This window comes from Petromyzon marinus, unplaced genomic scaffold, assembly GCF_048934315.1.
Source record: "Petromyzon marinus isolate PM22_M1 ecotype Great Lakes invasive population unplaced genomic scaffold, UKy_Petmar_22M1.pri1.0 PM_Scaffold_19, whole genome shotgun sequence".
In the NCBI taxonomy this organism is placed as follows: domain Eukaryota; kingdom Metazoa; phylum Chordata; class Hyperoartia; order Petromyzontiformes; family Petromyzontidae; genus Petromyzon; species Petromyzon marinus.
Window position 1 is genome coordinate 344583 of NW_027423157.1, and position 72089 is coordinate 416671.

Genomic DNA, 72089 nt, shown 5'->3' on the forward strand with positions numbered 1-72089 from the left:
GGCTGCATGCGCGTGGTGCTGGCCACCCACCTCCTCGTGGGCCATGCCGCCTAACAGCAGCACAGTCTGTTAAGGCTTATTTGGGTGATCTTCATCTTTGTTGTACGCTTGTGCCATCTTGTGTGTCCGCTGTCACAGATTCCAGGCTACAACCCTCCGGAGTCCACCCCATGGGGCTCCCCTTCTCCCCGGCCTAAAAAACCCAGACAGTACTCGTGCATCATGCATGCGGTGTCAACAAGAGGTAAGAGGTGCATGAGTGGGCACACACTCTGGGTTTCACATCTGCAGAGTTAGTTAAGTGTACAATGTGCTCGCAAGCAGAGGTGAACAATAAAAAATCAGTGGCGGTTATGAGAAACGCTACCCTGAAGTAACGGGCGGTTTGCACTCTGAACTTGCAATCCAGAAGTTACTGGTTCGTTTTTCCATCGCAGCGTTTGAAACAGTGGCGCAATTTTCTTACATTTACAATTTTTTCCTTGCCAACCAGTACAAACAGCCAGGTGAGGTGTATAAGCGTCACTATGTATGAATAGTTTAGGACATCTTATGCTCACAAACTCACCCGTTCACGCACTCAACCACCAACTCAATCTCACTCAAACCACCAACTCACTCTCACTCAAACCACCATCTCACTCAAACCACCAACTCACTCAAACCACCAACTCACTCAAACCACCATCTCACTCAAACCACCAACTCACTCAAACCACCAACTCACTCAAACCACCATCTCACTCAAACCACAAACTCACTTAAACCACCAACTCACTCAAACCACCAACTCACTCAAACCACCACCATCTCACTCAAACCACCATCTCACTCAAACCACCAACTCACTCAAACCACCAAACTCACTCAAACCACCATCTCACTCAAACCACCATCTCACTCAAACCACCATCTCACTCTAAAAGGTTGAAGGTTAAGGTGCAGGCAGCCCTGAAAATATATTGGCTCGCACCACTGTAAGCTCCCTTCTGGAGGATATGTTGTTGAGCCAGACGTTTGGAAGAGGTGGGAGTAACCCACATGTTACCCACACACGAACTGCCGATGGACTACCCATTGACAGTGCTGAGTGGACAACGGCAGGGCCAGTGAGGGGGGATTTAAGAAACGGTTCAATCACCTGCCGCGCTTGGAGGACGAACCGGCGGCATTTGGGTCGCCAAGCCCAGTGTGATAACCGTCACATTATGGCAGCATCATAATCTGAATATTTTTCCTGGATCAATCCGATGAGCTATAAAGCTCTTTTTCACAGGTGTCCAGCACCACTTCATCATTTGGATGAGGGGTTCCTGAATCAGGTGAGAGACAGATTTGTCCTCCTCTACCAGGTGAGGTCGGGCAATTTTACTTCTCACTTCACCTTCCTCACCTCAACTGGTAAGGTAGGAAAATCATTGCTCCTGAACTAGGTGAGAGCCCAATCAGGTGTGACCTGTGGTGCATAAGGGGACCACACCAATGATAAAAAAATACTAAACTCTTTTTTATTTTCTTGGTTCTTTCGGTAAAGTCTCGTAGAAGGAAAATAATAAAAATATAAAACAATACAATTCTCGTGACGTTTCGACTGCAACACAAGCAATCATCATCGCTTCTACGTGACTTTAACGAAAGAACCAAGAATATGAATCCCTGCAGTCACGAAAGCTTTAAATCAAAATGTATTTTTTTATTTATTTACCAAGGTCACATCTATAACAGCAGCCACTATACCCGACCAGTGTTACTCATTTCTACTTTTACCTATTATTATTATTATGATTAGTGTGTGGACCCACCACAATGCGTTATACCCCTGTTACAACTTTATCACCTTAGTTCTCATATGATCTCCGATGCTAAGCAGACTTAAGCCTGGGCTTGCCCTGAGCTACAGACGTGTGACTGTCAGGTGACCAGGGGATGGCAGTGCTGAGTGTTTTCTTCAGCTGCAAGCCGAATGTGGGGAGTTGTGTCGACTGACAGGCAAAGCTGTACCAGCTCAGCGCTCAGACCTCTTGAGACACACACCCACATTACGATCATATGATATAATAATGTTTAGTTTTAGTTGGAGCGCCGTTCATGCAAATTGCATGAACAATGTCACTACAGCCAAGCGGTGAGCCAGCACCAACAATTGCCCAAGCTCTATATACCAATATATTCCAGCCAATGTATGCGTGTTTATTCACGTAGGGGGGCAACACTTTATCCCATACAGAAGGGACAGATAATATTAGTCCACATTTTGCTCAACTGCCTTTTGGCATATCCAGGGTATGGCACTTCCTGCATGCTCACGGGAAAGAAGTTTCACAACATTTGCGTGATCCATGAATCCTCGCCTCAACGGTGTTGGATTACAGGCGTGCACCACCGCCGCCCGGCTAATGAATGCTCCCCTCGTGTGTACGTTTGCGTGTGTGCTTGCTTCTCAGATTGACCTGCTGGAGGACCCGTGCCTGCTTAACGTGGTGATTCTGCAGACGGTGTTGCAGGAGATCCGCCATCGCTCCGCTCCTGTCTACAAGAGACTTCGCGACATCATCTCCACTCCGCAGAAACACTTCTACGCCTTCACCAATGAGCACCGGTAGGCGCAGCTCTCCAACCGGTCCTAGCCATCACGCCAATCCAGTGTGCACGGCACACGAATTGACCCCTCTTTACTTCTGAACTGTGGCACACGGTGGCGGTTGGTGGCGCAAAGTCTCGTTGGGACTGTTTCCCAGTGCCATGAGGGCCAGCGGAGTTTGGTGGCATAGTGGCGTTGTGCATAAGGCTGCCCCTGTCCAGATGGCCAAGGATTGGTAGCTGATTTTTTCGCCAGGGCTGAAATTAATTGCACTCCTTTTATTGAATTTTGGCACTCCGTGGGGTGGAGTTTGAATTGTATGTATGTTGAACTTCCTTCACACAGTACATAGCCAACTGTGCTACGTACAGTTGAGATAATAAGCTGTGCATCTGATTCGGCTCGTGGGACTGAACGCCCCCGTGGCTTGAGTTACCGAGCAGAAAGGCGTTTTATAAATGTAATTCATGATTATTAAATACATTTCTTGTCATTAAAACTGGATTCCTGAAGGCGTTTCCAGCACTCGGAGGGAAACCTCTGACATGCCTAACAACTCACGGAACTACATGATTTACACTTCTCGCAGAGCTGTGCTCATTTTACTGCCCCAGAAGAGGTACACATTTCCTAGTCGACCTCTTAAGCACCATTTCAACTCCACAACTTTGTTACTGTGACTCGCGTGGAAGTGATTACACAGCAACGCCCAGTGTGATTGTCTAACAGCGCCGTAACTTGATTGTCGTGTGTCTCAGAGACACGTACGTGGAGCAGGAGAAGGGAGAGCCTTCCAATGACCGTAACGACCGAGCCATCCGATATTCTGTGTTGACTATTCCACCTGAAGACGGAAGCTTGTGTTGCCTCCGAAACGTCGTGATTCAATTGTTTTCTTTTATTTTGTTTTATTTTATCTACGTGACTTTACAGACTAAAACCAAAGAGTATGAATCCTTGCAGTCACGAAAGCTTCAAATCTTGTCACACTGCTTTTCACATGTAACAGCCCTCTTTTTCAATCCACTGCTGGGTGTGGGCCTCGTTCTGTGCGAGGTTGTGCAAGGTTGTTTGACCGTACGGTAGATCCCCGTTGAATGCGCGTTCACACTACGCGTTTTGGCTTTAACACGGTTTTACCTTTTTATGGAAAGTGTTTAGATTTTAACGCTCAACCGCGCTCGCTACATTGCAAGTATAGCGCGTGGTCACGGACTACTTTTCTGAGCGGCGTCGGTGTTAGCAGTGTTGTTGGATGATGCTAGAAGCTGTAGTACTGATGTATGCTGTGGTACCCAGCGTACCTTCCTCTTCCTCGGTCTTTGTTCCAGCAGGATCTTTGTGCGTGGAGCGTCATCTCGCTCCCTTATATTTTTCACTCACCATATCTCTCACTTGAGATTTAATTAAAGGAGTGTCATACTTAGCATATTGATAGAGATACTATATAAACACAACACATTTTAAAATAAACATGTAAAACAGTGTACTGTGCTATCAAAAAATATATATTGGTAAATAAAGTCATGGTTTGTCAGTAGAGCAGAAAACAATAAGATCTATTTATATCTGCCAACCGTACACTCGTTGAGCACACGTTTGGCTGATTTATACACCAGTTCTCTTCATTGCAATTTAACTAAATCACCGAGGCGATCCAAAATTTAGATAACAGCGTATGAGGATGTGTGCACTTGATGTTGGCCATTAAAGTGAATTGTTCTCGTCTTCAAATGATCAATGAGTGTCAGCCTCCGATCAGTAGAACTACAGGTAGGCATCACCTCAATGAGCACATCAACAAGATTAGGGAGGAGTGTGATATCACCTGGCTATGGGGTCAGCCTACAGCTGCGTGCCAGCTCATCTGGCTGGACATCCACGTTTATATGGGGCATTGTTCCCGAGCATGTCCAGTCACATTATAATGGAGCTGAATTTGTTTCACCACAATGCCAAATGACACGTGTGTACGACACCATCTGGCCAGCCACAAATCTCTTACATGCTCTTCATTGTGGTCGTGAGGTCATGGGTGTTTGCAAAGAGATAGCCCTCACCCTAATAGAGAGCGGGGATCACAACACCTTCACGTGGCCTTATCAAATGCACAGTCCTTCATTCTAGGACTGTATATCGTTTCCTTGGCGATTACAAGCAGCGATTTTGCTAAACCCTGTTTGTTTGGTATGCTTCTCTCTCTGTGGCCCCTGTTGTATCTGTGTTAGTTCCCCCCTACTTGAGTGTCTGTATATACATCTGGGGTTATGTTTCTTATCTCTCGTAAATTTAGCTCTTCTGTACCTGATGATGGCTGCTTGTGTTGCAACCGAAACGTCGTACGCTATTATGTTATTTTATTATTTCTTATTCATACGTGACTTTACCGAAGAAAACAAAGAGTAATTCCTGCAGTCACGAAAGCTTTGAATCAAGTCTGTAGTGCCTCTTGTTAAACAGTGCTTCAATTAAACAGGAAAATTAATAAATCCAGCAGGCATGACTTGAAAAGTAACAAATTTACATTTTGGGTGGCACTCTAAATCGTCCGGTAAATCGTGTCGCCAATTATAATTTCTGCGTTTATCTGCGCGTGTCTGTGTACCCCCAGTGGAGGAATACGTGCGCAGCTTGCTGGACAACCCTGAGTTGATTGACCGTCTGGCACTGGCCTCGGAGCAGGTGAGACTCCGTATGCGTGCATCAGCTCTGCCCCCCCCCTCATATTTATGGTGCGGGCCTGTACCCTTGCCCGACCCCTCACTTCCGCGTTGCATCCAGCTGCCTCACTGAAGAAAGGGACACTTGCCTTGCGCTGAGTACGACGTTTCGCTGGTTGTAATCGCCAGGGAAACGATATACTCGATTTGTAAGTGTTGTGGGTTTACTCTCCAATACACTGGCGTGCTGCAGTAGTAACTAATTGACACGTTTTGTTTTACGTAACAAACCTTACTAATTGGCTGTACCTGGTTAACTGCACACATTTACGCGCTCTTACCCAAAAAACCTTTATTATGGATAATTTTGGTCGCGATAGAATACGAGTTAAACAGCTCCCTTTTAGAACATCTCATCCTCACCAGCAATGGCCAATCAATCAAATAAATCCTAGATTTATAACGTGGCATATTTAGCAAAAAGCAGAGACGGAAGGGTGAAACTCTAGAGGTAGCTCTATGATATCCGCTTTTGTGGAACGTTCTCTAACACGGATGGCCGTACTGCTCTGAGATAAATCAGACTGGATCCTTCGTCTCGTTACGTGATGGCGGTTGCAAAATTGTTGTTGACGCGTGCATGTGCCGTGCGTGTGCTGTGTACGTGTGCAGGATGTGGTGGAGTCCCGGGTAATCTTCCCCGAACATCTCCCGCAGTCCCAGCTGCAGCAAGGTGTGCGCTCCGGCCGGTTTGTCCAGGGAACCTTCCTTGCGAGTCGTGAGAATTACCTGGAGGGGACTCTGAGGGTGCGAGGGGACGGTGACAGTGATAAAGAGGTACACGTTTCACAAGCCTGCCTCTGGAAGGAACAATGCTGTTCGATCGTATCTGTGTGAGTTTTAAAAACAAATTTATAATGAAGCAGTGGCATAGCGTTCTTGGCATGAGCAGTAGCTCTTAACCTTTACTGCAAGACTGCAGTAAAGGTTAAGAGCTACTGGGCTAAAATATTTGTATGTTGAACGTCTTTTGCACCCTACGTAGGTGTCGTAGCCTGGCTCATGTCCCCCCGGCCTGTGGGTCCTGGTGCAGTTGCACTGCCTGCACACTCAATAGCTACGCCACCACAACCACAGTATATACGTTAATTGTGACTACTTTAATAATAGGGTTTTCCCCTTTTTTTCTGGCAACAAAACTGAAACCTTTTACAAGGAATCATGTGTGCATTAACCACAATACTTGTGGTCAAAATGCAAACAAAAAAAACACACTATGATAATATATGCATTGTCGATTTAAAGCTTTCGTGACTGCAATGATTCATCTTCTTTGGTTCTTTCGGTAAAGTCACGTAGAATGAGAATAAAATAATAAATTGTTAAATAAAATAACACAATATTCCCACGACGTTTCGGCCAGACAGTCTCGTCCCTTCACCTGATGAAGGCCGCTTGTGTTGTGGCCGAAACGTCGTGAGAATATTATTGTGTTATTTTATTTTATCAATTTATTATTTTATTCTCATTCTACGTGACTTTACCGAAAGAACCAAAGAAGATATGCATTGTCCTTGAGACTGATTGGTCCACACCAGGGACGGCTTTCTTTTGAGCCTCGACCCAATTGGTGCGAGACCAGAGGACGCCAAAAGGCGTACGCATATATTGCAAATATTATCACTGTGTTTTTGTTTGCATTTTCACCACAAGTATTGTGGTTAATGCACACGTGATTCCTTGTAAAAGGTTTCAGTTTTGTTGCCAGAAAAAAGGGGAAAAACCCTATTATATTTTGGTACTGGCAAAGGAGGTCTAATGATGGTTGTGACTACTTTGTTAACAAATTGAATGGTCTATTTCCACCCCCAAAATGTAACGTTAAATAACAATTAGGTACATTGGCCCTTTGTTGGAAAAAAAAAACAGTCCAGAAATTGCCCTGCTTGAACATATGTTACTGAAATACATTGGTTTCAGAAGATTCATGGGCTCATAGTCCTACATTTTAAAGTGTTTATTCGTGGTATTAAAACTCTTGTACAGTAAAACCTTGGATTGCGAGCATAATTCGTTCCGGAAACGTGTTTGTAATCCAAAGCACTCGTATATCAAAGCACTCGTATATCAGTTGTGATCACGTGACGCTCGGCAGTACAAAGCTGCTCGTATTGCAAGACCCTCGCTCGTTTATCAAATTAATATTTATTAAAAATTTTGCTCGTCTTGTAAAACACTCGCAGACCTAGTTACTCGCAATCCAAGGTTTTACTGTATATGCTGCTCTCTAACAGCACTTGGCCCAGCGGTCTGTTAAGGCTATACGGGGGATCTTTTTTGTCTCCGTGCAGGTGTTGATCCAGGGGCTGCAGCATTTAAACCGCGCGATGCACGACGACATCGTGTGCGTGGAGATGTTCCCCGAGGAGCGCTGGGTTGCCCCCTCCTCGCTGGTCCTGCACGATGAGGGCGTCGCAGGGGACGTTGCAGAAGAGAATGAGGAGGATGTGGTGAGTGGAGCGTCAACACTGCCGAACCAAAATCAAACCCAGACACCTGCAGTGTGCGTGTCTCTCTCCCCGTGGTCGCATGGATTTTTCTCCAGGTCCTCCGGCTTTTCCCTCCACAGTTACAATCTGACATGCACTTAGAGTATTTGGCTGCTATCAATTGAAAATGTGATAAGATACTTCATTGAACGATCATTTGTGGCCAGGTCACTTAAAAAGAGCTATATAGCTCTCAGGGTCCTTACCTGGTAAAGTTATTTAGTTTATAGTTTTTAAATAGTTTTAAAATAGTTTAAACAAAGAATAACAACAAAGACTCAACCACTTCAAGAGAGACCTTAAACATAATGAACTCCGTGTGACCAGACAACAATCCACATTAGAGATGCTGTTAGCTTGATTTTGCCTTTATTAAATGACTTAACATTACATTACTTCAAAATCAAGTCAGGAGTGCTAATCATTTCGTACAATTTTTGTATGTACGTAGGGGATATTTGACCATACTTCGGTGCGGGTTGGTGAAGGGGGGGGGGGGCATAGATCTGGAGCATAGAAGGACAGGACAACAGTTCATTTTGCTGTACTGCGCTCTGCTGCCAGCCATTTTGGCGCAGAGCCTATACCACCTGTTATGCATATCCAGGCTCAACACGGCGTCGCTTCCACGGTCTGAGCTGGGTCACAGGGTGGCCTCTATATTGAAAACTAATTTCTTTAGAACTGCTTTTTGTATTTATATTGTTGTCCTTTCCGCGCACCTCCGATTAGCATGGTTGGCTGTGTACGGTGCGAAATAAGTTCTACATGCATACATACCACAGTGACAAAATGCAAAACATAATAAAGTACAGCAATGAAGTTAATTGAAATTGGCACGAAAACAACCGTGGTTTATGAAAAGTCGACAATATTTCACAAACATAAACAAGTGTTAGATATTAAATCGCATGTAGTGCAAGTTGGCTTGGGCAGAATATTTATAGAATGATCATTTCACAGTTATACTTATAAAAACGTTACGTAAACATTAAACACATATAGGGTGACTGATGTGCTAAGCAGGTAAGAGAAAATGTCAATGACAATTGCAAGTGAAATCATAAAGAATCGAGAGATTAAGCATCAAATTGTGAATTAGATGGGAGGGTAACCTTTGTTGTAGTTAATATTGGTCGCAAAAGCCTACGCGTTTTTTAAACGTGTGGTATCTGATGGGCGTGTTCCGGTTGATTCTATCAATCGCCAGAACTGTTTTAACTTATCAATATTTACGGAGGACTCCTCACTGTGATCTTTTGTCATTTTAACAAAGCGTCAGTCTCATTATTGACATTGATGAGACACAGCATGAAACCACATCTGCAGGTTAAGCGCTATTGTTTTGGATTGCTCCTTCCCCTTCAAGCCATATTGTATTGTGTTACGCAGTGAGCTGGTAAAAAAATAGTTATTTCATTATTTCAGTGTGTGAGAGAGACGCTACTGTGGTGAGTGCTCATTTGAGTTTGCGTTGTCATCTCCCGGTGCTATCCCAGCTGCTGCTGCTGCTGTCGTCGCTCTTGCTTAGATTACGCAACACGATGTTTGTCCTTTGTTTTGGTCTCCAGCTGAAAGCCGAAAGTGGGAAGATGCGTCGGCCCACTGGCAAAGTGGTCGGCATCATCAAGCGGAACTCGAGGCCGCTGTGCGGCATGCTCATGCCCAGCCCAATCAAGGAGGTGGGCTGATCTGCATGTGTGTGTGTACATGTGGGGAGCGGTGATGTAGCGGTTAGCGCGCTGCGCTACGAATCCTGGGACCCGAGTTGGATTATATTTATCGCTCATAACCAATAAACAGCGGCAAATGTCTGAACCTGTCTTGGGCCCTTCCCTAGGTCGACTCGGCCATAAATGAGTCTCTGATGTGGCATGTAAACATCAGCGCTGTGGAGACAAAGGCGGTCGGGCATGGTGCTGTCCGTACCCACCCCGTCGTTTGCCGTACCAGCTTGAATAGGTGTGTGCTGACGGCACTCGCCCAAACATTTTGTTGAATGCCTTACTGGGGGATCTTTGTGCGTGTTGCAGGCCACCCGCCACCTGTTCACGCCCGCGGACCGCCGCATGCCACGAGTGCGGGTGGAGACAAGACAAGCAGCGTCCCTGCAGGCCCACCGCATCGTGGTGGCCATCGATGGCTGGCTGCGACACTCCCGCTACCCGAATGTACGACTGCACCGTGACGCCCCGTACGCCGTGACACCTCACCCGTCCAACCCGTGGTCGGCATCGTCGGGCTCATCCTTCTGTCACTTTCCGCACGGCCACGCGGCTCTGTATGCAATACAGCCGTCGAACCCAAAACACGAACGGTGACACGGTGAATTGGAAGTCAGGGTGGATGAGCTGGCACCACTGTGATTTTTTGTTTGAAAGCATGGCAAACTCACCTGTGATTTAACCTAGGTTATTAAGGTGTTGTAAGTTGATAGTCTCAGCCCAGTCACCAATAACTGCACCAAAAACGATATTAAATTTGGTCGTGCACTTCGATTGTTTAATTTCCATCTCTGAGAAAACTACTGCGTTTGACTGCCATGTGATGAACATTACTTTGATTGGCAGAGTGGTTGGAAAAGCACTGCGCCCCTACAATTTGGACCGCATTTCACTTCATTGGATCTTAGAAGTAGCTCTGTTATGTCTGCTCCTGTGGGTCGTCCTTGACCACGAAGGGTGGTATAGATTGCTTGTCTTTTGTGATACCATTAACACAATGAGAAAAAAAATTAGTGAAAAGTTAAATATATTGTTAAGATGTATTCTTTGGGTTGTATCTTTGTTTAAACAGATGCCGGTTAATATTCTACATCATGAACGTTAGGTACAAGGTTGGCATTGTGGTTGTGCTTTTCATACCTATTTGTCACTGCACAACCGAGCGGCACCATGGCTGGCACGGTTTAGTAGGCTGCAGGTTGTTTATCCGCTGCAAAAGCGGATCCATGCCATGGACGGTCAATGCTTTGAACAAGTCTAGGCACGTGCAGATGACGCTGTGGTGCCACGTCCCCGTGGTGTACCGACTGCCGTCACACAATTAACGTGTCGCTAGCCCCGCCCCTGGCCCTGTTCGGCCCCCGGATAGATTTGGATGCCTTGTGGGGCCAGCATACTACGGTTTGGTTCCGGTTCGACACGGCAAAAAGCCAGTGGGTGACCACAGACACCTCGAGAGATCTGCGCTGTCTGGGTTCCAATGTACCAGTGGAAAAGGGATACCGGTGACGATTGGCCACGTATGTGCATATGCATGTTGAACTTCTTCCGTACCATACGTAGACAACCGTGCTAATCGTCGGTGTGCTTGTGCAGGGCCATTTTGTGCGCTCTCTGGGCGAATGTGGGGATAAGGAGATGGAGACAGAGGTGCTGCTGCTGGAGCACGACGTGCCACACCAGCCCTTCAGCCAGGCCGTACTTGCATGCCTGCCCCTCCCACGTTCAGCATCACAGCAGAGGTACGCATGAGACGTGTGACGATATGTCAATTCATCGATTGAGTTCAATTCTTACGCCTGCGGTGTGTTGGTGTGTTTGGTCGTGCATGTGAGAATCCTTTACTTCTTTATTACAAGGCCCATGGGCCACTGGTGGCCCCTGGTGGCCTTTGGTGTGGCCCAAGACGTGTGGCCCCTGAAGTATAGGCCCCCGACAATAGACAAATGTGAAAACACCCCCCATCATCATCATCGTGCTGTCAAACCTCAATAGTTTCAAGATGTTTGGCCTGCGTAGAATACCTTCTAGAGGGCCTCTCTGGAGCTCTCCCTCCAGTCGAGGTCCTTCCGCTGCACTGGCATGAACGAGAAGCCACGGGGCTCTACACCTTTACTGCAGACCGTATATATAAAAGCCGTCGACCTGAAAGAAAGTCGATGGCTCGGACACATCATCGTAAGAAGAGAGGAAATTCACATCGGAGGAAGGAAGGCGACGGACTTATGGAAGCACCAGGGCGGAGACCCAAGAGGCAGGCCTCGAGAGATGCGGATCAAAGTGGTGAGCCAGGATGTGGAGGACTCTGCAGTGGCCGTGGAGATGGTCCAGTACAGAAATGAATGGAGCAAGGGGACTACAGACTTTTCTCCTATAACGCTGTACTTGCGTTCCTGAAGAACAACGAATTGTGGAAAAATCGCATAATTAATAATATAGGGTAAAGCACAGTCCGCGATAACATGTGAGATGCGTACGCAGGCTTAACAAAGACTTCGGATACGTGAGTAGCATCTAGAAGCATCGAGCAGCATCCCGCCTTGTGTGATGCTGCACTGAGGCAACCGTACAACCGCTTATTCTGCCTCGCACAACGCAGTTCTGTTCACTCGATCGCCTTTTTTCCAATTCACATCCATGTTATGAAAAAAATGTGTTCCCTAATGCATTCATCGTATTATATCTAATTCACGATGTGAAAACACGCGGAGTTATAGGAGAACGGACCCTACTTTGAAAATATTCAGTCGCCTATTGAGAAGATAGAACGCCATTAGAATGAAGTTGGTTTACCCATGTATGGCTCACCCTGTGTTTTGTTTGTTGTAAGGCAGCGTTTTGTTGAACTTGGTGCTGTGTGTGTCCCGTACAAGGACCAGGCTGGCAGGGAGGACCTCCGTGCGTTGTCCATCTGCAGTGTGGATCCTCCAGGCTGCACAGACATCGACGATGCCCTACACTGCAAACCGCTCGACAATGGGAACACCGAGGTATTCATTTGGTGGTGGTAATCGTGGTCACGGTCGCGGTAATTCGTGCCTATTCCTTTCATGGTTTTGTCAATGCTAGCGGAGGTGACAAGGGGTGTTTAGTGGCACAATGATAAGTGCACTGCACATTCATCCTGTCAAGCTGGTTTATCCAGTCATGGCTAACACCGGTACAGAGTGATATATAAAAAGACTGCCCAAGTTCTCCCCTTCACCACCTGCATTGACCATCGTAATAAAGCAAGGTCAAATGACAATCGCGACCCATTACGGCATGGAGAAGCCCTCATCCTGCAGTGGATTGACAAAGGGGTGGACAATATTCCTGTTATTAAGTTTCCAAACATTGTTGCCTTAGTGCCCGTATTCTTGGTCTCTGCTCGGCTCAGGACTTCAACATGGCTCGGTTCTGGGTTGATCTGCTCCGTTGCCTCCAAAGATGTATGAGTGGCTCAGCTGTGCCTTGGCTCAGGCTCAGCTCACGGAAATTCTGAGCGTGGCTGGGACCATGCAGAGATATACGAGGAGGCACAAGGGACACGGAGGCTCAGGGCTGGAACCATGCTTAGAGGCAGCTCGGGTTTTAAGCGTTGCTTTGATGTGGCTTATTGAAAATTAGAATCAGAATATTTATACTGGAGGAATCCGATGAGCTATAAAGCTATTTTTCACATGTCCAGTAGAGGCGGGTAAGAACATTACAACAACAAACAGTACAAAAACATCATAGTAGTGCAAAGGACAAGAAAAATAAACAAATAACCCAAACACAAACAAATACAACGAAACCATCCCCATCCTACCAGGCAAAGCCCACTGAGGTATTGATTTATTTTTGATTAGTGACCTGGCCACAAATGAATAGCTCAACAAAGTGGCCCATCATTTGGACATTTATAGCAGCCAAAATAATAGAAATAATCTCAATGCATGTTGCGCGAGAGCCAAGCCTGCGCCAAGCCATGGCTAAGACCCCACTGGCCTAAGTGTCCACGTCACTGGCCGAATGCCTGGTTCACAATGAATGCACCAGGTAGTAATGGGTGTGCATTTCATTTCACATTGTGCTTTGGTTGGAGTGGCTATGGTGGAGGTTATGCATGCATGTGGAGTGAGCGACTTCCGACAGACGTCTAGTAGAAGGCGTCTTATTTATTAAAAGCACACAGGGCGATACACTTCGTAACGCGGCTACACCTAGGCTGTACAAGCACGCAGCCCATCTCCGTCCTGCGTAGCTACGCTGGCTGGTTAACGAGCGTAGCGGCGGAGACAGAGCTGCTCTTGCAGAAGAACCAGCCACGTGGTCGAAGACGAAGAGATGACGACGGTAGCGATGCAACCAGGACCCAGACCCCACGCTAACAGCCCCGAAGTTCTGATTCGGTGCTCTTTATATCTGCCTGGAGTGGCCAAGCTCCACCTCTGGCCACGCCCCCTTTCTAGAACCTTCTAGGCCCTTCGGGATGGTTCCCGGAGCTTCTCAACTGACTCCGCCGTTGACCTTTACCCCAGATACGCCCCTTCATAATAAGGCATTATGTAATGCAGCTATAACCTTAATTACCCTTACAGGCCGGCAGGTATCACCCTGTCATTACACATCCATGCATGTGAGGGTGGTGACGGTGTATTAATGTGTGTTCTCGGTTGGGGTACACATCGCCGATGTGAGCTACTTTATCCGGCCGGGGAATGCCTTGGATAAGGAGGCATCTCTGCGTGGTACCACAGTTTACCTGTGTGAGAAGGTGAGATGTGGATTTCTTCTTGCCACAATATCCAGTGTTTTACGACCCGCCGATTTCATCCTTTCATTCTTAACTTTACGACATGATGTAAAATATTATGATGTAACGATCATCGCGGTACCAGTTTCCCCACAACTGTAATTGTACTTGACATTTTCACCACATTTATTTGCGTGCTTTTCAGTACTTCCCGTATGAATAACGATAACTTAAAAATGAATTAGAATTAAAAAAATTTGCAACAACAATGCTAAATATCTCTCATGATGTTTTAAACGAGGTGATTTTTGCGGATTTCTTATCATATGATGTACCGTGACATCATGAGCGGCAGGCTATCGGCGCAGTGGTAACACTCGTGCCTTGCAGCAAGGCGACGCTGGGTTTGATTACTCAACTCTTGTGCGTTTTTGCTTGCAGTTTTGTTTGTTCTCCCCCCTGTTAGTGAATGGGTTTCCTCTGGATTCATCAGATTTCCTTTAAATAAAACCCATACAATCTTAACTGGCATTCGCGAAAACATCTCCTTGCTGAACAGTTACCTGCAGGTGACTTAATCATGTGTGGGTTTGCTTGCAAATCACTCGTTGAGTTGGTGCATATGTATTTGCCAGATTGTGTTTATTGACAGAGAAGTGGTTGCGTTTATGTGTTTGTGCGCCTGCAGAGGATTGATATGGTGGCAGAGTTATTGAGCTCAAACCTGTGTTCCTTGAGATCCAACGTCGACCGGTGAGATGCACCAACAACTGTTAACTCGCGAGTGCGCACATTGCAACCCATACTCAGCAGCTAACGTGCGTTGTTGCCAGGTGCACATGTAATCCCATGATGCGTGGCACTGATAAAGTGTCATTGTACAGATCCACACAAGCATATGTACATACATAAGCAGCCAAACCAGGATGGCACAATGGTAACACGTGTCTCACAGCAAGAATGGCCTAGGATTGATGCCCGACTTGGTTGCCTTTCCATGTAGATTTTGTATGTTCTCCCCCTATTTAGCATGGGTTGACTCCAGGTTATCAGGTTTCCTCTCATCGCTAACATAAACGTGTTATTACTACTATGATCCTTAACCATGGAAAGCCTCACTGAATCTCATAACTTCGGGAGGGTACTGCAAAGCTTTTGCAGTCGAACAATGGTTGCTACATATATATTCCAGTTGAGTCATTTGTAACAACCCAAACCGGTATTTGGCCAAACATCCCGCTGCTGAAAGAATGACTCGACTACCAAAAACTTGGCAAGACCCTCCTGAAAAAGAGTCTCGAGACTTTGCGAGGCTTTCCTGAGTGAACACCCTGCACCACTCCAATGACGACGACTCCGCCACTCGACGGTGAATGGCGACGGTGCATGTGCTGTGCGCGTGCAGGCTGGCGTTCTCGTGCATATGGGAGATGACTCCAAAGGCTGAGATCGTGAGCACACGTTTTACCAAGAGCATCATCAATTCCAAGGCGATTTCCCCCCCCTCCCCCACAGACGTTCAGTTTTTGTAAAACTCTCGTTTGCTTTCACATTTATTGTATCGGTGCCTTGCTATGTTAGTGCAGTTGAGGTTTCCGGATGGCTGAGAGGTCAGAGCGTTGAGCTTGCACCTCTGGGTTCACAAGTGTAGCGAGATGAACCGGGTTCACAAGTGGTAGTATGTATGTTGAACTTCTTTCGCACCGCACGTAGCCAACTGTGCTAATCGGAGGTGCGAGGTAGGACATGAAAGTAGTGAGTTGATGGTCTCTGTCCAGTCAACAATCACTGCACAAAACACAGGTTTTTATTAGGTTAGATCGTGTAAATATGTAAATGTGTCATTAAACCCACCCCCTCCTAACACAGCCAACTAATAAGACATCTGTTGAGTTCTGGCTTGGGCTTGGATCAGGCGTGGGCATTGTGTAATTGCGAGGACCCCATGGTTCACCCGTGGTGTGTTCATCGTATCCCCGCAGGCGTCTCTGACATACGCAGAGGCTCAGCTAATGATGGACGACGCCGGGCGGAAGGACCCGGTCACCAGCAGCTTACGTGGCCTCAACTCCCTGGCCAAGATCCTCAAGCAGAGGCGCATTCAAAGCGGGTAACTCATTGTCAAGATCTTCATCCCCTCCACCGCCTCTGGAGCGCTGAGCAGTATTAATGGGTGCACCACATTTAGTCGATCGGCAGGTCGCCTGTGGCGCGGTAAAGTGTGGTTACTCCCGTGTTGTCTAAGACATTCGGCCAGCGTGGAAGAGTAGGCTAAAATACATTGAGAGGGACTGTAAAAGGGTGTATCTCTAGAGGGGCCCCCTCTTATTGGAGCCCCCTTCTTCCAGCAGTGGCTTGAGTAAGCAATTGCAAGGCTGCACCTGTAGCTTTTTTTGACCCCATGATGTATGAGGCTTGGGTGAATACCATGCACGAACAAATGTTACAGGATTCATACTCTTTTTTTTTCAGTAAAGTCACGTAGGTAAAACTATAAAATAAAATAACAACTAAATTAAATCACGACGTTTCGTGCGCAACACATGCATCCTTCTTCAGGTGGGACAACCACAGCCAGAAACAATTGCTGAAGTGGGCAATAAAGGGCTGTTGTAACAAGAGGCTATATAGGTAAGAGAGTGGGGGGAGCAAGGGGGGAGAGATAGAGAGGGGGGGTGTGGGATAGGGGAAGTGGGGTGCTGCTAGAGGGATTAAAGGGGCGAGCACGGCAAAATGGCGGGGGGGTGGGGGGGGGAAGTGAGCGGGGCTGGGAGGCTGAAGAAGCTGGAGATGCGGAAATGAAGGCAACAATAAAGAAGTTAAGGTTTTACCTGGTTAATAACATCCTTCTAGATTGGAGTGTTACAGGCTGCTGCGGGGCTACATTGTGGGCAATAGAGGACAATGCAGTGACACAAATTGTTTTACTCTTCTTAATGCTCCCATGTCTGTGCTCCCCCACCTTTGCCAACGCGTACTGACCACCATGGTTAAGTACGGTAAAACCACCCCACGACCCGCATGACATGGGGCGGCCCTCATCCAGCAGTGGACTGACTTAACGAGCTGTGCATGTTCAACTCAAATATCTGAGTTTGTGAAGTGTCTTATATTAAGATTCTGTGTTGTTTTGGCTGGACATGATAATCGCTCATGTCCCTTCTCCACCCGTAGGGCATTGACTCTGGCATCTCCTGAGGTCCGATTCCACATGGACAGCGAAACCCACGACCCGATCGACCTACAGACCAAGGAACTCAAGTGAGTCTCGTCAACAAGACACCTCCCATGACTGCAATCCGACTGTTGTGCAGATCTCTCTATCAGAATCAAAATATATATTTCTACTGGAAGAATCCGATGAGCTATAAAGCTCTTTTTTCACAGATGTCCAGTTGGGGCAGGTCACAACTTCACAACAACAAACAATACAAGCACACGTTAGGATTGCAAAGTATTGGAAAGGTAAACAAATAACTTAAACAAATATACAAATAAAACTAAACTATTTTTATCTTACCAAGTAAAACCCTGACCACAAATGATAGCTGAACAAAGTGGCTTATCACGTGGGAAATTTATTATCAGCAAAATAATCTAAGATAAAGAATCTTGACCCTTGTGGTTGATGTGTTGTGGTGGCGGAAACTGGTGCGTGTACACAGGGAGACCAACTCGATGGTGGAGGAGTTCATGTTGCTCGCCAACATCTCCGTGGCGGAGCGCATCGTAGGCGAATTCCCCGAGTGTGCGCTGCTCCGACGCCATCCGGCGCCTCCGCCTTCCAACTACGACATCTTGGTGAAGGCGGCGAAATCAAAGGTAGAGTTAGAACCCCTTTTAACGACCACCCTTGTTAACTAATCGCTTAACAACGGGCCTCCATAGAGCTCAATGTGTAGGCTTCACCGACCATTTCCCTGTTAACGACGGGCTGTTGTAGGTACAGTAAATATGAATTAATGCCACGTAGAAGGAAAACAATAAAATAAAAAAAATATTAAACAATAAAATTATCACGACGTTTCGACTGCAACACAAGCAATCATCATCAGGTGTGAAAACCACAACAAGAAAATTTGAAAAAAGTGGCAGTTATTTTTAACGTTAGCACCACGGAGAGAGATTTGACAGTTTGTTCAGATGGACGAGTCCAACTATGTTCGGAAAAGAGGAGGGGGGAGACAAAAAAATAATGGATGCGTTCTGACAGCCACCTTAAGCGTGATCAATCAATTAAGACCCGAAATGGTTTATCAAATCTCTCTCCGTGGTGCTAACGTTAAAATAACCGCCACTTTTTTCAAATTTTCTTGTTGTGGTTTTCACACCTGATGATGATTGCTTGTGTTGCAGTCGAAACGTCGTGAGAATTTTATTGTTGTATATTTTTATTATTTTATTCCCTTCTACGTGAATTTACCGAAAGAACCAAGAATATGAATCCCTGCAGTCACGAAAGTTTTAAATCAAAATGAATTCATGCATTTATTAACAGTGTTTATTTTAATATGATGTGTTTATAATGTTAGTATCTTTATGTATTAATATCCATTGTTTAAATATTATAGAGTACGTTTTTTGGGTGAACAAGGGAAACTTTCGATGCTATCGGAACGAATTAAGCTTTTAACACGTATTTCCTATACTCGCTTAATGACCAAATCCTTTAATGCTCGCGTTCGTGGAACCAATTACCGTCTTTAAGAGGGGTTCTACTGTCTCTAGATTGCTGTTAACCTTCCTTCAATATCATCCTCCTCGCAAGGAATTCAGAGGTCGCCGGGTGGCTCAAATTTTTGTTTGAGGTCTTTTGGTTTAACCGGGTGAGAACTCAAGAGACCATAATAGTCTCATTTGCAAGGGTCACCTGGGTCACCCTATGACCCAGAGATTACAGCTGGGACCCTGGCTTCAAAATCCAGCAGCCGCATTGAACATACTGTGTTATCAAGTGTACGGAGTTGAAGGACTCGGCTCGTTTCCCAGCTACTCCACAGAAATAAGCAACAAAAAACCATCACGATAAATGTAGTACTGTATTTAATTTTAGATAAATTCCAGCACTGAAATGTTGAAATATCAGGTCGACTTATTGCGATGAACATTATGCTCAAAATTGGTGGGAATGTGCTACCCCCTACTGTGAAGCAGAGGTGTCTTGAAACGATGTCAGTATTGGCCTGAGCGAGCAATTGCAGGGCTGCACCTTTTACCTTTATCTTGAGATGTAGCCGTATAGTTTCCACTCGCCCTTAGAGGCAGAACAACTCAAAAGGTGTGACGAACCACAGACAACGCTGGAAGGCAGTCAGGCACTGTGCCAGATGTAGATTAATCCACTTGCTGTACTGCCTTCTCCTGGCAAGCCAGGTTATGGAAACCTGAATGCCTACAGGAAGTGCGCTGAATAACGTTTTCTTTCCAATACACCACAACCCTTGCTGCTTCCCCAGCACTGAACTACAAGCCACGTGCGGGATAGTCACCTCACAAACGCCGGTGTGCCCGATTTTTTTGCGCAGAACATCGAGATCCAGGTGGACTCGGCTAAGGCGTTGGCCGAGTCCCTGGACCGGGCGGCGGTGCCGGGAGCGCCACCATACCTCAACACTCTGCTGCGCATCCTGGCCACGCGCTGCATGATGCAGGCCATCTACTTCTGCTCCAGCATGGATCCCGACACCCACCACTACGGGCTCGCCACCGCCATCTACACCCACTTCACGTCGCCCATTCGACGGTGACGTGCTCTGGCGTCAGGCACACGCGTGAAATCGACCTTCGCGATTATTGAGGGGACTATGTTGTTGTCTTGGTGTGGTCTGGGACTGTGCTGCCTTTCCCAAGTTTAGGAATTTATTCATTAATTGATGTACTTATGCAATGTTAATTTGTCATTATGGCACACCTCCGATTAGAACGATTGGCTACGTACTTGTATATCTTTTTTCTATTATTTACTTTTAGTGATTTGTTTACCTTTCCTATTCTTAGCACTCCTATCATCTACCTACTGGACATCTGTCAAAAAGAGCTTTTATCGCGAATCGGATTTCTCCAGGATAAAGATTCAGATTTTGACTTATTTTTCTAAAAGGTCCTATAAATGGGAAGTTTGGCCAATTCCTTAAATGGTTGTTTGGCTTGTGTTGGAGAAAAACTAGAGGATCCAAAGAACACCAACGCCTACAAGGAGGGTGACAGTGTTCCACGTGCAGAATCAAGAATCCATTGCCGTGTTGCAGCGGCGGCCAAAAGTGAATTGCAATTCTGCCATGGATCGCTAACGATTTTGTTGTGGATCTTAAATAAGAACACAGATATGAGCAGGCAGCAATTTGCGTTACATCTGATGACAAATAAAAAAAATCCTCAACAAAGAATTAAATTAATACATTAATAAAGCTAATTTCCACAAGCAGATGGTGCTAGAACGTGGTATGTCCAGAGTACAGTATTCTATCACAGCGTTAAATCCATCTGAGTCATTGTTTGAGTAGCTTTCTGGTGGATCGTGAAACCCGCTGAGATCCACCAGAATGAATCGCGGTGCTTGGTGGATTAATACCGCTGCTCCGTTGGCATCTTGTGGCCATACCGCAGCCTGTATCTACTGTAAATTTAATCTTCATATTAAATAGAGGCTACAACAAATGTGAATATTGTTGTTGTTGTCTCCCTGTACCGTTACAGATACTCGGATGTGATTGTGCACCGGCTGCTGGCCGTGTGCGTGGGCGCCGACCCCACGTACCCGGCGCTCACCGACAAGCAGAAGCAGCAGCAGCTCTGCAACAACCTCAACTACCGCCACAAGATGGCGCAGTACGCCCAACGCTCGTCTGTAGCTTTCCACACGCAGGTGGGAGGCGGAAGTGTGGGCCACGTGGAGCTTGCACGGCGTGTGCTTAGGCACCTGATAATGCGTCCATTCGTCTCTTGAAAACCATTTTTAAGGCCACGAAAGCAGGCATCGTATTGTGCGTGTAGTAAGAATCAATTGTTTTCTATTCACACGCTTACGTGTGGTGGTGCCGTGGCTGTACTGGTTGGCTACACTTGACATTGCTTTTCAGCATTCTTCTGTGTTTGCTGAAAAACCTAGTCACTTGGCACATTTGCCCATGATGTGACAACTTTATTTGATTGGCTCTGTCAGGTGATGGAGGATTATAGTCAATACAATTGACATTGTACCTTCACGATTGAACTCAAAATAATCCCCATGACATGATGCCAATAGCACAACTGGAATAAATTAGCGGGGGGATGCGGAAAATTACCTTAAATTTTGTTAACTAATTATGGGCTTGGTAAGTGATGCGCGTGTGTCTGCTCTTGGCCACGTAGCGGTGATTAACGGCTGTTGTTGTTGTGGTCTCAATTGTTCTTCAAGAGCAAGGGAGTGGTGAGCGAAGAGGGCTTCGTGCTGTTTGTGCGCAAGAACGCCGTGGTGGTGCTCATTCCCAAGTACGGCTTGGAGGGGACGGTTTTCTTTGACTCCAAAGATCTCAAGCTCAACGTTACCTTCGACGAGGAGGTAGGGCATGTGTTCACTTAACCGGGAGGCATTGGCATTTCCCGAACGGCTGAATTCTGCATTTAAACCCAGGACTGGCTTAATGCACTGGGACCCAAGCCCCCTGACCATCTCTCTACGATTAGGTTTCTATCAGACACACAGACACTTGGTTTAAGGTGGAAGAACGCAGTGAGATACGAAGCTCCGTTTTTTTTTGCCATTTGGCAGTGTGGACTATTACAGAGGCAGTTACACCGGTGGATACATTAGAGCCGGATGGCTCACAGGGCTATACCAAAATAAACTGAAACTGAATTTAATGATGTAAATGCGTTTCAATTATAAAACGGTCACAATTAAATATGCTTTGGAAATAACTGCCATGACGGAGCCCGTATTGTCACGGAGAGGACATCAGATTAAAAATACAGTAAAATCCCTCAGATCCGGAAGAATTATAGAGAAAATCTAATGCTTTCTGTAAACAATGAGAAACTCAAAGGGCAGAAAAGTACTTGTAGAATAAAAACAAATGAGGGAAATAGTAGTTGATGCAAAAAGTGATCTCTAGATGGCAAAAAGCACATGTGTGACCAGTGGATCCGGTCCTTTCCAGCATGCCTTGCATGCCGCATTACATTGTCACTCTGCGTGGATAATGCACACAGCCTAATTTGGACCAGAAGCTCAAAAGGGCTTCTCATGCCTGGTTTTCAGCTCGCGCTGAGGTGGCCCAAGCGGTATTGCATTCGCTGTGTGTTGTGGAGGTTTGCGTTTCAAACTCGGTGGCCACTCCGGTTAATACTGTGGTGTGTATTAAGCGTAAAATATTTACAGGCTATCCGCTTTAACAGTGTACGTTAAAAGATCCTGTAACGTTATTCGTGTGCCAGCATCATGGTCCAAGGTTGGCAAATTACATGCAAATTACTTATTTGGGGAGCACATATCAATCGTTCGCCTCCTTTTACAAAGACGTAGCAGTGACCTTGAATGCAAACGTTTTGAGAATCAGTGAGGCTTTTCTGAGTGACCCATGTAATAGTATGAATAATAACGTTGGGTTTACGTCAATCCGTGCTTGTGTGCAGGGCACTTGGCAGAGAGCAGTCAGCGGTAGTGTAGTGGTTAGCGCTCTGCGCTACGATCCCGGCGACTTGGGTTCAATTCCTTCGCACGGTCAACACCAGTGATGATTATCTAAACCGGTCCTGGGCCTCCCCTAGGTTGACTCGGAACTCAATTGAATGCCTGGTGCGGTGTGTAAACATCGCCACTGGGAAGACAAAGGCGGCCGGGCATGGCGCTGGCGACCCACCCCCTTGTGTGCCGTGCCGGCCTTCATCTGTCCTCCTCGCCAACAGCACTTGCCCCAACAGTCTGTTAAGGCTACATTGGAGATATGTCTTTGTGTTTTGTGTAGGGCCCCACGCTGTGCGTGGAGGGCATCGCGCTGAACATGTTCGACCGCGTGTGCGTGCGCGTGTCGCTGGATTCGTCCAACCTGCAGCACCAGCGGATCCGCATGCACCTCGTCCGCCCGGAGGTACTCACCGTGCGGCGCGACGCGCAACCTCGGAATACCACCGATTTGTATTGTGACCATGCTGCTGTTGCTGCTTGCTGCGCCAGCAGTAGTGCACAAAAAACAAACGCTCTCCGCATCGGAACGTCAGCGGGCCGAAAATTAATGACACAAGCCACAGCATAGCGCTTGTTGCCATGCAACCCAAACTGTGGGACCGTATAGTAAACCCATAGAGACACAGAGATACATAGGAGATACAGAGAGACCCATTATGATTCCTAGAGATTCATAGAGACTCATACAGATACATAGCAGTGCATTAAAAACAAGCTACTGTACGATTGTGGCCATGCAACCCAAACTATGGACCACATTTTACACCACTGTAGTCTGCGCTCCTTCAATGGAGGGGGTGGCAAGATGACACAAACTCTCTCCTGAGGCTCTCCCGTGGCTATCAGACCCATACATTGGCATTTAGCCCCTGAACGTAATACCCTTATAACACAGGAATAAAATATAAACTCCGGTCTTGGATGGAAAAAATATATGTTTAGCTAGCATTTTGAGCTGCAGTCTGTTGTCCTATACCTCCTGTAACTGGCAAATTGGATATAACGCGATGATGAATGTATGAAGGAACGCATTTTTTGTATAACGCGGATCCGAACTGGATTTAACTCGGTTGAATGAATGGAACTACGTCGCGCGAGTAGGAATAAGCGGTCGTAACGGCTGCCTCGGCGTAGCGTCACACAAGGCGGGATGCTGCTGGATGCTTCTAGATGCTACCCACGTTCCTTAGTCTTTGTTCAGCCTGTGTTACGCATCTCACGCGTTATTGCGGACTGCGCTTTACCCCATATAATATATATTATTTATTATAACACGATTTTTCCAAAACGTGGTGTTCTTGAGGTACGCAACTACCGTATTATAGAACAGACTGTATATCCAAAGACTATGGGATACTATCCCTACCTATATCAGTTGTGACTGTCCGTGTGTTTAAATCCAGCTTGAAAACGTCGTTATTAATTGGCTTTTCCTGGATTCTGATTGGTTATTACTGTGAGGGGAATCATTATAATTAGCTTTTATTGCATTTTGCATGCTGTGTAAAGTGTCAGTATCACTATCATTGTTATTATCGGCTTTTACTTTATTTGTATTGGCTTGTATCTATACTTGAGTAGTTTTTTAATGTCCAGTGCTTTTTTTAGATGTTTCGATATGCAAGGTGCTGTATAAAATAGATTTTTATTATGGCCCTAGTTCATTGCACAAGAAGGGCCATTATCTGAAACGTGACCTATTTAAATGATCGTTTGGGGCTGTTGTTGATGAATGCGAGTTCTCAAGATACCAAGCTAAGTCAGGGTGTGGGAGCCTTGGTAGATATCAGATTTCTTAACAAAACTCCATGAGTCTGTTCTGCATGGGTTTCCTCCGGGTTCTCTGGTTTCCTCCCATATCTAAAAATAAGCATGCGTTGAAACTGGTATTAAGGTAGTTTACGTATCGCCATGGGCGGCAGGGTGGCACATTGGTAAACCCTTGCGTCTTGCAGCAAGAAAACTGGGTTTGATTCCCAACTAGAGTGTTACTGTGTGGAGTTGTTAAGTTTTTCAGTGTTAATAAGTGTAATAATAACGTATCACTTGTGTTGGAAATACCCGCATGTGTGTGTGTGAGAGCATTGGTGTAGTGGTTAGCACGCTGCGCTATGAACCCGGCAACCCAATTCCCACTCACCGCCAACACCAGTGAGGATTATCTGAACTGCTGTTTTGCCTACCCAAGGTCAACTCTTTCTTAAATGAGTACCTGGTGCAGTGTGTAAACATCAGCACTGGGGAGAGGTGTTGGCCACTTACCCCCTCGTGGGCCATGCCGTCTAACAGCAGCACAGTCTGTTAAAGGCTTATTTGGGTGACTATCTTCGTTGTACGTTTGTGCCATTTGTGTGTCCGCTGTCACAGATTCCAGGCTACAACCCTGCGGAGTCTACCCCATGGGGCTCGCCTTCTCCCCGGCCTAAGAAACCCAGACAGCACTAGTGTATCGTGGATGCGGTGTCAACAAGATGTCGGAGCAGGTGCATGAGTGGGCACACACTCTGGGTTTTACATCTGCAGAGTTAATTAAGTGTACATTGTGCTCGCAAGCAGAGGTGAACAATTGAAAAAAGCAGTGGCGGTTATGAGAATTGCTACCCTGAAGTAACAGACGGTTTGCACTCTGAACTTGCAATCCAGAGGTCACCGGTTCTTTGTTCTCCTGTCGCAGCGGTTCAAACGGTAGCGCAATTTTTTTTTTTATTTAGAATTTTTACCTTGCCAACCAGTACCATCAGCCAATTAAGGTGTATACGCATCAAGATGTATGAAAGGTTTAGGATATATTCTTAGCTCTTTCGGTAAAGTCGCGTTGAAGGGAAACAATAAAATAATATATATTTTATTATTATTACGTTGAAGGGAAACAATAACATAATAATAAAATATATATATTTTATTATTATTTTATTGTTTCCCTTCAACGTGACTTTACCGAAAGAACTAAGAATATGAATTACTGCAGTCACGAAAGCTTTAAATCAAAGGTTTAGGATATCTTATGCCCAACTTCTTTGCCAGCCAAGACACTGACCCCCTTGTGATGAAGGTGATTTCAAAAAAATATTGGTTACTGAATCGGTGGTGTTTATTGACTAACGCAGCAGCGTCCAACCCACAAAGCACTGTGATCCATTCTGGTATATCTCAACATGTTCCGTGATCTACCAGCAATATATGACCAGCAGTTACCCGGATGGATTTAACCGACTAATAGAACACTGTAGACATGCCAAGTGCTAGTGCAATCTATTGGTTTAAAATATATATTATTAATCCATTAATTCTTAGTCGGGGATTTTGTTTTGCCATCTGCTATAACAAGAAATGCTTTATATTAGAGGTGTTTATTCCTATTTGTCCCGAGATCCACAATCAAAATCTTTTGCGATCATCCACCCATGGATCGCGATTCACATATCGGCTACCACTGATCTAACAGTTGAAAACCAGTTTAACACGTAGGCTTTCGCGACCAATATCCATAACACGGGTTTTTTGGGTTAGATCGCGTAATAAATATTTAAATGTGTCGGTAAACCCACCACCACCCGACACAGCCAATTCGAAAGGTTTGTCACATTAACAGAACGTGCCAATTCGGTACTAGTAACATCACACCGGTGTCTTGGAGAGCAAAGCCACAACATTTACAATCTGAGTACAATGTTTCACCAGTATTTACAACCAGCTTCATCAGGCGACAGCCAGATTCGTGGAGAATCCTCCTCCCTTAATGCGCATGCATAATGTGTGTTGATTAACATATAAATAACCCAATCGGCAATGGATACCCATAGTCAATGCATTCATTGATTCCCCTCCCAATTCGCGAAAGAAGTGCTCACAAGTGATGGCTGTCGCCTGATGAAGCTAGTTAGTGCTGGCGAAATGTTGTACTTAGATTGTAAATGGTGTGGCTTTGCTCTCCAACACACTGGTGGACTGTACTAGTAACGAATTGACATGTTCTGTTTACATGACAAACCTTACTAATTGGCTGTCGGGTGGTGGTGGGTTTAACAACACATTTATATATTTAAACGATCTAACCCATAAAATGTGTCTTATAGTTGAAAACCTACAATTGTGCCAGGTTTGGCCTGTCGGAGTGGGCCATTAGGGTGGCCACTCGGAGGGCAAAGCTCTGGGGAATCCGAGCAAGAGCTTCGAAATATGATTGTGCACGGTGATACCCGCAGGGGTCTCGTGATGGATGGCAAATTGAAGATTTTTTATCGCGAGAGGATTCCCTGCAAGGGATGTTAGGTTACTTATTCTTGTGAGGATGCCATTTACTGTATGAAGGGGCAGCGGTCAGCTGCATAGAACATAGTATAAAATTCCCCGAGCTGTTGCTGTTTAAATCGTCGGTTTAACGGAGAATTTCACCTCAGGTTTTTTTACACAGCTGCCCCACCCCTCATCGGACTCTGTGCAATCACACAAGGAATGTTTTTTGGAAAAAATGTCGGTGTCAGAAAATTTTAAGGTTTAATCGTTTACAAATGCGCATTTCGTTACAGCTTCTCTTGTCCTTTTGACGTGCAAAGATAATTCATGACAAAATATTGACACGTTTTCAAATTGTTTCGTAAATGGTCATAACTTTGCTCACGTATATACAGTACTTGGGCAATAATTCTGAGCTCCTGGAGTACTGGTAAAGATTTAAGCGAGTTGATGTCTTTGCGACTTTGTGTAAATGTGTTTAACATTTTTTAGCTGAATCGTATATTTACAAACATGTACACATGAGTTATACGCGTTTATATACAAAATTAAACCGATTTATTTTCCATGCATCTTGTTATTTTGGTTACTTTAAGTTACGTTTTCCACTGCTGGATGAACATCTCGCCACGTGATGTTGGATGCCAGCTTTAGTTTGACCATACTTCACCATGCTGGTCACTGTTGGATGATAATAATGTCCACTTGCAATGCACCACCGCGCAGTATTCACTCACCTTCGAATCGAGTCCTGCACCGCCGTTTCACATGCAAATTTGATTCACAATCCCTGGGCCAACTTGCTCCTGATTAGCATGCGATTTGCCACATTTCGATCTCGGAGGTGATTAAATGCGCCGGCTTCCAGGCTTGTTGAGCCGCTCGGAGCCCAATTAACGAAAATTGTTGCCAAAGCAAAAGCGTGAGCTCGAATGTTTGTCCGTGTTCTTTTCAAACCACCAGTCGAACGCCGGCCTCTGCCCACTCCGACCGTGCGGAGGCCCTGGCCCTCGGGGAGGCCCTCATGGTGCCTCACGGCAAACGTGGGGCCCGGGTGGGCGCGTCGACGGTTGATCGCGTACAGGCGGTGCAACTCCCACAAATGAAACATCACACCTTGCTGATCTCGTGTCCAGGAGCATAAACGGTCATCACGCAAACTCCGGTCATCCTCGCAGCAGCAGCTCTTGGCCATCGAACAAAGACGATCACCGCTTCCTTCCGATATTAGAAGCCACGAGCTATGAACGACTCGGAGGTTCGAGCAACCACAGCCGAGTGGGAAGGCAGCAGCAGCCCAGGCGGTGAGCCAGCTCCAAAATCCCCCAAGCACTGAAGTTCTCGATTTAGTACATTGAAAAACACGACAGTAAGTGAAACAACGTAAATCGAAACCAATTTTGCCATTCACTTGAGGGGCCGTCCATAAATGACGTCACGCAATTTTTGACCTCGTCACTCGGCGTCACAAAAAGTCAGACCCCCCCCCCTCAAATATGGCGTCACAAAGCTCTGCCCCCCCCCAAAACCATATTTCCATTTTGAAAATAAAACATGCTTCAACTATTGCCATTGTAGTGCGTGGCGCTGCACTGATGTAGGAGTGTTATAACAATTAGTGTTATAACAATTCTATACTTAAAGTTGCGCATTTTGATGTGACGTCACATTTCTCAAACCCCCCCCTCCCCCACGTCACACATCGTCACAAATGTCTGACCCCTGACCCCCCCCGAGGTGCATGACCGCGTTACCGTGTTCATTCTGTGGTGAAGGGATGAAGAAAAGGAAGAGGGAAAAGCATCCAGCGTCGCCGCACGCAGGCAACGTGTATATCACAGTGGTAAAAATATAAAAATACACATATGTAGTGGGTTCCACGGAGACTGGAGACGTCTTTAGAGGCAACACGGTTTATTTGTAACTATGAACAGAACTCCCCTTAACTCCCACTCTCTAGGGAGGTACAGCCTCCGGGCTAGCGTGCCCTCGCACTGATCAAACCTGGCTCTCAGCCCTCTGGCTATCTGTGCCCTAGGGGAGGCTAACTGACCCGACCCAGCCAAGGTACGGGTCCTGACCACTGGTCCGAGCTCGGCGCGGCCCTTACAAGGACGTTGGGCTCGAGGTCCCAGGGTCCTAGCTAGGGAGGCTACTCTGACCCGACCCAGCCAAGGTGCGGGTCCTGACCACTGGTCCGCGCTCGGCCCCGACCCTTATAAGGATGTCGGGTCCCAGGGTCCTAGCTAGGATGGTCTTCTGTTCTTCGTCTTCGGAGCACTGCCCCGAGCTGTCCCAGAGGTGCCCCTTTAATACACCTCTCGGGGGCTCTCCGCCCCCGGTGCCGCCCCCTCTCTAGAACCTTCCAGGGGGCTCTGGAAGAACCCCCCAACCCCTCACCTGGGGCCTGGCTCTCTCTGTCCTTCCCCAGCTCAGGGTGGCACCCCCTATGGGCTTGTGCCCGCAACTGCAGGTAAGTATACCGACGGTATAGGATGTGCATTTATTACGCTACATCTATGCGAGACAGGTTGTGGACAAGAGTCTGCTCTGCGGGAAGCAAGCATTGCCATACGAATGAGATGAGCTCGCGTTCGATGCGGGCAGTCTTGAGGACGACCGTCGACAGGCACGCGTGGAGGCACGCCGTGGTCACAGCGCAGCGCCGACTAGTGTAGGTGGTTATGGCCCAGTTGTAGAGAGGAATGCCGGAGCTTCGAGCAGATGTAGCCGAATGTAGGATAGAGCATCTTGAGGAGCGTTGCCCTCGACCCCCTCCGGGAGGCCGTATGGTTTACTTGGCACTCCCGTCCCTTAGAGTCCAGTCTGATGTAAGCCTCCTCAGGTTCCAGCAGCCTGGCTTCGTAGGTCTTCATTGCACCGCTCTGCTCGTCTAGCATAGTCTGAAGGGTCATATGTGGCTGCCTTCTGAATCTTCACCCTCCTGCAAACCTTACTCGACATCTCGTTGAGGACCCGAAGAAGGGCAGTATTCTCTTTGTTTTTTTACAAAAGGGCTTGTAAGAGCTCTCGTTCCTCCCACCGGGATCTCTGGTGTCAACTTGAACGGGGTGGGGGGGGGGAGACAAAGCTATGGCTTTTTTCCCAGGGGATCTGTCTTCCATGGAGCACAAAGATACAGGCGGAAGGTCCCCTTGGCCTAGCCATGAGGTCAGCCTCGAGTTGCTTACTGAGGACCCTACACCTAAGGAGGCTGTGGATTGCCCTAGGAAGCTCCAAAGTAAAAAAAAAAACAGCTTTCCAAGGCCCCCTATAAAGTGCCTGAGGCCAGGTAGAAAAATAAGAAAACTATCAAACAGGAAAGCGAGTGGTTATGTTGGGTCGAAAAAGGTAATGTTCTAATGTAGGGGTTGGAGCGGTCATTGCTGCTTACTCGACCATGACGTCACTGCAACTCGTTTGATTAACACTTTTAAAAGAAAAAATCACAACGTGCACTGAACATATTATTCCGAATCGGTTTTACCACCACTACCACCATGACACAGTGGCAAGGCTGGCACATCGCAGTGCAGCTGCTAGGCTGAATCATATGAATAAATATAATCAAATCTAGAAATATCCTGTATGTACCCAGGAGAGCCACATTGAGTCTCGAGACTCATTATTAGCTCCGTGCTGCATTAAGATGTTTGGACAATTTCAAGCATCAGGGTTCGGCACGTAGGAGGAAACCGGAGAAACGCGCAGATGTTGTGAAGCTGGCTTGGTGGCAGAAGTCAGTCCAGAACATTTAGCCCCACACCTATCACTGTAACGAATCAGTGTTCTACGGGAGCATTCTAAGCGAGGACTGATTGTATTAAAATCTACTTTGATCTACGAATCGTAATGTATCAATAATGTTAACGTGTAACATGCCCCATGGTTTTTCTTAATTTGGAAGGAGGGAACAACGGATGATCTGTGTGCTGATGATGTTGGTGATGATCTCGTAATGGCTGTTCACTTCAAGGAGTGGGAGAGTCTGATGGTGAACCTGGATCGTGCCAATAAGAGCTAGGGCCTTACCATTCGCCCTACCAAACAAATCAAAGCAGTACCTGCCTTGATATTTTGTATGTCTTCAAGGACTCCACCCCCTCAACTCCGCATGATAGGTAGTTGTGGAAAGAGTGGAGGTATTCCCATATCTGGGCAGTTGTTTATGACCAGCTCCGATTTCAGAGCGGAGGTCTTACTCTGAATTAGTTCAGTGGCATATCCTTTTTTTCAGCTGCTTAGTTCTGTATAAAAGTTACATGGCCTATCACTTCATACAAAGCTCTGGTTCTTTTCTGCCACACTTGTCCTCTCCCTCCCAGCTATAACCTCCCGAAAGCAACATTTGACCTTTGTTTTGGCGTGACAAACACCAGTGAAAGCAAAACACCGAAAGTGTAATGACTACACGTAATGCAAGAATCTCAGTTGTATTTCTCAACGGGTATTGAATATGAAGTCCCAGGAGTGGTGAAGGTGCATCAACCTGCAGACCCACAGGTGGCAGCGGTGGATTGGCCTGCAGACGTTGGGGTGGTGGTGGATTGGCCTGCAGACCTTGGGGTGGTGGTGGATTGGCCTGCAGACGCTGGGGTGGCGGCGGTAGATCGGCCTGCAGATGTAGGGGTAGCGGCGGTGGATCTTCCAGCAGTAGCCGACCAGTGAAGTTCTCGAATAAATTTACGCAATTTGCCGAACCTGGTGGCTTTGGCACAGGCGGTGGTGGATCTCCCAGCAAAAGCTGGGGAGGCAGTGGTGCATCTGCCAGCATGAGCTGGGTTGGGATGACAACGTTGGATCTCCCGGCAGCAGCCGGGGCGGTGGTGGCGGTGTTGGAGATGCCAGCAGCAGCCGGGGTGGCAGCGCTGAATCTGCCAACATCAAGCGCCATGGCGGTGGGGGTGAATAATATGCCAGAAGCAGTCGGGGTGGGGGTGTCGATGCATCTCCCAACAGCATCCCTGGTGGTGGCGGCGGAACTGCATGTGGCTGCCAGGATGGCGTTGGAGGCAGTGGTGGTGTTGGTGGAGACCGTGGCCGTGGCTTTCTCCAGCTCCTTGAGCTATCAACGCATCATTTCCAACTGCAGATGGCGCTCCACATTCTCCCGTTTGTATACTTGAGTGCAGGGAAACATTCGACAGTTTGATCAACATTAGCCCCTACACGAGCCTTCTAATCATCGCAACTCTTCAAACTATATCGCTTATATAATGTACATCATTTCAGTCACAACAAAAATTACATAAACACATCGGGGCTGTGAAAATTACGGCTTCGTATTACCAATATCTTGCCTGTCCAGAGAAGCCCATGAACTAACGTTGTACATACAAACTCATAGACTCAGAGGCCCATAGACTGAGTCACAAATAGCAGTGGATAGGGCCCGGAACGGTGTGGTGTTAGTGAAAATATGAACCCAACTGCGTCCTTTTCAATGGAACCAGGGACCCAAGTGTCATCATAGGCTTTTCCTCGCAATCGAGGATTGCCTTCCAGAGAAAATTTGGATTTTCTGTGGGTCCAAAGATGGCTGAAGAGACCAATCTGGGATCGACAGATTCTGCCGCAACTCTGGCACATGTGTCCAGAAATAGTGGTGGGTGGAACTGCATTAGTCGGGCTGCAGGCTGTTGTTTCCGCCATTCCCACTTTTTCTGTTTCTGCTATTAAGTTTTAAAATGTTTGGCTTCTTGAAATAGACTGTCTCCATCTGAGGTGATCCTGGGAAAGATACTCCCTTGAGTTAGTGTCGATGGAGCACTTCTTCATGTTGGACTTGAGGACATCCTTGAAGCACTTTCTCTGACGAACTACATTCTCCCACTTTTGGTTAATCAAGTTTGACAGATTTTCATTGAGGCATTGGTGGAAGAGGTCTTGCTTAATGGAGTCCTATAAAGCTTCAATGTTAATCTTCTGTAGACATCTCTTCTGATGAAGCCGTCACTTGCGAGCCAGTTTTATGAGCATGGTTGAGCAGATGAGTCAATGATCAGTCCAGCCACCAGCAGCTACTAGAACAGCCTGGATGATGCAGACATCTTTGGGATCCTGTTCATGGACAATGACGTAATCGATCAAGTGGCGGTGCTTAGATCACGGATGATGCTATGATGTTTTGTATTTGTTTTTTCTGGCGTAACAGGGTGTTGATGATGATGACTCCATTTTCCGAGCATTTAGTCAAGGGAAGGATGCCGTTGGAATTGACTTTACCCACTCCTTCTTTCCCGATGGTTCCATTACAGAGGTTTATGTTTCTTCCAACTCTGGCATGCATATCACCGAGCAGAATAAGTTTGTCTCCCACAGGAACAGTAGAAAGGACCTGATCAAGGTTGACGTAACATTCATAATCGGAGTGAAGAATCAGGGCATATACGCTGATGACAGTAGAATATTGGCTCCCCACCAGTTTGAGACATAGAGTCATGAGGCGCTCACTCATCAAGTAAATTCTTGATGGAGAAACCAACTCTGTGCAGCCGCCGCTGTTCTTCCTGTCTGCCTTTCCAGAAGAGGGTACAGCCAGCTCCTTGTTCCTTGAGCTGCCCCTTCTCTTCTCGTCGAGTATCATTGAGGGCAGCTACGTCAGTGTTGTGTCGTCTGAGTTTCCGGGCCACGATTAAGGTGCAGCATTCTGGGCGTTCACTTTTAGTCTTGTCCATAAGGGTCCTGACATTCCAGTTCCCAAAGGTAATTATCTGACTTTTAGTTTTGTTTCCACCACAGTAATGGGGATCCTTCTGAACGTGGTTATCCAGTCCGGAAGAAGTGAGACAGACTATGTTTAGGGCCACTTTCCTAGCTCCTTCCCCACGTGGGGTGAGCAGAGTGGATCATTTGAAAGGACTTCTTAGTCGCAGGTACAGCTGCAGAAACACACTCTTGTTTCTGCTGAGTGTTAGACGACCTTCTTGTAGCTGCCACTAGAAGCTTCCAGACTTCACAATCAAGCTCCCGTCGTCACTAGCTGGTCACCAAAAACACTGTATTGAATGGGCCAGAAGATGTTGTTCCTTTAATGAAACACGCCTGTGCATGATTTATTTTATTGTGGAGAAGCTAATAATTGTTTTTTTACCCTGTTATCTGGCAATAAAACTGACACCTGTTTTTTACAAGGAGTCATGTTGCATTGACCACAATACCCGCGGTCGGAATGCAAACAAAAAACATAACTCTGATAATGTATGCACTGTCCTTGAAATTGATTGGTCCACACCCGAGACAGCGTTCCTTAGAGCCTAGTCTCACATGGTGTTGGACCAGATGACGCCAAAAAGCTGTTGTACAGTAGCTTCCACACAGTTCTTGAGAAAATGGGACCATGAATCCAATGGCAAGGAGACCAGTACGATTGGAGATATCGTTCTGCTGCAGTCTTGGTCCGCCTTCACAGCTGTTGAGATGTTAACATCTTCTTCCTCCTGCTCTGCTGTTGAGGACTTGTTAACCCATGGCTGGTGGCAGACATGCTTATTATAATGGCGGCCTATACTCGCCATGTGGAAGCATCGTTAAAGGGTATATGTCGCTTTTCAAGAGGAAAACCATTGGCATTTTCAGTCCTAACCACACCCTGGTGGTGCTGTCACTGCTTGGTCCACAACTGCTTATCCGCCAGGGTTGCCGCTGCTTATTTTGCAGCTAAAGTTCACAGAAGGTCGTTCCACTATCCACCACCTGCGGATACGCTGGGTCCCTGATATACAATACCCTGGCGTCTACAAACTAAGCCGTGTCTGTGGCAGTAGTTACATTGGGGAAACTAACCGACATGTCTCGGACTGTGTTCATGAGCATAAGGAAGATTTGAAACACGGTAGGACCAACACGGTAGCCTTGGCTGATCATTGTTTTAATGCGGTTGGCTCACACGCCAATTGATTTCTCTAAGACGAAGGTACTTTGTAAGCCCACTGGCTATCAAAAAAATTCGTTCATGAAGCCATCCACATATACAGACACAGTCACATTTTCGACCGAGACGATGGGTACAAACTCAGCAATCATTGGAAGAACGTCATCAACCAGTTTAAGTCATAACTGGTGTTGTTCTCATCCTGCCACCTTCCGATGTTAGTTTTTATTTTCCCCGTAGGTTCGGCTCTCCGATCTTACATTAACAGGTGAAACAAATTTCACACCAACATAGCCCCTTCCGCATGCTGACCTAGACGTGGCGGCAGCTCTGCGATCTTACATTAACATGCCAATCTCTCACATTAACCTAACCACCTCCGCGCCCTCGTCATGAAGGCCGCTCTCCGATCTTACATTAATGTGCTAATTTATCACATTAACATCACTAGCCACGTCGTTTATGACCCTTGGGCTACACCCATTTTCAACCTTTAAAACAGTCTGCCTCAGCAGCTTTCCCCCTCTTTCTTCTTCCTGATGACGATCACTTGTGTTGTGATTAAAACGTCAGAGCTTTTTTGTTTATTTTATTTTTATTAATTTGAACCTATCTACGTGACTTTACCGAAAGACCCAAATAATATGAATTCCTGCAGTCACGAAAGCTTTAAGTCAAGATTTATAGTAATAACTCTTCCTCAGATCTAATTAGATGAAATCATTACCAGATGTATTTGCACCATTCCTACAATGCAAGGCTCTCACGAAGGTGATATGTTTTACAGACGGGTAGAGTGTGCCATGGTTTCACATTAAGGGCAATGCTGCTCTGTGGTTTTAACCAATTGGATAATTGGAAAGTATTATTTAAAGTCTGGTAAATTTGGACTGTGGCACTGACGCAAATGGCTGGCTCTTTTTTGAATAACAACCACCATTAGTTTAACAAGCCTAACTGATGAAACCCAAATGGGAGCCTGTATAATTATATTCCTTAAAACAAATGCTGCTGGGGAATGTTGGTGGGAAAAGCCATTAGGCTGATGTATTTAAACATCGTATTCTGATTTATGTGGAGACACAAAAAGCGAGTTATGCTTCTACAGTATTTGCTTGTGCAAAGCATGGACAATCATTGCCACAGAGACTGAATCAGCTCGGTGGCTAGGAGATGTTAACTACCTCACCTGGTATGGAGGAGGCCGAGGGTTTGATCCCGACCCTGATGCCTTTATAAGGAGTACCTTGGATATCGAGGTGGTTACATTTTTGGAAAGTGTAGCAAAAGCCAAAAGCGTGATATTCAATACTTAAGCTTGACCTAAATAATGAGCTTACATACACGCAACCAAAAATAGACACATCACAATGGAAATGTGCTGTACTGAATGCCAAATTTACTACTATAATGAGCCAATAATGTCTGTGTCCCGCACGTGACGTCACTCCACGTCGAGCAGGCCCCCTCATTAATACTCATGAATAGACTAATCTCTCACAATACAAAGGCCACTGCCACAGCCATTGACATGCTAATCTTACAATACAAAGGCCACTGCCCCAGCCTCTGTGGTTGGACCATCTCTAGCTCCACCCACCTACCTTGATGCACTCATCTCAGGCCTATATAAGACCTTGTCTCAGCAACTTTCGGGTGACGTCACTCCACATGGGGGGGGCGAGGTGCCTCCTCCCCCCTCCTCAGCGTCAACTTAGAAACTCACTACAAAGGCAGAACCCTCACGTCACGTGATCTCCCTAACGCTATTGAGACATCAAAGTAAAAAGGACGTCATGATGAACAAGGGATTATAACCTTTAAATGAAATAGGTCTGTCACCGCGGCCTTACAAATTGCACACAAATGGATGCAATGAATATCATTTCGCGGTCTGATTTACTGCAATAGATTTACTGCAATACACCCATCCTTGGACGGGCAAAAGGCTAGTAAACAAATAATCCCCTCGCCTGCTCCCCACCACAATATCACACAATGATATAGTACTTCCTTGTACAGTATACCCGCTAAAGACCAAAACTAATCCCCATGATAGGTAAATTGATATACATAGAGCTTGCCGGCGATAGGTCTAAACCACGAACTATGAACTCGTGATATTCAAGGGTCTCCCGTATTTGGAGTGTGCATGTTCTCCCCATGGTCACGTATCCTTTTCTCTAGGTCCTCCGGTTTTTTTCTCCACATCTAAAAACATGCGTTAAGATAATTACTGCTATAAATATTCACAAAAGCCACTACGTTGAGCAATCATATGTGGCCAGGGTGCTTCTGGAAAAGAGCTATATATCTCGGTGGGCCTTACCTGGTCAAATAAAAATAGGTCGCTTACAGGAGCTGAATGGATTGCCACATCACAGGGACGCAAGGAATCGCAGCATGGAGAGGGCTTCATCCAGCAGTGGATTGATCCTGGTTTATGTTTTGCAAATAGTAAACGTAAGCGTGCACTTCCAAATGAAGGTGTTTAAAGTATCTGTTTATCTTCTTTGGTTCTTTCGGTAAAGTCACGTAGAATGAGAATAAAATAATAAAATAAAAATAAGACAATAAAATTCTCACGACGTTTCGGCCGCAACACAAGCGGCCTTCTTCAGGTGAAAGAACATAACTGTCGGGACGACAGTGCTTCAATGAGTGCTGCTGAGATTCGTGGCGTCTTTTAAGCTCGGTGATAGGTGTGAATGACCTAGAAAGCAGGAGAATTTAGCATTGAAATAGCTAGGGATTAGCTTGTGACAAAAAATAGCTGTGTTAAAGTCAAAGTTTACATATCAACAGAGGCATTTAGTATATGGACGCTAAAGGGCCTCCAACTACCCAACTATAATACAGTAAACCAATGTGGGAAAAACTAAGTCTATATTACATCAGTATAATAATTGTACTTGATATATTCTTCAATAAGCTGAGCTATTAATCACAAAGCAACTGGCTATACACTACACTATATAAACAGGTCCCTGCAGGGTGGGCTGGTAGGAACATTGGAATTTTGTCTATTGCAGGTTGGTACACTCAGTTTACAACTTCGTTCCTTCCAGTATTAATACCATATAGTAAAACCAATGAAAACCAAAATATAAACTACCTCAATGTTTTGATTTAAAGCTTTCGTGACTGCAGTAATTCATATTCTTAGTTTTTTCGGTAAAGTCACGTTGAAGGGAAACAACAAAATAATAATATATATATAAAACAATAAATTCTCACGACGTTTCGACCATAACTCAAACGGTCGTCTTCAGGTGTGTTGGCTTGCATAAATTTATTTTTAAACGGCGCATTTATTTATTTATAAAAACGTTAGCGCCACGTGCAACGATTTGGCAGTTTATTTAGGACTAGTCCATCTATATTCTGAAAAGAGGAGGGGGGAGACGAAATTTTTTATAATGTATGCTGTCTGAAAGCCACTGTAAGCGTGAACAATCAATTAAGACCTGAAATGGTTTATCAAATCTTTCCAATGATTGCTAAGATAGAATCCATCTTCTCGGTTGAAATTGTCTCTGTGCTTGTATATGTGGATTGCCTCATGAACGAATCTCTCATGGAAGCCAGATGGCTTACAAAGAACCTCTGTCTTGGAAAAGTCAATGGCATGTGAGCCTACTGAATTAGAACAATGATCTGCCACGGCCGAGGTGTTGGTCCTACCGTGTTTAAGGTCTGCTTTGTGTTCACGAATGCGGTCCGAGACATGGCGTTTGGTTTCTCCAATGTAACTACTACCACAGAGGCAACTTAGTTTGTAGACACCAGGGTATTGTATGTCCGGAATCACATCTTTTACAGACGGAACCAGATCATGGATTTTATGTAATGTGTTGAAACGGACCTGGATCTTGTGTTTATTCAAGATTTTGGAGATTTTTTTGTGATCCCCGCAATGTAGGGTAAAGTGATGGTTTTGAAAGGCTCCTCAAGAGGGTTCTTCTTCATGGTTTGAGTGATAGCTTTGCGGATTGTATAGTCGGAGTAACCATTAGCCCTAAGAGCTTGGTGTACGTGCTTGAGTTCACTGCTTATGTGTTCCTGGTCGGATATGCATTTATAAATAAATAAATGCGCCGTTTAAAAATAAATTTATGCAAACCAACACACCTGAAGACGACCGTTTGAGTTATTTTATATATATTTTATTATTTTGTTGTTTCCCTTCAACGTGACTTTACCGAAAAAACTAAGAATACCTCAATGTTATCAATAAACTCTATATACTCTCCAATCAGCTGAGCCACCAACAATAAGTCGTTATATATCACAATGCCATATTGCAAAAAATGGCGGTTTTTCTTCCCATCAACGACCAGCACCACGGACAACGAACGAGCTTCGTTCAGACGGACGACTCAATCCATGCTCGGGAACGGAAGAGGGAGAGAGACAGCCATAATGCGTTGTTATACTCCATGTTATAAACCATACCATTAACCGTGGTGTGAGAGGTATTAAGAGGCAATATCAGCGAAAGAGCTGCGGTCTGACGGTAACCGTAAAATACAATTAATTAAGAACCATTGTAAAGATGTTTTAAACCATTTCGGAACTTCATAAGATTTATTGGCTGGTTGGGGAGGCTATATTAAGTTTGCGAGGTCTGAAACTCCAGGCCAAACATAAACTTCCGTTATCTCCGAAAAAGTAAGATGGATTGATGACCAAGCTGTGGAGGTCTGCCTAAATTCATGAGATGTCCATTGTTTCACAAGAGATAGCATGACTCGGATAAGAAATACACTATTAATTCTTATACACTGGTCCATGCATACAATTAGTATATTAGTGGACTACGTTAGAGAAGGAGAAGATCAAGGGAGTAGAGGAGAAGAGGAGGGCCGGGGTGCCCGGAGCCCAGAGAGTGCCCAGAGGGGCCAGAGAGCCAGGGGAAACCCTCATGTTTATGTTGGCTGGATAGCATGTGCTCCCGTGCATGTGAGGTTGCTCTCAACAGAAGTCGTTCCTTGCACGAGAATAGCTGAAACGCTGAGTAACCACTCAGAGGTATAGTGGTTAAGCAGTGGAGACGATATAGTGGAAAAACAGTGGAGATTTCTGAAATATAGAAGACTTAAAGTGTGTTGCTAAAAAAATCTTGGAGGAAAGAGAGGATACATGTGTGCCTCTTGGAGAAGGAAAGGCATTGCTCAAAACTGTGCTGCAAGGTCACGTGCCATGAATCACATGAGTTTAGAAAAAACGTGACTGTAAACCAACAAGCTTGTGAATAATTATCATGGTGAAGACACCTCTATACGTTGGATACTGAAGGAAAACCATCGTGCTACGCATCGTCAAAGCACAACAACACCTGACATTTGAGAAGTACAATTTCATCGTTCTACACATCGTCAATACCCTACAACACCTGGAAAGTCACCAGCTGCATCAAGCATCTGACTGTTGTATTGTTCGAAAGACACTGTGTGTAACGACTTTACATCCACCGGCACAGCGGATTTCTAAACGCCTGCCATGTCACCTTCTCAACACTAGCGTCAGAGACCGTCTGATACAGACTGAAAGCTGATTTCCTTTGTTGCACTGTTTGTCTTTTCATGAATGTCATATTGTGCACTGGGTTATGCCTTATTAACCTAAATTCTGAATTTAGCTATTCATGTATTTCTATTACAGTATCACATATTCTTTGGACCAAGTGTCAATTGCCTATTTGATGACTGGTACTCTGATTATTTTTTACAAATAAGGAACTTGTTTTATTTAAAATGTGTATGTGTGTGTGGTTGAACAGTGTAACAAATCCATGCGTTACATGTGTAGTGTTGCAGCGCCGACCTGGGCAAGGCCTATGATACAATCAGTAGGCCAGGGCTCTGGATTGTTATTCGTGTTTTCAGAGTCCCTTACCATCTGCTCACAATGAGTAAGGACCTTCACGATGGTGGGTAGGCCCGGATAAAGTTGCGTGCCCGGGAGTCAGATCAATTGCCTGTTTACAGTGGGGTGTGACAGGGATCTACAGTGAGGGAAAAAAGTATTTGATCCCCTGCTGATTTGTACGTTTGCCCACTGACAAATACATCATCAGTCTATAATTTTAATATTAGGTTTATTTGAACAGTGAGAGACAGAATAACAACAACAAAATCCAGTAAAACGCATGTCAAAGATGTTATAAATTGATTTGCATTTTAATGAGGGAAGTGAGTATTCGACCCCCTCTCAATCAGAAATATTTCTGGCTATCAGATGTATTTTATACAGGTAATGAGCTGAGATTAGGAGCACACTCTTAAAGGGAGTGCTCCTAATATCAGCTTGTTACCTGTATAAAAAACACCTGTCCACAGAAGCAATCAATCAATCAGATTCCAAACTCTCCACCATGGCCAAGACCAAAGAGCTCTCCAAGGATGTCAGGGACAAGATTGTAGACCTACACAAGGCTGGAATGGGCTACAAGACCATTGCCAAGCAGCTTGGTGTGAAGGTGACAACAGTTGGTGTGATTATTCGCAAATGGAAGAAACACAAAAGAACTGTAAATCTCCCTCGGCCTGGGGCTCCATGCAAGATCTCACCTCGTGGAGTTGCAATGATCATGAGAACGGTGAGGAATCAGCCCAGAACTACACGGGAGGACCTTGTCAATGATCTCAAGGCAGCTGGGACCATAGTCACCAAGAAAACAATTGGCAACACACTATGCCGTGAAGGACTGAAATCCTGCAGCGCCCGCAAGGCCCCCCTGCTCAAGAAAACTCATATACATGCCCGTCTGAAGTTTGCCAATGAACATCTGAATGATTCAGAGGACAACTGGGTGAAAGTGTTGTGGTCAGATGAGACCAAAATGGAGCTCTTTGGCATCAACTCAACTCACCGTGTTTGGAGGAGGAGGAATGCTGCCTAGGACCCTAAGAACACCATCGCCACCGTCAAACATGGAGGTGGAAACATTATGCTTTGGGGGTGTTTTTATGCCAAGGGGACAGGACAACTTCACCGCATCAAAGGGACGATGGACGGGGCCATGTATAGTCAAATCTTGGGTGATAACCTCCTTCCCTCAGCCAGGGCATTGAAAATGGGTCATGGATGGGTATTCCAGCATGACAATGACCCAAAACACACGGCCAAGGCAACAGAGTAGTGGCTCAAGAAGAAGCACATTAAGGTCCTGGAGTGCCCTAGCCAGTCTCCAGACCTTAATCCCATAGAAAATCTGTGGAGGGAGCTGAAGTTTCGAGTTGCCAAACGTCAGCCTCGAAACCTTAATGACTTGGAGATGATCTGCAAAGAGCAGTGGGACAAAATCCCTCCTGAGATGTGTACAAACCTGGTGGTCCAACTACAAGAAACGTCGAACCTCTGTGATTGCCAACAAGGCTTTTGCCACCAAGTACTAAGTCATGTTTTGCACACGGGTCAAATGCTTATTTCCCTGATTAAAATGCAAATCAATTTATAACATTTTTTACATGCGTTTTTCTGGATTTTGTTGTTATTCTGTCTCTCACTGTTCAAATAAACCTACCATTAAAATTATAGACTGATCATTTCTTCGTCAGTGGGCAAACGTACTAAATCAGCAGGGGATCAAATACTTTTTCCCCTCAATGTATGTGAGGAGTCTGTGGGTCGCAACATCACGTACGGCTGGAAGTAGGACATTCCAGACTAAGAGGGTTAATGATGGCAATGTCAACGATACTGAACCAGCCAGCACAACTCACTGCCAATAACACATATCACATAATTCACCCTTAAGCAATTGTTCAATCAATTAATTGAATCACTACAATTAAAACCAAAGAATCTCCCAGAACAAACACTTCGCACTCTCCTCGGTCAGCCACCTGCATCGACAATAGAAACGCATCAGTCCAGCAGTGGATAAAACCTGGCGTCGGAGGTATGGGGGGGGCGGCGGCTTACACTTGCGGTGGACAGCAGGGGGGTGGCTGGATGCAGTAGTCATCGCAGATCAAGCGGTAGAATTTGTCATCGACTGTCATGCGCCAGGGTAATGGGCCTCTCCTACACCCACACACATCACACTGAGCGGCACACACGTCACACCGAGGAGCACGCACGTCACACACCGAGGAGCACGCACATCACACACCGAGCAGGTTGCACAGGTCTCCTTTATCAAGACAAACGTGGAGCAGATTACAACTACAACTCTTCTACGCCTGTCACAATGCCCCCCTCTCCCCCCCCCCCCCAGTTTATGGGGGGCCGCGAGCCTCACTCCACCCCTTCGCGTCAGCCCCCCCTAATAAATGGTCCGGTTGCATTGTGAATGCACCACTCGAATGACGTGCAGTCCCGTGGCGCACTGTAACGGGCTCGTGATTTACTCACTAAAATTCAATGTAAAAAAATAAAAACGATCCCAAGACATTATTTAAAATAAAGTATGGCCATCGTGTGTCAGCATCACAGGCGAAAATTGGCATGTAAAAAAAAACTTCACTCCGAATCACTCAATTCGGATTGCTCGCAGCAAAGAGCACTTGACCTGCTTGAAGGTTAAGTGCTGAATAACCGTGTGTCACACAGAGAACAGTTGCCACTGAGGGTGCCCTTTTAAAATGCTTGAGATGAGATGTGATTATCGCGTGTAAATGTGCACACTAAAATAAAAAAAATCATAATTATAAGCGAACTATTATCGTTTCAGGTGGCAGGGTGTTTCAGCGGTGATCTTTGACCCTCGCAACAAGAAGGGCCTTGGTTAATCATCCGACTGGCACTTTGCGGATGTATGGGTTATCCACTTTGCTCACGTAGCTAGAAAACACACAATCACAATGTAACTGGGTATTGGCCAAGCATCCCAATGCTAAAGTTACCTGCAAATTACTTCACTGGGATGACACTCGGCAGCAGAGCCGGATGATGACATTGCTGGGGCCCTATGCCATTGTCAAGCTTAAGAGGCCCCTTCTATGAATGCCTGTATATTTTTGTCAGCAGAATGAAAATAACTGCTTTGGAGAGTCTTTTTTTCTCACCGATCTTAATTTTTTTAAACAATTATGTTAAAACTCGAAACCTCGTGTCCATTTCTTGTTTCGTATTTAGAGCCCCCCCCCTTCCTCTCTTAATGCGAGGCCCTAAGCTGTAAGTGTAGCCGGTGTGAGCTCGCCTGTGATGAATAACACGTATAATTGCGCACTCTTATTTTCTATGGGTGGCCAGGAGACTGTATTATTATTTAAGTGAATGCAATGGTGATCAGGGGATTGGACCCAGAGCCCCACGTACACAGTAGAATACAAGGGAACGCCCACAGTACAGATTTGAGCTGACCTCCGGATTGAGAAATTGAACTGTGTTGTGACGTGGAGGGTGTTTCTGAACGCTATTGTGACCGACCCGTCCCGACGGGAGGAGAGAGGACAGGATGGACCGGCTGCATGAGCTTACTCTCCGGCACTGCACAGCACAACATCGCCTCCCTACTGCAAAAAAACTCGGCAGGACCCTCCTGAAAATAAAAGTCTTCGGAATCAGTGAGGCCTGTCCTTGGGAGGACAGGCGTAGTCTTGGTCGTCACAAGCGAACATTTGTTTCTCCATATTAATTTGTATCTCCGGGTTACCATCAGGGCTGGTCGCTGCAAGCTTAGCTTCTGAGATCTGATGAGACTGGGAGCCGTTTTTTAAAAGGTAATTTCGGCACGTGGAGCCCAAGCATGCAACAACTTTACGCAACTTCTTGGTTCTTTCGGTAAAGTCACGTAGAATGGAAATAAAATAATAAAAAATAAAACATAAAAAAATTATCACGACGTTTCGGCCACAACACAAGTAGCCTTCTTCAGGTGAAGGAACAGAACTGTCGGGACGACAGCGCTTCAATAACTGCTGCTAAGATTCGCAGCGTCTTTTAGGCTAGGTGTGAGAGGTAAAGCGCCTTGACAAAGGAGTTTACATATCAAACAGGAGAATTTAGCATTGAAATCGCTGTGTTAAAGTGTTGGATCAGCAGGGTGTTAAATTCAGAAATTAGCATGTAACTGGGAGATTAGCATGATGTTAATGTGAGGGTTTAGCATGTGACTGGTCACGGAAATAGCTATGGTTAAAGTCAAAGTTTACATCTCAACAGAGGCATTTTGTATATGGACGCTAAAGGACTGCAACTACCCAACTATCATACAATAAACCGATGTGGAAAAAAAACTAAGTATAAACTACATCAATGTCATCAATAAACTCTATATACTCTCCAATCAGCAGAGCGCTTCATTGAACGCTGCTAAGATTCGCAGCGCCTTTTAGGCTAGGTGTGAGAGGTAAAGCGCCTTGACAAAGGAGTTTACATATCAAACAGGATAATTTAGCATTGAAATAGCTGTGTTAAAGTGTTGGATCAGCAGGGTGTTAAAGTCAGAAATTAGCATGTAACTGGGAGATTAGCATGATGTTAATGTGAGAGATTAGCATGCGACTGGTCACGGAAATAGCTATATTAAAGTCAAAGTTTACATATCAAGCGAGGCATTTAGTATATGGACGCTAAAGGACTGCAACTACCCAACTATCATACAATAAACCGATGTGAAAAAAAAACTAAGTATAAACTACATCAATATTATAAATGTACTCAATATATTTTTCAAAAAGTTGAGCTATAAACATAAAGTAACTAGGTATACACTACACTATATAATGAATACCATATAGTAAACGAATTAATACAACTAAAATATAACTACATCAATGTTATCAATAAACTCTATATACTCTCCAATCAGCTGAGCTACTAACAATAAGTCATTATACATTACAATGCCCTATGGCGAAAAAATGGGTGGCGGTTTTTTCCTTCTTTCAAACGTTAGCACCATGGAGAGCGACGAGCCTCGTTCAGACGGACGAGTCCATCCATGCTCGGAACGGAGGAGGGGGGAGAAACAGCCACGATGCGCTGCTCTGTCCTGTGTTGCGTTACAACCATGCCATAAACTAGACTACTATACATTGTAATGTTATACCTTCCAATCTAAACTACATTGTATAATATCGTATACACAGCCCAATGTAAGCTCGAACATTATGCATGATATTGATATGTCTCCAACTAAAATTTTCCAACATTACACGACTATTCACCATAATATACACTACCATAGACAAACCCACCCTTGAATTATACAATGCGTTACTTTACACTACCCTATACTTTAGACTGTAAAATGTTAGACTTGTAATATTACACTATGTATTATTCTACCAACCCTACTGTATACCACACTGCTGTATATTCACTATACAATTACGATACTATATATTGCCTTATGAATTATGTTAAACATTACAATGTTATACTATTTATTATTATATAACATGCTATAAACCATACCATTGACCGTCGTGTGAAAGCTATTAAGAGGCAGTGCCAGCGAATGGACTGCGGTCTGAAAGTCACCATAAAATACAATCAATTAAGAACCGAAATGGTTTATAACATCTTTCCAATGGTTACTAAGCCAGAATCCATCTTCTCGGTTGAAATTGTCTCTGTGTTTGTATATGTGGATGGCCTCATGAACGAATCTCTCATGGTAGCCGGATGGCTTGCAGAGAACGTCCGTCTTGGAGAAGTCAATGTCATGTGAGCCCACTGAATTATAACAGTGATCTGCCATGGCTGAGGTGTTCGTCCTACCATGTTTCAAGTCTGCTTTATGTTCACGGATGCGGTCCGAGATATGTCGTTTGTTTTCTCCAATGTAACTGCTACCACAGAGGCAACTTAGTTTGTAGACGCCCGGGTACTGTATGTCTGGAACCACATCTTTTACAGACGGAACCAAATCACGGATTTTATGTACTGTGTTGAATCGGACCTGGATCTAGTGTTTATTCAGGATTTTGGAGATCTTTCTTGTGACCCCCGCAATGTAGGGTAAGGTGATGGTTTTGAATGGCTCCTCAAGAGGATTCTTCTTCATTGCTGGAGTGATGGCTTTGCGGATTGTGTAGTCGGAGTAACCATTAGCCTTGAGAGCTTGGTGTACGTGCTTGAGTTCACTGGCAATGTGTTCCTGGTCGGAAATGCATTGGGCACTATGGTATAGAGTCTTGATGAGGGAGTTCTTCTGGGATGGATGGTGGTGGGAATCCGGTTTTAAGTAAGCATCCGTATGGGTAGCTTTCCTGTAGACAGAGTGGCTCATTGAACCATCAGGTCTCCTTTTAATAAGGACATACACAAAGGGTAGCTTGCCATCTTTTTCGACTTCCATGGTAAATCTGATGGCTGGGTGTATGGAATTGATGTGGTCGAGGAATTGGTCTAGAGCAGGCCGGCCATGTGGCCAGATGATAAAAGTGTCATCCACGTACCTCTTCCATAACGTCGGGCGTAGAGTGGCAGTCTGGATGGCATCAGTTTCAAATTTCTCCATGAAAACGTTGGCCCCCGTGGTGCCTCACCACAAACGTGGGGCCCGGTCAGCCGCGTCGACTGTCGTGATCGCGTACAGGTGGTGAAACTGCCACACATGAACCATGATACCTTGCTGATCTCGTGTCAAGGAGAATAAACCAGCAGCCCGTCGCTAGCAATGGGAATGATCGGTAAGGGAACACATTGGGCTCTACAGAGGCACTCCACTATTATACACCACTACTATACAGTAAACATTGGGCTCTATGGAGGCCTGTCGTTAAGGGATTACTCGTTAACATGGGGTGGTCGTTAAGAGGGGTTCTATTGTATATAACAAGTTTAAATATTTAATAAGTTAATAGAGAGTACTCAACTGAGATGGCGGAGGAGTTTGCTAAACTCACAATACAAAGACCACTGTCCCAGCCTCTGTGGTTGGACCATCTCTAGCTCCACCAACCTACCTTGATGCACCTATCTCAGGCCTATATAAGACCTTGTCTCAGCAACTTTCTCTCTCACCTGACCTGAAGACGATTGCTTGTGTTGCGATCGAAACGTCGTGATATTTTTATTATTTTTTATCTACGTGGCTTTACCAAAGGACCCATAGAATATAATCATAAACAGGTTACGTCCTCTACATGGACCCCCCCCCCCCTCATTATTAATCATGAACAGGTGACGTCCTCCAAATGGACACCCCCCTCCATTGATAATAATTAGCGGGTGACATCACTCCACATGGGGGGGGGGCGAGGTGCCTCCTCTCCCCTCCTAAGCGTCAACTTATAAACTCACTACAAAGGCAGAACCCTCACGTAACGCGATCTCCATAACGCTATTGAGACATCTAAGTAAAAACAACGTCATGATGAACAAGGGATTATAACCTTTAAATGAAATAGGTCTGTCACCGCGGGCTTATAAATTGCACACAAATGGATGCAATGAATATCACTTCGCGGTCTGCTTTGCGCTTGCAAGTTTCAGATTTACTGCAATACACCCATGCTTGGACGGGCAAAAGGCTGGTAAACAAATAATCCCCTCGCCTGCTCCCCACCACGATATCACACGATGATATAGTACTTCCTTGTACAGTATACCCAATAAAGACCAAATCTAATCCCCATGATAGGTAAATTGATATACATAGAGCTTGCCGGCGATAGGTCTAAACCACGAACTATGAACTCGTGATATTCAAGGGTCTCCCGTATTTGGAGTTTGCATGTTCTCCCCATGGTCACGTTGGGATAATGACTGCTATGAATTTTCACATAAGCCACCTCGTTGAGCAATCATATGTGGCCAGGCTGCTTCTGGAAAAGAGCTATGTATCTCAGTGGGCCTTACCTGGTCAAATAAAAATAGGTTGCTTACAGGAGTTGAATGGATTGCCACATCACAGGGATGTGAGGAATCGCAGCATGGAGAGGGCTTTATCCAGCAGTGGATTGAGTGTTCTTGTTGAAACGTGTGTATTTAATATTTCTCTGATGTTCTTTTAGTCTCGTGCTGATCATTTGTCCTGTTTGCCCAACATAACATTTGCCACAAGTGCAGTTAATCCTGTACAAACCTTCTGTTGATAGCTTAGGTAATACATATTTTATACCAGAAGTCGAGTTCAAGAAACATAAGTACGTTTTTATTTCAACTGAAATGTATATATACATATATAAATATACATGTCCATACAACCACGTCTCAATGTCTATGTCTGGGAGAACACGCTAGTTTCTCCCTCTGTGGAGTCTCCACCACTTTTCTTTCTTCTTGTTTCCCAGCTCCTCGTCTTGGTGCTCCTTCCCTCTGTCTCCTCCTCGTCCATTCTCCTCTTCATCTTTCTCCAGCTGCCGTGTGCAGCACATGAAGCTCCAAATTGCCCAACGCCAGAAACTGTTCTTTCTCTCTCCCTTAGAAGATGGGATGTGCTTAATCTCTTTCTTCTCTTCCTGAACACTCTCTGCCCTCCAAGGTTGCACACATCTTCCTTCCTCATTCACCACTTCCTGCTTTGTATCGTCTTCAATCGTGTCGACCTCCTTCAGCTCTACCTCATTTGCCTCTAACTCAATAGCTCCTACTTCTTTTGCGTCTACCTCTATTGCCTCTACATCATTCGCCTCTACCAAAATCGCCTCACTCTCCTCCACCTCAATATCCCCTACCTTCACTTCTACCTCAATCACCTCTACGTCATTCGCCTCTAACTCATTCGGCTCTACCTCCATAACCACCTCCTGCTTGGCCTCTCCCTCAATCTCCTCTACCTCTTTTGCCACTTCCTGGATGGCATCTACTTCATATGCCTCAACCTCATTTGCCCCTTCCTGCTTTATTTCCTCCACCACGTTCTCAACTTTTGTTGCCATTTCCTGTTTGGCCTTTAGCTTATTCTTGTCTACCTCATTGATCAAGACCTGCATGGCCTTTTCTTCGATCGTGTCGACCTGAGTTGCCTCGAACTGTTTCACCAATTCCTGCTTTGTATGTCTCGCAATCCCTTCTACGACATTGGCCACAACCTCTTTCACCACTTCCTGCTTGGCCACTGCATCTACCTCAATCACCGCTACCTCTACCTCACTCGCCACTTCCTTCTTGGGCTCTACATCATTCCCCTCTCCCTCAATCTCGTTTTCCTTCATCTCTTCTACTTCGCGAAATTTCATCTCAGTCCTTCGTAGCTTCCTATTCCTACGTTTCCTCTGAACACCATCCTCTCCTTCTTTCTTTGTCTCCACAACATCATCAACTTTCTTAGCCACTTCCTGTTTGGCTATTCCCTCATTCCCATCTACCTCACTTGCCTCTACCTCTTTCCCTAAGTCCTCCTTGGCATCTCTCTCAATCCCTTCTACGACATTGGACACTACCTCTTTCACAAATTCCTGTGTGGCCACTGCATCTACCTCAATCACCGCTACCTCTACCTCATTTGCCTCTACCTCACTCGCCACTTCCTTCTTGGGTTCTCCATCATTCCCCTCTCTCTCAATCTCGTTTTCCTTCATCTCTTCTACTTCCCGAACTTTCATCTCAATCCTTCGTAGCTTCCTATTCCTACGTTTCCTCTGAACACAATCCTCTCCCTCTTTCTTTGTCTCCACAATATTCTCAACTTTCTCCTCCACTTCCTGTTTGGCCATTCCCTCATTCCGATCGACCTCATTTGGCTCTACCTCTTCTGCTAATACCTGTTTTGCATCTCTCTCAATCCCCTCTATGACATTGGCTGCTATATCTTTCACCACTTCCTGCTTGGCCACTGCTTCTACCTCAATCACCGCTACCTCTGCCTCATTCGCTAATTCCTGCTTGTCATCTCCTTCTAATACCTCTACCTTATTCAACTCTACCTCATTCATCACATCCTCCAAAGCCACTGCCTCAATCATCTCTACCTCAATCGTCCCAACCTCCAACACTTCCTGCATGGGCTCTCCCTCACTCCCCTCTCTCTCAGCCACCTCTTCTTTCACTGTCTCCAGAACTTTCTTCTTGTTCTTGTGTTTATTCCTATTCCTACGTTTCCTCTGAACACCATCCTCTCCCTCTTTCTTTGTCTCCACAACATTATCAACTTTCTTAGCCACTTCCTGTTTGGCTATTCCCTTATTCCCATTTACCTCACTTGACTCTACCTCTTTCCCTAAGTTCTCCTTGGCATCTCTCTCAATCACTTCTACGACATTGGCCACTACCTCTTTCACAAATTCCTGTGTAGCCACTGCATCTACCTCAATCTCCACTACCTCTACCTCACTCGCCACTTCCTTCTTGGGCTCTCCATCATTCCCCTCTCCCTCAATCTCGTTTTCCTTCATCTCTTCTACTTCCCGCACTTTCATCTCAGTCCTTCGTAGCTTCCTATTCCTACGTTTCCTCTGAACACCATCCTCTCCCTCTTTCTTTGTCTCCACAACATTATCAACTTTCTTAGCCACTTCCTGTTTGGCTATTCCCTCATTCCCATCTACCTCACTTGCCTCTACCTCTTTCCCTAAGTCCTCCTTGGCATCTCTCTCAATCCCTTCTATGACATTGGCCACTACCTCTTTCACAAATTCCTGTGTGGCTACTGCATCTACCTCAATCACCGCTACCTCTACCTCATTTGCCTCTACCTCACTCGCCACTTCCTTCTTGAGCTCTACATCATTCCGCTCTCTCTCAATCTCGTTTACCTTCATCTCTCCTACTTCCCGAACTTTCATCTCAATCCTTCGTAGCTTCCTATTCCTATGTTTCCTCTGAACACAATCCTCTCCCTCTTTCTTTGTTTCCAAAACATTCTCAACTTTCTCCGCCACTTCCTGTTTGGCCATTCCCTCATTCCCATCGACCTCATTTGGCTCTACCTCTTCTGCTAATACCTGTTTTGCATCTCTCTCAATCCCCTCTATGACATTGGCCACTATATCTTTCACCACTTCCTGCTTGGCCACTGCTTCTACCTCAATCACCGCTACCTCTGCCTCATTCGCTAATTCCCGCTTGCCATCTCCTTCTAACACCTCTACCTTATTCAACTCTACCTCATTCATCACATCCTCCAAAGCCACTGCCTCAATCATCTCTACCTCAATCGTCCCAACCTCCACCACTTCCTGCATGGGCTCTCCCTCACTCCCCTCTCTCTCAGCCACCTCTTCTTTCAATGTCTCCAGAACTTTCTTCTTGTTCTTGTGTTTCTTCCTATTACTACGTTTCCTCTGAACACCATCCTCTCCCTCTAATTTTGTCTCCTCAACATTATCAACTTTCTTAGCCACTTCCTGTTTGGCTATTCCCTCATTCCCATTTACCTCACTTGCCTCTACCTCTTTCCCTAAGTTCTCCTTGGCATCTCTCTCAATCCTTTCTACGACATTGGCCACTACCTCTTTCACAAATTCCTGTGTGGCCACTGCATCTACCTCAATCACCGCTACCTCTACCTCACTCGCCACTTCCTTCTTGGGCTCTCCATCATTCCCCTCTCCCTCAATCTCGTTTTCCTTCATCTCTTCTACTTCCCGCACTTTCATATCAGTCCTTCGTAGCTTCCTATTCCTACGTTTCCTCTGAAGACCATCCTCTCCCTCTTTCTTTGTCTCCACACCATTATCAACTTTCTTAGCCACTTCCTGTTTGGCCATTCCCTCATTCCGATCGACCTCATTTGGCTCTACCTCTTCTGCTAATACCTGTTTTGCATCTCTCTCAATCCCCTCTATGACATTGGCTGATATATCTTTCACCACTTCCTGCTTGGCCACTGCTTCTACCTCAATCACCGCTACCTCTGCCTCATTCGCTAATTCCCGCTTGCCATCTCCTTCTAACACCTCTACCTTATTCAACTCTACCTCATTCATCACATCCTCCAAAGCCACTGCCTCAATCATCTCTACCTCAATCGTCCCAACCTCCACCACTTCCTGCATGGGCTCTCCCTCACTCCCCTCTCTCTCAGCCACCTCTTCTTTCACTGTCTCCAGAACTTTCTTCTTGTTCTTGTGTTTATTCCTATTCCTACGTTTCCTCTGAACACCATCCTCTCCCTCTTTCTTTGTCTCCACAACATTATCAACTTTCTTAGCCACTTCCTGTTTGGCTATTCCCTTATTCCCATTTACCTCACTTGACTCTACCTCTTTCCCTAAGTTCTCCTTGGCATCTCTCTCAATCACTTCTACGACAATGGCCACTACCTCTTTCACAAATTCCTGTGTAGCCACTGCATCTACCTCAATCACCGCTACCTCTACCTCACTCGCCACTTCCTTCTTGGGCTCTCCATCATTCCCCTCTCCCTCAATCTCGTTTTCCTTCATCTCTTCTACTTCCCGCATTTTCGTCTCAGTCCTTCGTAGCTTCCTATTCCTACGTTTCCTCTGAAGACCATCCTCTCCCTCTTTCTTTGTCTCCACAACATTATCAACTTTCTTAGCCACTTCCTGTTTGGCTATTCCCTCATTCCCATCTACCTCATTTGCTTCTACCTCTTTCCCTAAGTCCTCCTTGGCATCTCTCTCAATCCCTTCTATGACATTGGCCACTACCTCTTTCACAAATTCCTGTGTGGCTACTGCATCTACCTCAATCACCGCTACCTCTACCTCATTTGCCTCTACCTCACTCGCCACTTCCTTCTTGAGCTCTACATCATTCCGCTCTCTCTCAATCTCATTTACCTTCATCTCTCCTACTTCCCGAACTTTCATCTCAATCCTTCGTAGCTTCCTATTCCTATGTTTCCTCTGAACACAATCCTCTCCCTCTTTCTTTGTTTCCAAAACATTCTCAACTTTCTCCGCCACTTCCTGTTTGGCCATTCCCTCATTCCCATCGACCTCATTTGGCTCTACCTCTTCTGCTAATACCTGTTTTGCATCTCTCTCAATCCCCTCTATGACATTGGCCGCTATATCTTTCACCACTTCCTGCTTGGCCACTGCTTCTACCTCAATCACCGCTACCTCTGCCTCATTCGCTAATTCCCGCTTGCCATCTCCTTCTAACACCTCTACCTTATTCAACTCTACCTCATTCATCACATCCTCCAAAGCCACTGCCTCAATCATCTCTACCTCAATCGTCCCAACCTCCACCACTTCCTGCATGGGCTCTCCCTCACTCCCCTCTCTCTCAGCCACCTCTTCTTTCAATGTCTCCAGAACTTTCTTCTTGTTCTTGTGTTTCTTCCTATTCCTACGTTTCCTCTGGACACCATCCTCTCCCTCTGTCTTTGTCTCCACAACATTATCAACTTTCTTAGCCACTTCCTGTTTGGCTATTCCCTCATTCCCATTTACCTCACTTGCCTCTACATCTTTCCCTAAGTTCTCCTTGGCATCTCTCTCAATCCTTTCTACGACATTGGCCACTACCTCTTTCACAAATTCCTGTGTGGCCACTGCATCTACCTCAATCACCGCTACCTCTACCTCACTCGCCACTTCCTTCTTGGGCTCTCCATCATTCCCCTCTCCCTCAATCTCGTTTTCCTTCATCTCTTCTACTTCCCGCACTTTCATATCAGTCCTTCGTAGCTTCCTATTCCTACGTTTCCTCTGAAGACCATCCTCTCCCTCTTTCTTTGTCTCCACAACATTATCAACTTTCTTAGCCACTTCCTGTTTGGCCATTCCCTCATTCCGATCGACCTCATTTGGCTCTACCTCTTCTGCTAATACCTGTTTTGCATCTCTCTCAATCCCCTCTATGACATTGGCTGATATATCTTTCACCACTTCCTGCTTGGCCACTGCTTCTACCTCAATCACCGCTACCTCTGCCGCATTCGCTAATTCCCGCTTGCCATCTCCTTCTAACACCTCTACCTTATTCAACTCTACCTCATTCATCACATCCTCCAAAGCCACTGCCTCAATCATCTCTACCTCAATCGTCCCAACCTCCACCACTTCCTGCATGGGCTCTCCCTCACTCCCCTCTCTCTCAGCCACCTCTTCTTTCACTGTCTCCAGAACTTTCTTCTTGTTCTTGTGTTTATTCCTATTCCTACGTTTCCTCTGAACACCATCCTCTCCCTCTTTCTTTGTCTCCACAACATTATCAACTTTCTTAGCCACTTCCTGTTTGGCTATTCCCTTATTCCCATTTACCTCACTTGACTCTACCTCTTTCCCTAAGTTCTCCTTGGCATCTCTCTCAATCACTTCTACGACATTGGCCACTACCTCTTTCACAAATTCCTGTGTAGCCACTGCATCTACCTCAATCACCGCTACCTCTACCTCACTCGCCACTTCCTTCTTGGGCTCTCCATCATTCCCCTCTCCGTCAATCTCGTTTTCCTTCATCTCTTCTACTTCCCGCACTTTCGTCTCAGTCCTTCGTAGCTTCCTATTCCTACGTTTCCTCTGAACACCATCCTCTCCCTCTTTCTTTGTCTCCACAACATTATCAACTTTCTTAGCCACTTCCTGTTTGGCTATTCCCTCATTCCCATCTACCTCATTTGCTTCTACCTCTTTCCCTAAGTCCTCCTTGGCATCTCTCTCAATCCCTTCTATGACATTGGCCACTACCTCTTTCACAAATTCCTGTGTGGCTACTGCATCTACCTCAATCACCGCTACCTCTACCTCATTCGCCTCTACCTCACTCGCCACTTCCTTCTTGAGCTCTACATCATTCCGCTCTCTCTCAATCTCGTTTACCTTCATCTCTCCTACTTCCCGAACTTTCATCTCAATCCTTCGTAGCTTCCTATTCCTATGTTTCCTCTGAACACAATCCTCTCCCTCTTTCTTTGTTTCCAAAACATTCTCAACTTTCTCCGCCACTTCCTGTTTGGCCATTCCCTCATTCCCATCGACCTCATTTGGCTCTACCTCTTCTGCTAATACCTGTTTTGCATCTCTCTCAATCCCCTCTATGACATTGGCCGCTATATCTTTCACCACTTCCTGCTTGGCCACTGCTTCTACCTCATTCACCGCTACCTCTGCCTCATTCGCTAATTCCCGCTTGCCATCTCCTTCTAACACCTCTACCTTATTCAACTCTACCTCATTCATCACATCCTCCAAAGCCACTGCCTCAATCATCTCTACCTCAATCGTCCCAACCTCCACCACTTCCTGCATGGGCTCTCCCTCACTCCCCTCTCTCTCAGCCACCTCTTCTTTCACTGTCTCCAGAACTTTCTTCTTGTTCTTGTGTTTCTTCCTATTCCTACGTTTCCTCTGAACACCATCCTCTCCCTCTTTCTTTGTCTCCACAACATTATCAACTTTCTTAGCCACTTCCTGTTTGGCTATTCCCTCATTCCCATTTACCTCACTTTCCTCTACCTCTTTCCCTAAGTTCTCCTTGGCATCTCTCTCAATCCTTTCTACGACATTGGCCACTACCTCTTTCACAAATTCCTGTGTGGCCACTGCATCTACCTCAATCACCACTACCTCACTCGCCACTTCCTTCTTGGGCTCTCCATCATTCCCCTCTCCCTCAATCTCGTTTTCCTTCATCTCTTCTACTTCCCGCACTTTCATATCAGTCCTTCGTAGCTTCCTATTCCTACGTTTCCTCTGAAGACCATCCTCTCCCTCTTTCTTTGTCTCCACAACATTATCAACTTTCTTAGCCACTTCCTGTTTGGCCATTCCCTCATTCCGATCGACCGCATTTGGCTCTACCTCTTCTGCTAATACCTGTTTTGCATCTCTCTCAATCCCCTCTATGACATTGGCCGCTATATATTTCACCACTTCCTGCTTGGCCACTGCTTCTACCTCAATCACCGCTACCTCTTCCTCATTCGCTAATTCCCGCTTGCCATCTCCTTTTAACACCTCTACCTTATTCAACTCTACCTCATTCATCACATCCTCCAAAGCCACTGCCTCAATCATCTCTACCTCAATCGTCCCAACCTCCACCACTTACTGCATGGGCACTCCCTCACTCCCCTCTCTCTCAGCCACCTCTTCTTTCACTGTCTCCTCCAGAACTTTCTTCTTGTTCTTATGTTTCTTCCTACTCCCACGTTTTTTCTTCATACCATTTCTCTCCCCCACTTTCTCCATCTCTTCGATCTCGTTCTCAACCTTGTTGCTATTCTGCATTGTCTGCTTCACATCCTCATTATTGGTGCTGACTTCTGCCTGCTGCTGCTCTTCTGCCTTTTGCTGTTGCTGCTGGTGGTGGATGATGAAGCTCTTCAGCTCGGTGCTGTTCTGGAATTGCAGCAGCTCCCGCTGATATTTGGCCTGCTGCTGTGCACAATGATCCAGCAGGATCATCTCAAGCTCCAGAATCTGGCGCTTAGCTTCTAGTCTTGTGTCAACGAGGAACCTCTTTCGCTGCCCCTTCGAGCGACGGTCTGGGGAGTCACATGGGGAGGAGAGAGCAGCACCACAATTGATTCGTTAATGGGTGTTTGAGTATTTCCTGTATGATAATAGGTTTTTCCCGTTTTTACTGGCAACAAAACAGGTGTTAAGATGTTAAAACACCAAACTGAAACCTTTTACAAGGAATCATGTCTGCATTAACCATGATGCTTGTGGTCAGAATGCAAACAAAAAACATACTCTGATAATATATGCATTGTCCTTGAAACTGATTGGTCCACACCAGGGACAGCTTTCTTTTGAGCCTCGTCTCAAACGGTGTTAGACCAGAGGACGCCAAAAGGCGTATTTCCTGTATGTTATTTTGGTAAAGAAACTTGGCACCATTGACAGGAATCTAACTTAACTTGAGACCGATGTAACAATGATAACACTGTAGGGAGGTCTGGAGGTTGACTCATGTGCCTCCTCCAAATAACTTCATTAGGATTATGGGCTGGTTGGGGAGGCCATATTAAGTTTGCGAGGTCTGGAAACTCCAGGCCAAACATAGAAAAACTTCCGTTATCTCAGAAAAAGTAAGATGGATTTATGGGCAAGCTGTGGAGGTCTGGCTAAATTTAAAAGATGTCCATTGTTTCACAAGAGAGAACATGAATTGGATAAGAAATACACTATTAATTCTTATACACTGGTCCATTCATACAATTAGTATATTAGTGGGCTACGTTAGAAAAGATAAAGGGAGGAGAAGAGGAGGGTGCCCAAAGGGGCCAGAGAGCCAGGGGCAACCCTAATGTTTATGTTGGCTGGATAGCATGTGCTCCCGTGCATGTGAGGTTGCTCTCAACAGAAGTCATTCCTTGCACGAGAATGGCTGAAACGCTGAGTAACCACTCAGAGGTATAGTGGTTAAGCAGTGGAGACGGTATAGTGGTAAAACAGTGGAGATTTTAAAAGCAAAGTTTAAGATTTGCATTTGTCACTTTATATTGAGCCGATACATATGGCAAGTGAAATTAAGAAGACTTAAAGTGAGTTTTACAGAAAGAGAGGATACATGTGTGTCTCTTGGAGAAGGAAAGGCATTGCTCAAAACTGTGCTGCAAGGTCACGTGCCATGAATCACATGAGTTTAGAAAAAACGTGACTGTAAACCAACAAGCCTGTGAATAATTATCATGGTGAAGACACCTCTATACGTTGGATACTGAAGGAAATCCATCGTGCTACACATCGTCAAAGCCCGACAACACCTGACATTCGAGAAAGAAGTACAATTGCATCGTTCTACACATCGTCAATACCCCACCACATCTGGAAAGTCACCAGCTGCATCAAGCACCTGACTGTTGTATTGTTCGAAAGACACTGTGTGTAACGACTTTACATCTGCCGGCACTGCGGGTTTCTAAACGCCTGCCATGTCACCTTCTCAACACTAGCGTCTGAGACCGTCTGATACAGACTGAAAGCTTATTTCCTTTGTTGCACTGTTTGTCTTTTCATGAATGTCATATTGTGCACTGGGTTATGCCTTATTAACCTAAATTCTGAATTTAGCTATTCATGTATTTCTATTACAGTATCACATATTCTTTGGACCAAGTGTCAATTGCCTATTTGATGACTGGTACTCTGATTCTTTTTTTTACAAATCAGGGACTTGTTTTAATTAAAATGTGTCTGTGTGTGTGGTTGAACGGTGTAACAAATCCATGCGTTACATGTGTAGTGTTGCAGCGCCGATCTGGTCAAGGCCTATGATACAATCAGTAGGCCAGGGCTCTGGATTGTTACTCGTATTTCCGGAGTCCCTAACCCTCTGCTCACAATCATTAAGGACCTTCACGATGGTGGGCAGGCCCGGATAAAGTTGCGTGCCCAGGAGTCAGAGCAATTTCCTGTTTACAGTGGGGTGCGACAGGGATCTACTCTGGCTGACACATTATTTAGCATCATCTTCGACCACATAGTTCGAGAAGTTTTTTTTATGGCTGTACCGGTGGATTTTTTAATATTTGCTACAGATACAATGGGAGGCTGATTGATGCCTGGGTGAGGTCAAGGGATGGCTCCCTACTGGTCAACCATGTTATGTACACTGGTCATTTGGAAGTTGATGCTCACACTGAAAAATAGTTGGAGGTTCTGCTGCTAAGCCTGGAGCGTGTGACAAAGAGGTGGTGCCTTACCATCAGCCCCACCAAAACTAAGCACCCGCCTGAGTATTTTGTGTAATTTAATACTCCGCCCCCTCAACTACTCTTGAGTGATGGGGTAATTGTAGAGAGAAGTTTACGTACCTGGATAGTGTGCTTATGCAAAAATTCTGGTTTGGCAGCAGAGGTCTCACTCCGAATCGGTCAAGTGGCATATTTTCATCAGCTTCGTAACACTTTGGGGTATCTACCTGGTCTGTCACTCGACACAAAACGCTGGGTCTTCTTGGCCAATGATAGAATAAATGAAAAATCTGAACCAGCTTTACACTTTCAGACTGGCCTGCCTACGATCCACCCTGGGTTTAACTAGGCTGGAATGTGTGAACAGCTCACAGTGAGCTCCACTGGTGGGCAGGGCTGCATTGCCTGGGTCATGTAGCCTGCTTGCTCAGCCACCGCATCCCCAAGCAGCCTCTGTTTTTACAGATAGAGGGGGCTAAATGGGCGTGGCACGGCCTGGAGAAGAGATGGACTGATGCAGTACAGGAGGATACGGAACTAAGTGGACTTGCCAAAGACTGGTACCACTGGTGTCAAGATCTGCCTCTATGGAGGAAGCTCGTGAAGGATGCTTATGGGAAGTTGGTGGCAGTTGCCCTCAAGCAAAAAAGGAGGGTGAGAGGAGCGACGCTCACAACAACAGACGGTGCACTGGATGACTAAAACGCAGCAAGTTGGCACAGTAGGATGCAAAGGTGGTGCGTCTGCCAGTCATCTCAGTCAGTCAACCCATCGCACTGGGGTCTGTCCCCTGATCTCCTGTCGGCAAGCCTTCGACACTTCAAGTGGCCTCGGAGTGCACCAGGCCTGGCACAAGCGCCATGGTGACGTCTCCGTCACTTAGTGGCGAATGAGGGCTGTTGTTGTTATCTGAGTCGGTTAGGGGCCTCCCCTAGGTCCACTCAGCCTCAAATAAGTATCTGATACGGTGTGTAAACATCGCCACTTGGGAGACAAAGACGGACAAGTGTGGTGCTGGCAACCCACCCCTCGTGTGCGGTGCCGGCCGTCATAGGTGCTCACTAACAGCACTTGCTCCTACAGTGTTTCAAGGCTATACACAAGATTTCTGTCTTTGTTTGTGTCTATGTGCAGTGTCTGTATGAGTGGTTGGGAGCAGTTGTGTCTGTGGGGATCGACCTGAGTTCGATTCCCATTCACAACCATCAGTGACTAATAAATAAAACCGGTCGTGTGCGTCCCCTACATCTACTCAAACTTAAAATAGTACCTCGTGCAACGTATAGACATCAAATGTGGGGAGATAAAGGCATCCGGATGCGGTGCTGACCACCCACCCCATCATAGGTGCTAACTCGCTAACAGCACTTGACTCAATAGTCTGTTAAGGCTATACGGGGATCTGTCTTTGTATACAGGTGCATGTGTCTGTGTGTATGTCTGTGTGTGGAATTACAGTACTCACTTCCCGTCGGCTTGCTCATCTCTCCACCCTGCAACAAAATCACAGCAGCGCACGTGAGACTCTAATCATATCACAGCTTACAACCACCACCACCATCATCATTACCGTCCTCATCATTAAACATTTCGAACAGACACACATTCACATATAGATGTTCTCTCAGATTAATGTTATCCTGATACAGCGCGCGTGTGGATGTACTCACGGAAGACATCGCCTTGAAGGCAGAATGAGAAGTCACGGATGGTCACGTTTTGTCAATAGATTTCGTTAACTGTGTTAATGAAGTGTTCAACCTCACGGATGTTTGTCAATGAGGTTTACCAAGTAATTTAACCGCGTTATCGATGTTCACTGACGACGTTGTCGAAGTGTGCTCCCGAATGCGATCTTTAAGCACACAGAGCGCGCGTCCACCTCCGTCTGTAATGATCGACCGTTGCTAGGGAAGTGACGTCACTTGTTAAGGTAACGAACCCCGGAAACCACGTGGTCCACTGTATCCTCCAGGCCTGATTAGTTACACGACTGTCAAATTTTTACTTTAAACTTTCGTAACTTGCAGGAATTCATAATTTTTGGTTCTTTCGGTAAAGTCACGTAGATAGAAAATAACATTTTAAGTTAAGGCAAAAAACCCACGAGGTTTCGGTGGCAACACAAGCGGTCTTCATCACGTGTTGCGATCGAAACGTCGTGGGTTTTTTGCTTTTATTTTAATTTATTTGTATTTTATTGTTGTTATTTTCTATCTACGTGACTTTACCTGAAAGAACCAAGAATATAGTAACGATTGTACCCTGGTCGCCACGGATGAAGAGGCCGAGCGGGCTCGGTTCAACTGTTGCCAGGTACCTCCACCACTCAGCTCGCAGCACACACACACACTGTGTCCACTATGTAAAAATCAGGCTAAACTAAACCTTTCTAGAAGTTACTAAAATAATGCTATAAAAACAATGCAACAGTGATCATAAGACATGTGATTGAAAGTTAACAATAGCGACATATATAACATATATTACTAAACCTAGCATCCTTCGCTAGCTGCTTGAGTCAATCCATAATAGCAGGAATAACAATTATGTATGTTGATTAACTGCGAATAACCCAATCAATAACAGATATCCATTGTAATTTACATCAAAACATTACCCCCCCCCTCCCCCGGTCTTCGTATCGGATCTGCTTACAAGCGACGACGTCACATTTATCCCCCGTCTACGTCTATTAAAGACCGAAACAGGGGAAGGATTTCACCACAACTCTGGCTGTCACCTGACGAGGCGGGTTGTTGTTGTAGTTACAGGCGAAACGTCACAGTACTTGAATTGTAAATGTTGTGGGTTTACTCTCCAACACACCGATGTGCTGAATTAGTCACTAATTGGCATGTTTTGTTTACGTGACAAACTTGACTAAGATTTACGCGAGCTAACCCAAACAAACAAAAACACCCTCTAATAAGTAAATATTTTTATTAATTCCATGAATGGACCTTGGCCTGGGACTCTGCGGATTGAGAAGTTATGGATGCAGCTTCTGTTTGTGCTGCCATCAGAATGACCAACAAATAAATAAATAATACACACGGATTGGTGACTACAGTACTAGACCCCCAGTGCTTTTATATTTAAAAGTGTATGTGCTTTGTGGTTGCTTTATTGCGCGTGTGTACGTACTGTGTAACACTTGTTTGAACGCAGGTGATGGGGTTGTCCATGTTGGGTGTCATTACAGCCAAAAACAAGCAGCAGTACGAAGACCAGGACGCCGTGGCCGACCATGAGGACGGAAATTGGCCTCGCCCGGTCACAACGTACGACAGCAGTACAGGTTTCCCTCCACACATGCACACACCTACGAGTTTCCCACTACAGAGACGAAGGTCCCCCATATAGCCTTAACAGACTGTTGTGGCAAGTGCTGTTCGCAAGCACCAATGAAGGTCGGCATGGTATATCAGGGGGTAGGTGGCCACCACCACACCTGGCCGCCTTTGTCTCCCAAGTGGTGACGTATACACACACCGCTCCAGGTATTTATTTGAGGTTGAGTCGACCCAGGACCGGTTCAGATAAATAATCGTCACTGGCGTTGGCCATGAGCGGGACTCCAACTCGCATGTTTGCGGGGTTTGGAGCGTAGCATACTATCCACTGCGCCACTGCTACCTTCACATAACGCACACAGAAACAACACACAGGGACCCACACGCACGGACACACAGGGACCTGCTCAACATTGAAATGTGCAGCCCTTGTGTGGCGGCCTGCGTTGAATTTGGGCGTTCATCTCGTCACCCATACAAAAGGTCTCGACAATCAATGGCAGTCCCCCTTGCCCTGCCTGGCACGCACATCGGGCCAGTCACCCCACGCACAGCACACACAACGTGCGCGTCGCGTATGCCAAATCAAGAGTCGTCCCCGAGTGTCCGGCAAATTGGACCGACTATCCCGGGCCCCGCGCTTCGGGGGAGGCCCCACGTGTAGACATCAGTGTCACATGTAATGCTTCCGGTTTAGTTTGAAGGCATCGGGGGGGGGGCCCACGCACTCCCTATGGACGGCCCTGGTCAAAGCACACGGCAGCGCGGAGCACGCGCGTCACGCGCACGGGCCACGTGCGTCACGGGTACGTGACATCCACAAGGCAAGCACCTGCATCGCGTGGTCATCACTTGTAAGGCATGCCCTTTGTGCATGGGACGTGCGTAGTGTGTGCAACACGTGGCACATGTATGTCACACATGCGCATCGCAATGTGATGTCATGTGTACGTGGACATTTGAATCGCATGTAGCTGTCTGGTGGGCAGGACGGATCTACGCGTGGGCAAGTAAGGGGGTGGCTGAGTAAGACTGATACGGAGACACGTCAAGCCACACACTCACCACACACTCACCGGTACACTCACACACACCACATTCACCGCACACTCACTTACCGGCACACTCGCACACTGGCACTCACTGCACACTCACACACCGCACACTCACCACGCACTCGCTTACCGGCACACTGACTGCACATTCACACACACTCACCGCTCTCACCACGCACTCACTTACCGGCACACTGACTGCACATTCACACTCACACACCGCACACTCACCACGCACTCACCGGCACACTGACTGCACATTCACACACACTCAGCGCTCTCACCACGCACTCACTTACCGGCACACTGACTGCACATTCACACACACTCACCGCACACTCACTTACCAACACTCTGACTGCACATTCACACACACCGCACTCACGCCGCATTCACACACACTCACACACACTCACACCGCACTCATTCACTCACACACACTCACTCACACACACTCACACAAATTTACACACACTCACCACACACTCACACACACTCACACTCACCGGCACACTCGTGTGCAAGCACACTAGTGAGCTTCCACAAGATGTGCTGCACATTAGTGAGGCCACACACCAGCAGGTTTACACATCAGTGAGCTTACACACTAGTGTGCACACACACAGTCGTAAGCTTACAGATTAGATAGCGTACATACCAGCTCACCGGTGAGGTGAGCTACACACTGGTGAGTTAACACACCCACCTGTTCACGTGCGCAAAGCTCTTAACCCTAAACCTAACATATCCCAAATGCCATGGCTAAAGTTATTTTACACACGCGCGTCCATACACGCATGCGCATATGAAGGCACGCATGCACACATACGTGCACACAAACACACATGCACGCACATGTTTAAACATATACAATTCCATGGCGTTGGACTTGAGACTCCCAGAAGTGGAATCAGGACTCCTGAGTGTGCGATATAGCTCAGTGGGCCTTACTTGGTAAAATTTAAATAATTAATTTAGTTTCAGGATGTAGGGTTCTGAAGATATTTCATCTTTCAGTCCTTTCTGACCGTTTGAGTGTGGGTGAGTGAGTGACAACTACTTATGCATTTTTTGTTATTACAAATACAAGCATTTCCAGCTATTGACATGAAATGTATTAACTCTGGAAGATGATGGTGATACAGGTGGTGGGTAGCGGTAGTGTAGCGTTTAGCACGCTGCGCTACGAACCCGGCGACCCGAGTTAAATTCTCGCTCATGCGCAACGCAGGTAACGACTCTCTGAACCGGTCATGGGCCTCCCCTAGGTCGACTCAGCCTCAAATGAGTACTTGGTGTGGTGTAAACATCACTACTGGGGAGACAAAGGCGGCCGGGCGTGGTGTTGGCAACCCACCCCTCGTGGGCCATGCTGGCCTTCACAGGTACTTGCTTACAGCACTTGCCCCAATAGTCTATTCGGGCTATACGGGGAGTCTTTGCTTTGGTGGTGATAATACAGATGGTGATTGATTATACAGATGGTTAGGATGATGATAATGATACATTTGGTGATGATGGTGGTGATGATGGGACTTTAAGAGTGGTCCTTGAAGATATTTACTGTGTAATATTAAGACACACTAATATAAATGTAATCATTAAAGCACAATATATAACACTTGTAATTTCTGTTGAAAGCATGTGCTTTTAATGGTCACGTGTATTTGTACGTGGTTGTGCATGAATGCACGTGTTTTTATTTTCTGTATTAGGTGCTTGACGACAGCCCTTGGCCCAACAGTCTATATTGGTTGTACAGGAAATCTTTTGTGTTTTGATTTACGAATGTTCCATTCACGAAATGTAGTGAAAACGAAATTGACAAATTAAGGATACTTTTCGACTTACAAAATAGAATTTCAGTGGAAACAATATATCACATGGCACGCGCCATGAGATCATCAAGCAAGAAGCTGTCATCCATTCACGACAGTGTCACGGTATCCCCATAGTGCAAAAGTAACGCCTCGTCACCTCTCCAGTCATTCCAACATGCAGATCTTTTGGTGAGTTCCTTGAAGATGTTAATTATTTTTGTTTTAAATTGATTATTATTCAACCGTTGTAATATTTGTTCTCTATTATTTTTTGCATTGTGAAATATTGGTGTTTATTTTGGGTTTATAGTAGAAATGACTGTCTGAAACACATCGCAAGTTTTTCGTATTCAATTAATGGGAAAAGCCATTCCGATTTGCGATATTTTGTTTTACGGGCGTTTTTAGAAGAACGCATCCCTTTCGTAAGTAGAGGCATACATGTACAGGAATCCATTGCCAACCGCTAATTTACCAACCACGAAATTTTAGTAAACACGGATTGACTACTGGACACCTGTTTACTAACCACGAGCATCTCGCTTTGAGTATTCGCGAGTCGCGCCGAGTAGTGAAATCAAAACAACACGATGTACCTTATGGGGGGGGGGGGGGGTTCTTGTATTTGTTCTTGTATTTGTACGAGCTGTTGTTTGTTTATGTTACCGATGTTTACGGGGAGCGTTAGTGCAGCGGGTTAGCGAGCTGTACTATAAAGCCATAAATCCTGGTATAATTTCTGCTCATGGCCAACACCAGTGGCAATTATCTGAACCATTCCTGGACCTACCCTCGGCCTCAAATGAGTACTTGGTGCATTGTGAAAACATCAGCACTGGCAGAGACAAACCCCATATGCTGTGCTGGCCTGCATAAGTGCTCATAACGGCACTTACCCAACAGTCTGTTACATGGGGGGATCTTAGTCTTGGCGTGTAAGTGAGAGTTTGTGGACTTTGCATGTTCTTCCCCTGTTGTGCACGCGTTTTCTCAGGGTTCTCAGCTTTCAAAAAAGAACAACCAATTCTAACTGTAAGATATTACCTGCAAATTACTTAAACAAGGATTACACACCGTGGCAACATCGCCCCCTTCTGTGAAAGCTGGACAGGACCCTCCTGCAAAAGAGTGAGACTTCTCTGAATAAACAAATGTAGCACGGCAATCTTTGAGATAATAAAAAAAAAACTATTCACCCCTAGAGTGGACAAGGTAGCGAGGGCGATCCTAGCAAGCGAGGAAGCTGTACTCAGACGGAACGGACGACGGCTCCCAGCCGACCTCTTCGCCTTTGTCGATCTTGTCATCGTTGGAGGCCGGTCTCAGCTCTGCAAGGATCGCCTCAAACTTGGGGCGCTCTAACGGCGCGTGGCTCCAGCAGCGGTGCATCACCTTGCGGCTGTGGGGCGAGGGGAGGGTGCAGTGAGGGTGCGAGGAAGGCGAATCGCGCACAAGCTCGGACTGCGCTTTCACCTCTTCCAGTGTGCGTTCGTTCTCAGAATGGTTGAATGAGTGCCGATGATGTTAATGACGTCACAGAGGGGGATGAAGGGGGTCAGGTGGCGAGGGGGGTGAGGGGGGGTTGAGTAGGTAGAGGGTCATGAAGGCATAAAATATCTACAGAATGGATTCACACAGCGGCGTCTAAATGCCACTGCATCTCCATACGTAGTGCAGAAACACTGATCATGTTTATCTTGTAGAGAGAGAAGCAGTCTGTGGGTCTCTACAGTGAGGGAAAAAAGTATTTCATCCCCTGCTGATTTTGTACGTTTGCCCACTGACAAAGAAATGATCAGTCTATCATTTTAATTGTAGGTTTATTTGAACAGTGAGAGACAGAATAACAACAAAAAATCCAGAAAAACGCATATCAAAAATGTTATGAATTTATTTGCATTTTAATGAGGGAAATAAGTATTTGACCCCTCTGCAAAACATGACTTAGTACTTGGTGGCTAAACCCTTGTTGGAAATCACAGAGGTCAGACGTTTCTTGTAGTTGGCCACCAGGTTTGCACACATCTCAGGAGGGATTTTGTCCCACTCCTCTTTGCAGATCTTCTCCAAGTCATTAAGGTTTTGAGGCTGACGTTTGGCAACGCGAACCTTCAGCTCCCTCCACAGATTTTCTATGGGATTAAGGTCTGGAGACTGGCTAGGCCACTCCAGGACCTTAATGTGTTTCTTCTTGAGCCACTCCTTTGTTGCCTTGGCCGTGTGTTTTTGGTTATTGTCATGCTGGAATACCCATCCACGACCCATTTTCAATGCCCTGGCTGAGGGAAGGAGGTTCTCACCCAAGATTTGATGGTACATGGCCCCGTCCATCGTCCCTTTGATGCGGTGAAGTTGTCCTGTCCCCTTAGCAGAAAAACACCCCCAAAGCATAATGTTTCCACCTCCATGCTTGACGGTGGGGATTGTGTTCTTGGGGTCATAGGCAGCATTCCTCCTCCTCCAAACACGGCGAGTTGAGTTGATGCCAAAGAGCTCCATTTTGGTCTCATCTGACCACAACACTTTCACCCAGTTGTCCTCTGAATCATTCAGATGTTCATTGGCAGGGAAAAAAGTATTTGATCCCCTGCTGATTTTGTACGTTTGCCCACTGACAAAGAAATAATGAGTCTATATTTTTAATGGTAGGTTTATTTGAACAGTGAGAGACAGAATAACAACAAAAAAATCCAGAAAAATGCATGTCAAAAATGTTATAAATTAATTTGCATTTTAATGAGGGAAATAAGTATTTGACCCCCTCTCAATCAGAAAGATTTCTGGCTCCCAGGTGTCTTTTATACAGGTAACGAGCCGAGGTTAGGAGCACACTCTTAAAGGGAGTGCTCCTAATCTCAACTTGTTACCTGTATAAAAGACACCTGTCCACAGAAGCAATCAATCAATCAGATTCCAAACTCTCCACCATGGCCAAGACCAAAGAGCTCTTCAAGGATGTTGGACAAGATTGTAGACCTACACAAGGCTGGAATGGGCTACAAGACCATTGCCAAGCAGCTTGGTGAGAGGTGAGAAGAGTTAAAGCGATTATTCGCAAATGGAAGAAACACAAAAGAACGGTCAATCTCCCTTGGTCTGGGGCTCCATGCAAGATCTCACCTCGTGGAGTTGCAATGATCATGAGAACGGTGAGGTCGTGGATGGGTATTCCAGCATGACAATGACCCAAAACACACGGCCAAGGCAACAAAGGAGGGGCTCAAGAAGAAGCACATTAAGGTCCTGGAGTAGCCTAGCCAGTCTCCAGACCTTAATCCCATGGAAAATCTGTGGAGGGAGCGGAAGGTTCGAGTTGCCAAACGTCAGCCTCGAAACCTTAATGACTTGGAGAAGATCTGCAAAGAGGAGTGGGACAAAATCCCTCCTGAGATGTGTGCAAACCTGGTGGCCAACTACAAGAAACGTCTGACCTCTGTGATTGCCAACAAGGGTTTTGCCACCAAGTGCAGAGGGGTCAAATACTTATTTCCCTCATTATAATGCAAATCAATTCATAACATTTTTGACATGCATTTTTCTGGATTTTGTTGTTATTCTGTCTCTCACTGTTCAAATAAACCTACCATTAAAAATATAGACTGATCATTTCTTTGTCAGTGGGCAAACGTACAAAATCAGCAGGGGATCAAATACTTTTTTCCCTCAATGTATATGTGCTTTCTTGAGCAGGGGGACCTTGCGTGCGCTGCAGGATTTCAGTCCTTAACGGCGTAGTGTGTTACCAATTGTTTTCTTGGTGACTATGGTCCCAGCTGCCTTGAGATCATTGACAAGATCCTCCCGTGTAGTTCTGGGCTGATTCCTCACCGTTCTCATGATCATTGCAATTCCACGAGGTGAGATCTTGCATGGAGCCCCAGGCCGAGGGAGATTGACAGTTCTTTTGTGTTTCTTCCATGATGCGCACCAACTGTTGTCACCTTCTCACCAAGCTGCTTGGCAATGGTCTTGTAGCCCATTCCAGCCTTGTGTAGGTCTATAATCTTGTCCCTGACATCCTTGGAGAGCTCTTTGGTCTTGGCCATGGTGGAGAGTTTGGAATCTGATTGATTGATTGCGTCTGTGGACAGGTGTCTTTTATACAGGTAGCAAGCTGAGATTAGGAGCACTCCCTTTAAGAGTGTGCTCCTAATCTCAGCTCGTTACCTGTATCAAAGACACCTGGGAGCCGCTTTCTGATTGAGAGGGGGTCAAATACTTATTTCCCTCATTAAAATGCAAATCAATTTATAACATTTTTGACATGCGTTTTTCCGGATTTTTATGTAGTTTTTCTGTCTCTCACTGTTCAAATAAACCTACCATTAAAATTATAGACTGATAATTTCTTTGTCAGTGGGCAAACGTACAAAATCAGCAGGGGATCGAATACTTTTTTCCCTCATTGTATGTGAGGAGTCTGTGGGTCGCAACAGCACGTACGTCTGGAAGTAGGACATTCCAGACTAAGAGGGTTCATAATGGCCGTGTCAACGAGACTGAACCAGCCAGCACAACTCACTGCTAATAACACATCACATAATTCACCCTTAAGCAATTGTTCAATCAATTAATTAAATCACTACAATTAAAATCAAAGAATATCCCAGAACAAACACTTCGCACTCTCCTCCGTCAGCCACCTGCATCGACAATAGAAACGCATCAGTCCAGCAGTGGATAAAACCTGGTGTGGGAGGTATGGGGGGGCGGCTTACACTTGTGGTGGACAGCAGGGGGGTGGCTGCATGAAGTAGCCATCGCAGATCAAGCGGTAGAACTTGTCATCGACTGCCATGCACCAGGGTAAGGGGCCTCTCCTACACCCACACATATCACACACCGAGCAGTACATACGTCACACCGAGGAGCAAGCACGTCACACACCGAGCAGGTTGCACAGGTCTCCTTTATCAAGACAAACGTGGAGCAGATTACAACTACAACTCTTCTACGCCTGTCACAATGCCCCCCTCTCCCCCCCCCCCCAGTTTATGGGGGGGCGCGGGCCTCACTCCCCCCTTCGCGTCAGCCCCCCCTAATAAATGGTCCGGTTGCATTGTGAATGCACCACTCGAATGACGTGCAGTCCCGTGGCGCACTGTAACGGGCTCGTGATTTACTCAATAAAATTCAACGTAAAAAAATAAAAACGATCCCAAGACATTATTTAAAATAATGTATGGCCATCGTGTGTCAGCATCACAGGCGAAAATTGGCATGTAAACAAAAAACTTCACTGCGACTCACTCAATTGGGATTGCTCGCAGCAAACAGCACTTGACCTGCTTACAGGTTAGGTGCTGAATAACCGTGTGTCACACAGAGAACAGTTGCCACTGAGGCTGCCCTTTTCAAATGCTTGAGATGAGATGTGATTATCGCGTGTAAATGTACACACTAAAATAACGAAAAAATTATAAGCGAACTATTATCGTTAAAGGTGGCAGGATGGTGCAGCGGTGATCTTTGACCCTCGCAACAAGAAGGGCCTTGGTTAATGATCCGACTGGCACTTTGCGGAGTTTTCTACGTTCTCACCTTTGTTCTGTATGGGTTATCCAGTTTGCTCACATAGCTAGAAAACACACAATCACAATGTAACTGGGTATTGGCCAAGCATCCCAATGCTAAAGTTACCTGAAAATTACTTCATTGGGATGACACTCGGCAGCAGAGCCGGATGATGGCATTGCTGGGGCCCTATGCCATTGTCAAGGTTAAGAGGCCCCTTCTATGAATGCCTGTATATTTTTGTCAGAAGAATGAAAATAACTGCTTTGGAGAGTCTTTTTTTTCTCACCGATCTTTATTTATTAAGCAATTATGTTAAAACTCGAAACCTCGTGTCCATTTCTTGTTTCGTATTTAGAGATCCCCCCCCTCTCTTAATGCGAGGCCCTAAGCTGCAAGTGTGGCCGGTCTGAGCTCGCCTGTGATGAATCACACGTATAATTGTGCACTCTAATTTTCTATGGGTGGCCAGGAGAATTTATTATTATTTAAGTGAATGCAATGGTGATCAGGGGATTGGATCCAGAGCCCCACGTACACAGTAGAGTACAAGGGAACGCCCACAATACAGATTTGAGCTGACCTGCGGATTGAGAAATTGAACTGTTTTGTGACGTGGAGGGTGTTTCTGACCGCTATTATGACCGACCCGTCCCGACGGGAGGAGAGAGGACAGGGTGGACCGGCTGCATGAGCTTACTCTCCGGCACTGCACAGCACAACATCGCCTCCCTACTGCAAAAATACTCGGCAGGACCCTCCTGAAAATGAAAGTCTTCGGAATCAGTGAGGCCTGTCCTTGGGAGGACAGGCGTAGTCTTGGTCGTCACAAGCGAACATTTGTTTCTCCACATGAATTTGTATCCCCGGGTTACCATCAGGGCTGGGCGCTGCAAGCTTAGCTTCTGAGATCTGATGAGACTGGCCGTTTTTTAAAAGGTAATTTCGGCATCTGGAGCCCAAGCATGCAACAACTTTACGCAACTT

General features: G+C 45.8%; 1 protein-coding gene across 1 annotated transcript; it reads left to right on the forward strand.

Moving 5' to 3' along the window:
* The first annotated feature begins 5172 nt into the window (after nucleotides 1–5172).
* Nucleotides 5173–43032, forward strand: LOC142922856 (exosome complex exonuclease RRP44-like). The gene is made up of 18 exons (XM_076063799.1): nucleotides 5173–5263; nucleotides 5914–6078; nucleotides 7593–7751; nucleotides 9362–9472; nucleotides 9824–9961; nucleotides 11111–11260; nucleotides 12394–12503; nucleotides 14153–14255; nucleotides 14923–14987; nucleotides 15640–15724; nucleotides 16217–16344; nucleotides 17409–17495; nucleotides 17900–18056; nucleotides 19760–19977; nucleotides 20931–21094; nucleotides 21617–21777; nucleotides 23183–23357; nucleotides 43028–43032. The coding sequence occupies exons 3-18, from the start codon at nucleotides 7629–7631 to the stop codon at nucleotides 43030–43032; spliced, it is 1980 nt and encodes a 659-aa protein (XP_075919914.1). The 5' UTR covers nucleotides 5173–5263; nucleotides 5914–6078; nucleotides 7593–7628.
* The last annotated feature ends 29057 nt before the right edge of the window (nucleotides 43033–72089 follow it).

What these genes read in the sequence shown, in the direction of transcription:
- LOC142922856 (XM_076063799.1), top strand. Translation starts at nt 7,629, where the DNA reads ATGCACGACGACATCGTGTGCGTGGAGATGTTCCCCGAGGAGCGCTGG. An exon ending in TGAAGGCGGCGAAATCAAAG is followed by an intron (nt 18,057 to 19,759) that starts GTAGAGTTAGAA and finishes TTTTTTGCGCAG; the next exon opens with AACATCGAGATCCAGGTGGA. An exon ending in CTCGTCTGTAGCTTTCCACA is followed by an intron (nt 21,095 to 21,616) that starts CGCAGGTGGGAG and finishes TGTTGTTGTGGT; the next exon opens with CTCAATTGTTCTTCAAGAGC.